Genomic DNA, 69,485 nt, shown 5'->3' on the forward strand with positions numbered 1-69,485 from the left:
TTAAACAACAAGTAGTAGTTTCTGATCAGAAATTAGATTGTGTATACGGAAGAAAACTAATACAAGATGATGATATATGCCCATGCAAACAAAAATGCGCAAACTGTTCTACTTTAATATCAAGCTGAATGACGCAAAATTGCTCAGGAAAGAAAAAACATATAATGATGCAAAATGAATTAAGATTTAGGAGATTGGTTTACAGTCAAGGCGCAAATGACGCTGGTACTGTGACACGACAGCACTACCCATTCTCTTTCTGATATGAACATCTTCATTATTATCACGAAGACCTGGCCTACGGGATTATTAGTTACAATGCATGCATCTTCGGCATATTCTCATACCTCAACTCCTCGATCCATGGTTAATTAACACTACTACTACTTTTCATGGTTTTTGTTTTGTCTTCTTTGTTTGTTTAGAGGAAATAAGGGCAGTACTGTATCGTTCATTTATGATCCAGATAAGAGTATATATCTTGAAGATGCTTTGAACCTCTTTTTGTTTTAAGCGAAGGCTGTTAAAGCATATAATTAATTACATATAAATTTAATGAAGAAACTCTATTTATATATAAGTCTTTTATTTTTTTAACACAGTTATATATACTAACAAATTATTGGTGTTTTTAATTTTTTTTTTTTTTTAAGTTATAATGGGTCCTATTATAAGTAATGTATTAACACATGATCACCAATTTAATTTATATGTAGCAAAACTTTTAAAATATTGCATAAAATTATTGAAGAGGCCGTAAAGATCATATTGCAAGTGATTACTGTACGTATGTTATACATGATATTCCCTGGTAATTTTTAATTAAAAAAAGAAGAAGAAGAAGAAATGCAAATAGCTTTTAAAATAATTGATCGATATGATTGTAAGCTTTAAAAAATAAAAATCTAAAACATTAAAAAAAAAAAATTTGTTATGCATAAGTTACTATTCACTTTCACACGTCACATCTGACTATTTTTTTTTTATTTTTTTTATAAGATATGGGATGTGCACGATGAAAAAAATTATTAAAAAAATAACATCAAATCATACAAGATATATAATTAGGTATACTTTTTCTTTATGCTCAGCATTTTGAAAAAAAAAAAAAAAAGACATAATGTGCTTAATTAGATGTTTCCCTTTTTCCTTTTTTTGGGATCAACTGATAAACCGTGGTTTCAATATATATATATATATATATATATATATATATATATATATATATATATATATATATATATTTATATATATTATGATGAAGAAGAACAATCAGAACTCGACACGTAAAGATTTATGACCATTAAAAAAGGCACTCAAAGGGTGTACGAGAGATCAACACGTGTTACGTGGATATGATGGGTCGACGATCTTAGACAGACGTGATTGGACTTACATTGGGTCACCAAAATGAAAAGTTAGCGAATCCCATCATATAATGTTGGACAAAGAAGATGATCCGAAGTCATTGTGGAGTGCTCAGAAAATTACGAAGTCGTCGTGTTCAGCTTTACGAGGAAATGGAGTAACAGATGTCAAGATTTCATTTCATTAAACCCCAGTGGGGCCTGCTTGATCACCCATTGACATTTGACCCCTCAAGATAAGTACTAATAAGACACACCTCCCCATGGCCCACCAAACTATGATGTATTCAAAAAGTTTCAAACCTCGGACATCGAACCACTCTGGCCTCTGTCTCATTAATATGGATCGTAAGCTGCTTACCTTCTCCAAAAATGATAAATACGTCACTTTTTATAATATTTTGCAAATTAATATTCGAAAATTAATATTACTTTTATAAAAAAATAACGTCATTTTACAAAATATTTTTATTTTATAATATATATTATAAAATATATTGTATAGATATCATTATTCTTCCTCAAAATCTTTATTCAATTAATGAGTCGGAATGTATACCTAAATTACACATAATTGGTGTCGGTTTTTATCACGGGAAATGATAAATTTATAATTTTTATATAATTATGTAATAAAATATTATTATTTTAAATTTTATTTTGATTTTGATTTGATGTATTGAAATATAATAAAATTATTATTATACTTTAAATTAATTATGAGTTGTGAATGAGTTGTTAGACTACTAACATAGTTTTTTTTTTTTTTTTTTTTTTTGTAGGCATACTAACATAGCTTATTGGTGCATGTAATAATCCCCCGCCATGTAATAATACCCTCCAAAATAAAGAACCCAATATATATGAAGCTTTCTGACTAATTATGCGCATGAGTTGGGTGACCCATATCCAAAGAGGTATTATTTTCAATTGAGAAATATTTTAGTCATAAAAAGATTACACAAAAGTAAATTTATGAATTGAGTATTTTGATGCGGTACATTAAATTGTAAAGTTATATTTATTGTAAAAGATTTAATAGATCAGTTTATAAATTTACTTTTATATAATTTATTTATATCTATAGTAGTTCATTTTTGAGATCGATAGATGAATCACTTTTCCTTTGACTTGTAACCTATAGGGCTATCTGGCCGGACCTCTTCACTGTGAAGACTTTGCTTTCTACACCAACTTCAATGGAAAATAATAGTTTAACAAGATGAGTTGGGGTGGGGGTTTGAACTTAACATTTAGGCTGCATTTGAATATTGAGATGAACTCAATTAAGTTGAATTCTTTATAAATAGTAGTGAGTTGAATAGTAGAGAAAGTTATGTGGAGCTCATCTAAACTGAGTTTAAAATGTATTTAGATATTAAGATGAGTTTAGTACTTTTTATGAAAAATTGAAAAAAGTTATAGGTCTCACGTATAAAGATATTTTAAGTTAAAAAAAGTTATACATCCCACGTGTAAGAAAGTTTTGAGTTAGGATGAGTTTAATAATTTAAGAGTTGAAGGTTTGAATGTTAGACTCAATTTAAAGTTAGATTGAATTCAGCTGAGCTCAGCTGAGTTTGAGAACCAAACGCAGCCTAGAAATTCTATAGATGAGCAATTGTAGCTGATCCCACACCCCACACCTGACGTGGTGGGCTTTATTATTATTTTTTTTTCCTTCTCTACGGCTGAAAGAATTCCTCTCAACCTTTCTGCATTTTCATCAATCATCCTATCATTCTCTCATCTTCTCTAACAGAGGTCTCTTTCACTTTGATTACAAAAAGCTTACTACAGAGCTCTCTATCACTCTCTCTCTCATCTTCTCTAACAGAACTCTCTCTCATCTTTCTATATGGCAACTCATTGCTTTGGAGCTGTGTGCAGATATTTGGGAGGAGGGAGGGAGGGAGGGGGGGAAGAAAATCCCAAAATCTAAAATCCAAAGAAATTTTAACTAAACTAAACTCACTTGGAAACTTTTTCAATCAAGAAAGTCTCTCTAGGTTTTTGCAAAATCAGAAGAATCTGAAACAACAGTTTGGATCATCCAAAATCGAGAAAATGTTTTCAAAGAGTGGGCCTTCACAGTTTTGAGATAGACTTATGTAGTGGGGACACTGGGGAGGCTGGGGGGACCAATACGGGTTGGCGTAGGTGCAAGACCGGTCTGCCACATAGGGTGTGAGGTGTTGGGTGTGCGCCCAACAATTGGCTGATGCCAAGATTTTTCCTAACATTTAATGTGGAGATAATCTGACAAGTCTAAGTGCTAGATCTAAAAAGAGTGAAAGCAATGGGTGGAGCTTGAATATATATTGCTAAGACCATATAATAGAATATCAACGAAAGTCGCATATGTTATTTGGTTAAAGAGCATTTTATTTTATTTGGTAAGTAAATATAATTTTCTACACCTTATATATCTTGTAAAGAGTGTAATCATGATTTCCTCATTTTAAATTTTGCACATTTTATTGTTTCTTGTAAACCTATAAGTATCAATTTAGAGGAGATCAAGAACGTACAAGTGACAAATTAAGGTTAATGAGACCTCCTTCTCATTATTCTTGGCAAGATCAGGTTTTTTTTATGGTTTGAAATAACAAAGTAAGCTTTGATTGCGGAGGACTTTAGAGCTAAACAAAAGGAACCCTAACTAGCCAATTAACCAAACTCCAAACACTCTCATTAAAAAAGAAGAAGAAATAAAAAAGAAAACATTGATCATGTTTTCTCCATTATATACATATCTTCTCCCTTATAACTCACTAATGATCAGTCTCTTCTAATACGTACATATAGATGCGTCGACATTGCCATGATAATCACTAGGCCCTACACGGCCTGCAGGTACACGCCGCGTATAGCCACGTTCTATACAGATGTCTCTGATCTCGTTCTCAATGATTTGATCTCGCACTCTGATATGTCTCTATGCCTTTTTTTAAGAAGAGGTTTGGATTCAGAGATAAGTTAATATAATTTATTAATAATAAAATAAAAGTTGAATTATTTATTATATTTTATATAAGAACTTGAGAAATATTTTTAAGATTTGAAAAAGTTGAATTGTTTATTATATTTTATATGGAAATTTGAAAAAGTTATAATAATGAGATGAAATAAATTGAGATGAGTTGAGATGGATTTTGAATCCAAACCTCTCCTAATCTCATGTCACATTCTCTGCACATGTTTGAAAACATAACTGTTCTAATATATTCTTAAATTATTTTATTATTATTTATAAATTATTTATTATTTTTTTATTACTATTCACAGATATTATAAGATATTCTTATGTGTGGTTTGGAAAACATAACTCATCTCATATTATTTCAAAATTTTTCAAAATTTTCTTTCTAAACATCATTCAAACACAAATACTTTTTAATTTTAAATCTTTAATATTTTCATCTAATCATTACCTAATCATTATAATTTTCCTAAACTTCTAAACAAAATTAAAAAAAAATCAATTTTTTTAAATCCAAAAACAAAAATTATATTAAAAAATTATTTATTAACAGTATTTTAATTTTATAAAAACTTTTATTTAATTTTTTATCTCATTTTTCTCAAAACCAAATAAAATCCCCTCAATTTTAATGTCTCAATCGGACCTTTAGCCTCGATCGCAGACTGGAATTAGCAGCCCGATCATGATGCTAATAAGCTCGAAACAATAATTATTCTATATATGTGATCGTTTTTTTTTTTTTTCTTTTACCCAAATCCAATATCTATAAAATGTTTTATTATCTGATTAACTGCTACGATTTGTACGGATCAGTTTGTTTAATCTGTGTACTAATTTGGTGTTGATGTTCAACATATATATATAGATAATGCTACATACAATCGTGAAGTGTGTAACTGTCATACAGTTAGTTTAAAAAAAAAATAGGATCCATTATTAAAAATTTAATTTTTTACATGTAGATCCCTTATTTGTTTATTTTTTTTCAAAGTGGCTGTGCGACGTTTGCATACTCACGACTGTAATTATCATTTATATATATATATATATATATATATATATATATATATCTTAACCTAGTGGTTTTGTTATTTACTCATGAACTACTAATTTTGAGTGACTGAACTATTAATATTCAGGGTCTTTTTATGCAGCTTGAATTCATGTGAAATCGAGCATCATGTGTACTACCAAGAAAGAAACAGAATTGATCGATATCGAAGATCATGCATGCATGGGCTAGCAAATTTATAAATTTGGGCGAGCTAATTAATTCCTAATTAGGACGTACATTATTAATTAATATTGGGCATTTTGATCACTCAGACAAGTCTGGATCAATACCAAGCTAGCTAGCTTGAGGCACTAGCGCCTTTGGTTTAAACTAGTTATTGTTTTCTTCCTTTTGTTTAATTGATATACATGACAATTAAGTTGTAATCAACAATATTAATTCCTCCGCCGCCACAAATCTAGGGCACCCTTGAATTTTGGTGCTTCGATTAATTTTTACATGAATAATTTTATATACAATCATAAAATATGCAACTGACACGTAATTACTTTGAAAAAAATTAGAGATCACTATTAAAAAATTAATTTTTTTATGTGAGTTCTATATATTTATTCATTTTTTTTAAAACGATTACGTTACAGTTACACAATTCACAATTATAAATATATATATATTTTTTTTTTAACATTAAATACTGCAAGTAATTGGCTGTATGGCCCCTCTTTTGAGATAGGTCCAACACATGCAAGCGGTCCAAAAGCCCAAAACCCAAACAAAAATAATCTCTTAACAGTTTTAAAAACTTTTCAAGGAAAACAAAAATCTCCGTGAGATCAAGAAAATAAAGATGAGCAATTTCGCACGATCGATATTGTTTTTCAGATTTTCTTGTGTACTGCAATTTCACGCCGTGTTGTTGAAAAAGTTGTAATTTCACATCATTAAACAAAAATAATTAAACACACTTGGGGAAAATAAATTACAAAAATCCCAGACTACAAGGATTTTCTATAGTTTTTTTTCAAATTATATAGCTTATATATATATATATATAGGAAGATAAAGATCATCTGAATACAAATGCCCTTCATAATATTTATTATATATTATGTTTGTGAATTATCAACCAAAATTAATATTCAATAAAAGCTACATATAAATACTACATATAATATCCGACTTTCTTTCTGAACTCTAAAATTCAAGAAGATAGCCAGCAATTTTAGCATAATATTACAGTGTACACTGTTCTCTCTCTAATCTACTCTCTATGGGTCTCATTCTCCTCTACAAAACTTTTAAGGCTATGTTTGGATACAAAGATCAACTCAATCCATCTCAAACTAATCATTAATAGAATTCATTACTTTTTCAATTTCTTATAAAAAGTTAAATACACATCTTAATCTATTTTATACATTTAAACACATATATCATCAACATATTTACATTCAACACATCTGAATAGGATCCATAATACATTACTATTCACAAATCAACTGAGATTACCTCAGCATCTAAACGTAGTCTAAATACAGTTTTTATTTTTTATTTTTTATAATTGAATATACTATTTTACAAAGCAACTGAGCCAGACCTATAGTTTAGAGCTTTTTCAACTCCAGTACTACTAAATATATTCCAAAGATTCTCACGCAATCATATATGCTACATTTTGTTTGGATAAGTACTAGGCACAATCATAGATAGAAAAGGCATTTTCTAACAGTACTGCCAAAGCCTCATCATATCTCTCAATTACAAAGCAAGAAGAATCAAACCATCGATCCAAACACCCGCACGACAAAGAAAAAACTTATTTTCTAGAAAAGAAAGATGGATGTTAAGCAACGGATCATCCATGAAAAAACAAACCAGAAAAAATGAGTGTAGGTTTAGCCGGTGTAGATGTGGACACCAATGACAATGAGGAAGATGGTGATGAGGACGAAGTAAATGATGGCATGGACCAAGATAGAAGCACCGCTTGTCTGCATGTTCCCAAACTCGATCAACCTCCCTCCCGCTGGTATCTGAAACAACAGCCCCGGACTAAGCAGCACGAACAGCACCACTGCTATTATCACTGGCCCCCAGTCCGCCATATCACACTTTGCACACTAAAAACAGAGACTTTCAGGAAGAGAATGAGAGAGATACAGAGACAGGGAAACACGAAGCCCGAGTTATAAAAGGGTAGTGCACAGATCTTGGGAGTATTAAGGTACTGCGTAAGGTCTGAGAAAGAGCGGTGGGGCCGGCTCTCTACTGGGGAAATTAACAGAATGACAAGTGCGTTGATCTGATCTGACCTGGCTTCTCGTAACAAAGCATATTGTTTTCGTGCTTTCAACGGCTGCGATTCTCTTGGGATCAAAGATGGGACAGTTTGTGCTTCATCTGGGGTTGTCTGCTTTTGGGTCTGCTTCTGATTTTCACTGATCTGGTTAAGCTATCTCTCTTTGGTTTTTACTTGGTTTGCCCATGTAAAGCATATGCTAACTGATAATTAATTATGATATATATGAAAAATAGGCATCTTTCATATAGCAGACATGCGCAATATTGCAGAAAGGTATTTTCCCAAACTGTGTACGACCACAAATGCATCAGACGTGTTCTTCCAATGCAACTATTTATAATGCTATAGTACTCCTGATAATTTTGAATTATCCAGAAACACAATGTTTGCAGATGATGATCAAAGTAATTTAGATAGTAAAAAATATTATATATAGAACAATTGTATCACTTTCTTTTTTGGGTTACACGGTTATCAATAAGGAAAAACTGCAAACCAACCACGCCATCGCAATTAAAGAACTGGTAAAACAAGGTATTTGAATCAAAGAGATCAATCAAAAGAGGCCAAAATTACAATGAACATCATGAAGATATATAAAGATCAGATGAAGGCATGAAGCAGCTACAATCAGTACACAAAGAAGAAATCGTGAGCTAGCCGGTGTAGATGTGAATGCCAAGTGCCAAAATGAGGATAGTGAAGATGCAAAGGAAAATGAGGGTGTGAACAAGTACGGCCTTGCCATTGGTGGTGAAACTGCCAAACTCGATGTGGCGGGAGTTCCCGGGGATCTGGAATAGGAGTCCTGGGGACAGCAGAATGAACAGCAGTAACCCAATTAAAATGGGTGCCCAGTCCAACATTGCTAGCTGCCTTTGTCTTCGGCTTTGGCTTTGAAATTGAATTGCAGACTCTGATCATTAAATGAATAGTCCAACGAACAAAGCTTGGGGATTTTATAGAACGTTTGTTGAAGAAAAGTTTGATTCCACAGCAGCAGTACTTTAAATTGAATTGCTTTACGTTTTTCTGCATGTATGTCCCAGCTCTTTTATTCGTTTATCTATACGCATGTATGTGCTGCTTTTTTGCTTGGCCAAAGCACAAACAATTGTACTTAGAGAGGTACCTGATGGGTCTTTTTAATCACCTCATGTATCAGTTAAGACAATACATCAATTAGAGATCATGGGAGTAAATTTGAATGAAACTAGAAAAGCTGGGGATCCAAAGATATCTTTTCGATCAAGTAATGTATCATAGATATAGGCTCCCGTGTGTGCCCCTTTAGTGCTGTCAAAGATTATAACCTGTTGATCCTATTAAACTATCCTGTCAAGTTCTTACTTTCTTCAAATGAGGATACGGAGACAATGAAAATGAAAATCTCTAGCGAAAGCAATGTCAAAATAGTTCATTAATGTAAGATTGGATCTATTCGATAGACTATAATAGGTGGGTAGGCGCATATATATCTGAAGCTTCTAAAACTAATATGAGAATCTCTTGCTTTAATTATACATATCTTGTATCAAACGCAACCATTACTTAAGGTTAATGCGAGCTTTTGATTCCTGCTTATGGCAAGAAGATTCTTTCACAAATGCCTCTTTCTTAATTTACTGTTTCTTTCCAGTAAAGAAATGCATCTACAAGGCGCCCCAGTTGTTGGGTTTCGCATCTCATCATGAGCTTTCTTTCATGGCTTTTTCAAAAATATGCATAGTAATGCACGTAAATCGCATATATGATCGGTGTTGTTTGAAAAAAACTAACATCAACGAACTTGCACGTACTCATTATTGATAAATTAGCAATTAGATGAATGTGCAGCATGAAGATATCGTTATTTTATTTTTATTTTTTTGAGTTCCCTCTGCAATTTTTTCTCTCTTCATCATTTTATAAGTCCCTTCGGTTCAGTACCCTAGCTCCCTCTGTTAAGTGAGGTTCGTTCATGATTATTGAAACTAACGCCTATTTATGCTGTAGTTTTTCAATAAAGTCTATTATTAGTCTTTTGTTATTATAGTGAAACTTTGTTACCGTGCATCTTGGGACAATATGATTATTAATGCTATGTAATTTTCAATGTTGTTTATATAAAGTACCTCTCCATCTGTAATCGGCAGAACATCAGAATCAATCAACAAGTATTTTGGTTGAAGTTCTCCTCCATTTTTCATCTTTTTACCACACCTCTGTACCAAAATACCAACAGTTGGTATCAGAGCAGCTTTCGGTCTCTTTGGGATATGATGGCTGTGCCTGGTTCATCAGCAACTCTTCCCATTTTTTTGGTGAAAATTATGACTATTGGAGCATAAAAATGAAAACCCTCTTCCTACCTCTTGATCTGTGGGATGTCGTTGAAAATGGAGTCTCTTCAGCTGCTGAAGGCATGTCTGAAGGAGCTTCTGATCTTACCTGAGTTAAGTCTGATAAGCAAGGGGATGCAAAAACCTTGTTTATTCTACAGCAGGCCAGTTGTGAGTGAGTCCATCTTTCCAAGGCTGATCAGGGCTTCTTCTTCCCAGCAAGCTTGGGAGATCCTGCAATAAGAATTTCAAGATAATACCAAAGTTAAAACTATCAAACTTCAAGGGTTAAGAAGGGAACTTGAAAATCTCAAAATGAAAGAATCAAATGAGGCCTTTGATGAAAATATTTCATATGAAAGGATTTTTCAAAAAATCCTCATAAGCTTGATAGAAAAATATGAGCATGTTGTGGCTACCATTAAAGAAGCTAAAGATCTCTCTTCACTTTATGTCACCGAGTTAATGGGCTCACTTTATGCTCATGAACAACGGATTGGCTGAAGGAATGAGGTGTCTTTGGAAAATGCATTTCAATCCAAAGTTAGTCTAAAGAATCAAAAGCAAAAGGACTTCAAGAAAAAGTTCAAGGGCACAACAAAAGGAGGAGAAAATTTTCAAAAGAAGAATGGAGAATTTTCACCTTGTGGTGTTTGCAAAAAGACTAATCATTTGGAGAAAGATTGTTACCATCAGGGCAAGCCACAATGCTCAAATTGCAAGAAGTTTGGGCATGAGGAGAAAGATTGCTGGTTCAAGAATAAAAATCAGCAAGCAAATTTCACCAAGGACAAGAAAGAGGAGTTGTTCTAGACTTGTCATGTTGCAGCTGAGAAAAGAAGAGAGTGGTTTCTAGACAGCGGGTGCAGCAACCATATGACACCAGATGGGAGCTTATTTTCTTAAATTGATAAATCTATATGTGTTAAAGTGAAGCTTGGAAATGGAGATTTGGTGGAGGTAAGTGATAAAGGTACGATTGCCATGGAAACCAAGAGAGGGACTAGATTCATAAAAGATGTTCTTCATGTTCCTAGCCTTGATCAAAGTTTGTTAAGTGTTGGGCAAATGATGCAAAATGGCTACTTACTTCACTTTGAGGGAGAGCTATGTGTCATTATTGATTTGAGGAAAAACAACCAAGTGGTGGCAGAAGTTAAAATGGGAAATGGGAGAAATTTTCTATTACTTAGCAATACCCAAGAGCAATGATGATCAAATCTGATGAAACAACTCTTTGGCATCAAAGGTTTGTTCATTACAACCTAAATGCCTTAAGGATGTTAAATCGAAAGAACATGACAAGAGATATGCCTTTGCTGGACCAAAACATGCCTACTTGTGAATGGTGTATGATGAGAAAGCAACATAGGCAGCCATTTCCGTCATTGGAGAGCAAATCAGTACTTGAGCTAGTGCATATTGATCTGTGTGGTCCCATGAGGACACTCTCTCAAAGCCAAAACAAGTACTTTATGCTCTTCATTGATGATTTTTCAATAATGACTTGGGTTTACTTTCTCAAAGAAAAATCAGAGGCTTCTAGTGTTTTCAAAAACTTCAAATTGTTGGTTGAAAATCAAAGTGGTCGAAAGATGAAGATCTTGAGAAGTGATAGAGGGGGTGAATTCAACTCAAGTAAGTTTGATGAATTTTGCCAAGAAGAAGGGTTGGAACACCAACTGACAGTTGCCTACTCCACAACAAAATGGAGTCTCGAAAAGGAAGAATAGGACTGTTATGGAGATGGTTAGGTCCATGCTAAATGAAAAGGGCATTCCAAAAAAAGTTGTGGGCTGAAGCTATTAATACAACAGTATATGTGCTAAATAGATGCCCCACAAAGGCAGTGAAGGATATGACTCCAATTGAAGCATGGAGTGGACACAAGCCAACTGTTAGTCACTTCAAAGTATTTGGATGTTTGTGTTATATTCATGTACCTGAACAAAAAAGACACCGACTTGAAGAAAAGTTAGAGGAAGGGATTTTTCTTGGGTATAACTTTCAATCCAAGGGATATCGGATCTTCAATCTCAAAACTCAACAGCTGATCATAAGTAGAGATGTTCAATTTGATGAGCATTCAACCTGGAAATGGGAAGAAGAGCATGAACCAAATCTGACTCTTCATGTTCCAATTGTCGAGCAAGTCGAAGAGAGGCTAGAAACATCAGCTCCAAATGATCAACCTTCATCACCATTCTCGATTTCAGGAAGTGATAACAACTCTAGAAGTTCAGCATTTTCATCACCCGAGACTTCTCCAAAAAGATTCAAGGCATTGAACAAGATCTATGAATCTTGCAACTTCACTTCTATAAAGCCTGAAAATTATGCAACAGCCTCTAAAGAACAAGTTTGGGTGGATGCAATGAAGGAGGAGATTAGAATGATTGAGAAAAACAATACATGGGAGCTGGTTGCATATCCAGACAATAAGGATGTTATCGGAGTTAAGTGGGTATACAAAAAAAGCTCAACCCAGATGGTTCTTTAAACAAGTGTAAAGCAAGATTGGTTGCAAAGGGCTATTCATAACAGGCTGGGATAGATTTCAATGAAACCTATGCACCCGTAGCTAGGTTGGACACCATCAGAACAATAATTGCACTTACAACCAAAGAAGTTGGAAGATCTTACAACTTGATGTAAAATCAGCTTTTCTTAATGGAGGACTCGAGGAGGAAGTGTATGTTTAGCAACCCAAAGGCTTTATGAAGGAAGAATGGAAAGTATTTAAGTTAAAAAAGGCTCTCTATGCACTTAAACAAGTACCCCGAGCTTGGTACAGCAAATAGATGGCTATTTTTATGATCAAGGCTTCAAGAGAAGTGTTAGTGAACCTACACTTTATGTCCAACTCAAAAGGTGAAAGTTTGCTCATTGTCTCACTTTATGTTGATGATTTAATTATAACAGGAAATAATTCGATTATGATTGAATCATTCAAACAAGAGATGATGAAAACATTTGAAATGAGTGATATGGGACTAATGCACTACTTCCTTCGAATGGAAGTATATCAAAAGAGAAAGTCTACTATGCCATCCCACTATGACCGCTCAATTTGACTGCTGATCAAAATTATTTTTTATTTTATTTTTTACTTAGTGGTTAAGGAAGTGAATTTAAATGTATTGGTATATTTTTTTTATTTTTTAAAAATATTTAAATGTATTAAAAAAATGTGAAAAGAAAAAGGAAAAAAATAAAACAAAACCACTGGGCAGCACGCCCAGCGGTAAGAGTGGGGCGGCATAGTAGCCCCACTCATATAAAAAAGGTGGCATTTTCATTTTACAAAGGAAATATGCTATTGATTTGCTCAACAAGTTCAATATGGCTGAATGCAAATCAGTAGCTACTCCTTTGATAGCAAATGAGAAATTGAAGAAGGAAGATGGTGTAAAAGAAGCCGATGCAGCAACATATAGGAGTTTAATTGGAAGTTTACTCTACTTGGGTGCCACTCGGCCTAACATCATGTATGCAACTAGCCTTCTCTCAAGATTCATGCAATGTCCAAATCAAATCCATTTTGGAGCTGCTAAAAGAGTGTTGAGATACATTCAAGGCACAAAGGATTTCGGCATTTGGTATAAACCAAGTTCTCATTCAACTTTGACTAGTTTGACTGATAGTGATTGGGCTGGTTCTGTGGAAGATATGAGAAGCACATCCGGTTATTGTTTTAATCTTGGAACTGGTGTGTTTTCATGGGGATCAAAGAAGTAAGGATCTGTAACACAATCCACAGCCGAAGCAGAGTATTGGCTGCTGCTGGAGCCATAAATCAAGCTATTTTGCTAAGTAAAATTCTTGAAGATATGGGTGCAAAATAGCAGCTACCAATTGTGATTTATTGTGATAACAAATTAGCAATAGATATAACAAAGAATCATGTCTTTCATAGCAGAACTAAACATATTGCAATTAAGTATCATTACTTGAGGGAAGTAGAAGCAAAAGGAGATGTGAAGCTGAAGTTTTGCAAGTCCAAAGAACAAGTTACTGATATTTTCACAAAAACACTTCCAAGAGACAAATTCTAGATGTTGAGGCTCAAACTTAGAGTGTCAGAAAAATGCATCAAGGAGGAGTATTGAAACTAACGCCTATTTATGATGCAGTTTTTCAATAAAGTCTTTTGTTATTATGGTGAAACTCTATTATCATGCATCTTGGGACAATATGATTATTAATGCTTTGTAATTTTCAATGATGTTTATATAATGTACTTCTCCATTTGTAATCGGCAAAACATCATAATCAATCAACAAGTATTTTGGTTGAAGTTCTCCTCTATTTTTCATCTTTTTACCACACCTCTGTACCAAAATACCAACAATGATGCAATTATTCATTGTAGTTCCTTTGATCGAGAAGGGAGAAGCGGATCCCCTGGTGCTCTTTCTCTTCCTTTTCCATTGTCTATTCATTTTCCCTTTTTCTCTCTACTTATAATGGTTTTCTCATAAGTATGTGCCAATTTTGAGACTAATTCTTTGACCACCACACATCACCCCAACATATATGCATGATCGTGAAGATTTTCAGCTTTGTCTATCTCGACCAACATCATCCAAACTGTAGCCTCTCCGATATCTCATGTGCTACATGTGCCACCAGATATGAGTGACCGTTTTCAAAAATAGGGGCACTGATTCTATAGCTACTAGCTAGGCCATTGTGAGGAGGAATTTTCTTAGTCAATCTTATGATGGCTGACTCCACCTATTCCTCCTCTTCCTGCCATTCGATCTACATATCTATTATATATATCTTACACAGATTTCCCTATATGTTATATCTTGTAGTACCTTTATCATTATTGTATAATTTGGATATACGAAGTTAATTCCCTATATGAGTTCGCTCGACATGACACTTGAACGAAGCTCAATTTATGAGTTTGCTCAAAGTGCGCTCAACAGTGAGCTCGAGGGAATTTCACCCTGTGAGTTCATTTGAGTCTCGCGCAATAATGGGCTCGAACAAGATACAAACCCTAGTATTCGTTCGAACTATGCTCGACACATCGCTCGAGCCAATATTTATTGATTGTTTGCTCGAGGTGCGCGCATGCTTAACACACCACTTGAGCAAATGACATATTTTTGCCAATTAGGATTTTCAGCGCTATTTTTTTTATAAATATGTAATATTTTGATTTTTTGTATGGTTTTTTCAACAATTTTCAGTGAGAACAAAAGAAACAAAGTGTGAGTGCATATTGTGAGAGAAAAAAAGCCCAAGAGTGAGTGAGTTAAGATTGTGTGATTGTAATCTCCTCTAATTAATAAAATCTTTACAGCTTTATAGACGTAAGCACATTGCCAAACCATGTAAATTGTGTGTAGTGTGATTGCTTGATCGTTGCTTTAATTTGTTTGTTTGTAATTGTTGGTGTGTATTTTTCACAACAATGTCTATTCTGAAAAATAAATTAGCATCAACACAATTTTGGACTGACTGGGTAAACTTGGGAACAATTGTAAGAAACTATCTACTAACTTACCAATTGAAGACAATGGCACATGACCTAGCATATTTTTAGAAGTTTTGAAGTACAAGCTACAAAACAAACACATACTGAGGTAGATGGTTGGATTTTGAAAAGAGTAATATTAGATACAGTCATATGATATGCAAGTCTTGTATATTCTATTTAGAAAAAGTGGGACCCACCATTACGAAGTAGGTTTTTTTTTATATGGTTCAAGATTTGTCAACTTTTTTTAAAAGAAGTATGTGAGTTTGCACACTTTAAAAATGTACAAATCATTAATTCTCCTTTAAAATATGGTCACGAAGGTTCATTAATATTTTCCGGAGGCATAATGTTATATGAAAAGTATAATTTTAAGTTGGAATAGAGGATACACCTTCCACACACGAGCTGACGATTTGATTTGTAAGATAATTTAATTTAAAACTTTTGTTGCAAATCAAATCTTGTCTTATTAGACTAGGAATATGATTAATCAGCTATATATATATATATATATATATATTTGCATTTGGGTTAATTTGTTTGACTATCAATGAATTAATTAACATGTTATATAGCATCATCATGATTATTAATAAAATTAAGCAGAATAATAATTTTGGCAAATCTTTGTGTTTGTTTTGGGAGATCACTTAAAACTCTTCAAAGTGTTCTACAAAGATCTAAGGTAGGGTGGATTTTCCAAATTATCCTATGATCACTATCAATTATTCCACAACATAATTAATTAACCACGTTACACGTTCCAATAGTCTAGTGCATATCACATAACTTCAATACCAACTAGATAATAAATCCTGAAAACAACATTAATTTGACAAAGATTTAGAAGTATCTATGCTGACTATTGTTTTTTTTTCTCCCATGGTTGGAGAAAATTAGCAACTAATTCTAAGCAAATCCCAATTAATATTCTTGATCTTCAGCATATATACAGTTTAAAGTTGCACTTCCCATCTTTTCAACTATAGAAAAACATTATATATATATATATATATATATATATATATATATTGAATTGCTATATTCACTAAAAGATCACACAAAAATAAATATATAAATTGGCATAAATTCATAAGATACGTTAAATATATTTTATAAACAAAACAAATATACAATTTAACGTATCACATATCCAGTAATGTCGATTTATGAATTTATTTTTATGATTAAAATATTTCTCGTGCACATATATATGTGTATATATATATATGATTAATGTTACATACAGTTGTGGATTGCGTAAGTATCATACGGTTATTTTAAAAAAGATTATGATTCATTATTAAAAAATTTAATTTTTTTCATGTGGATATATATATATTTATTTATTTTAAAATGATTATACGCCTTATAATTACAAGAGTAATGATATATCTATAATATTTTATATAATAATATGTTAAATGAAAGATATTTTTATAAAATTATATTATTTTTATAAAATATTTTATAAAAATACTTATCATTTAATATTACACAAAATATCGAAGGTAAATATTTTCTTAACTGTAATTATGATTTTTCTTTTTGTTATGCATTGATGTGCCTCAGCGTGGGATCCGTGCTTACTGTATACCCACACCTGTACAACCCCGAGCCATTGTCTCTCTCTCTCTCTCTCTCTAAAGTGCTTTTACGAAGTGGAGGCGGCGTTGACTTGAATTTTCAATGCGTTTCCTTTGAAACGGCTTATGTTACAAAGCAATCGATTATAAAGTTTTATATTTTTCTCAATTCTTTCCTCTTTTAACTAAGCAGCCTTTACTCAATTACATGTGAAATGACAGGATGGTCCCGTCTTACTAATAGTTCGCGACTCCCCAATCTTTTTATGCATTCCTTTTCTTTCACATATACATGAAACTAATTTTATTTATTTATTACTTTTTCTCTTTGACTTTTACAGTCATATTTGATAATTATAAATAAAAATCAAATTTTAAATTTTATAAAAAGAAGTCATTTTCGTTTAAAGAAAATTCGATTTCTATTAAATAATTTTAAGCCTAGTTTGAATACATTTTCAAAATACTTTATTACTATTTATTATTTTATTATTATTTTTACATACTTTTTTATTACTATTCAATTTTATTTAATATTTTATTATTATTATTTTATTACTATTAACAAAATATCTAAAAATATTTTATTATCCAAACGTAACCTTAAACAATATTATTAATACTAAATATCATTATTTTAATCTAATAAATTATGATTAAATAAAGCATAATATCGTGTCTATAAATTGTATTACCCAAAATTATTTGATGAATAAATTAGATTTTAATTTTTTTGAGTTATTAAACAAGTTAATCACTTCATTTTTTAATTCTCTTTGATTTTTTAACATATTTAACCTATCCAAAAGGCTAAAAGTGTAAGTTACTAATTCGGAAGCCAGCAATTCAGTATTCGCAAAAGATGCTGTGAAATTGGAGCCATTTCCGTTGAAGGTTTCGTTGACGTGCACGAATTGTATTGGTCTCTTCTCCCGTCGTTTAGAATTTTCCATCCTCCCATTTAGTGGGGCTCCATTCCTCTTTCCCTCTCTCGCGCGCGCGGTCGGTGCATTCCGGAAGATTCCTAATTTTCCGATAGCATTTCCGATCGCGCTTGTTTCACTTTTCCAAGAAAACCTCTCTCACGCTCCCCGAGGCAAAAAAATCTTCGACTGCCCTTAACCTCGTAGGATTTTCAATTTCTTTTGCCGCGATTTAGCTGTCATTCATCGGATCTCTAATTTCATTGAAACCGCCGACTCTGATATCGAGTATTCCATGTTCGGTGAGTTTACTTTTGCTTTGTGGAAAGCTTATAATTTTTTGAATTTGCACCTCGATTGGTTGCTGAGAAAAGCGGTGGAAATGGAAGAAACCGCCTCGATATGATTTGGAACTCATATTTCCTGTTCTCGTTCTCTCTTTCTTTCCCATATATTCTCTATTTTCATTCAAAAGCTATGTACAAAAGAAAAAACCCAAAAGACCGGAATTTTTTTTTTTTTTTTTTGGTAACAAAAAATTCGTTTTCTTTTCAATTTTCTCAGCAACGAAACAGAGCTGTTACATGTTTCTTTTCATTTTGCGCAAGGCTGATGGTGATTTATTTATTTGAAATAGAAGGTGGAGGAACTTGAGTTGTTTTATCGTTGAAGATGGCGAGCCATGGCGGTGCTTCAAGAAGAAGTCTATCATTAATGAACAAGAGTAAAAACTCGGAGAATGAAGGCCTTGATCATACGCGAAAATCTGTTTCATCTTCGCGCTCTATGTATGTACCAGTACGCTATATGTTACGGTCTTTTGTTATTATTATTATTTCTGTAGAGATTCTGCCGTTTGATGTCTCAAGGGAAAATTTGTTAGAAAATTGTGTTTTGGTTATCTGATTTGTTACTGAATCGGTGTGCGTTCGTTTGCATGATTATCATCAGTCATGAGAGCATTGAAATGTTGTGAAAGCATTTGCAGTCGCATTATCAGAAGCAAATTGATATATATGTAGCTATACGCACCAACTCTACAAACTGTTCTAAGAAGGCTAATAGGCTAGCTCAAGTCGACTTTTCGTAAAATAAACTCTTAAGAAAGTTTCCTTGTCAACTTTCATCTGGAACAGGGGGCCAACTGGAGAGCGCACTGTAAAAAGGCTGCGGCTCTCGAAGGCTCTAACGCTTCCTGAAAATACAACTATTCTTGAGGCTTGCCGTCGGATGGCTGCTCGTAGGGTTGATGCTTTATTGCTAACTGACTCCAATGCATTACTTTGTGGAATCCTTACAGACAAGGTGATACTTGAATTCGTTGTGTGACCAAATTCCCAAAAAAATAACAAAAACAAAAACATTGCCTTAAATGCTGCATATACTGGGATTTTAACAGTTCTGTAATATGTTTCACGTAACTATTCCTTTTTATGGTTGAAGGATATAGCGACTAGGGTTATTGCCCGTGAGGTTAACCTTGAGGAGACGCAGGTTTCCAAAGTTATGACGAGGAACCCGGTTTTTGTTCTTTCTGACACTCTTGCTGTAGAAGCCCTTCAGAAGATGGTGCAAGGTTGATGGAAATTTTAGAGACCATCCAAGTTTTCTCACTTTTTCATAAGAAATACTGTCTGATATCTTGCTCTTTGAATTCTTATAAAAAACAATCCGCCTGTGTCTGTGTCTGTACAGGAAGATTCAGACATTTGCCAGTAGTGGAGAATGGGGAGGTCGTTGCTTTACTTGATATAGCAAAGTGTTTATATGATGCCATTGCACGTATGGAAAGGGCAGCTGAAAAGGGTAAGGCTATTGCCGCAGCTGTTGAAGGCGTCGAAAAGCATTGGGGGACATCAGTTTCAGGTCGGTAGAGTTATTTAGAATACCTTATTTTCTATGGTTGTGTAATACTTGTTTAGGTGTCTCCAGGAAAAAATGTTATTGTCTGCTGTTTCAATTGATGTACAGGTCCCAATACCTTCATTGAAACACTTCGGGAGCGGATGTTTAGGCCTTCTCTGTCTACAATCATTCCGGAGAATTCAAAGTAGGTAATATCTCTTTTTTATAATTTGTTATGTGGTATAATATAATGCTATATGTTGACAGTATTACACAACTTATTTTGTTTACAACTATTAAAAAGAATAAAGTACTTTATTCAACAAATAGTGGCATCTTTCAGGGTTGTAACAGTTTCCCCGACAGAAACAGTTTTAGCAACAACAAAGAAGATGCTTGAACTTCGATTAAGCTCTGCAGTTGTGACAATTGATAACAAACCGCGGGGAATACTTACGTAAGTCTGTTATGGATAGCTGCACTTCACTCTTGATTAGCTCTCAACCACTAAAGGAAAACCTCACATTGCCCATCATTTTTCTATTTCATAGAGAAGAGTCGTTAACTTCAATTGTTGTGATGCAACTCCTAGGGATTGGCTCAACTGGTGAGGGCCTTGTCTTGGGGGTATGCTCCCCATGTCTAAGATTTGAACCCTTGCAAACAATTTTTAGGGGCCACATCTCATTAGTGAAAAGCCGATAATTCTTGATCCATACGATGTGGGCCCATTACACGGGGCCAGAGTTTAACGGCTAAAAGACACAACTGCATTTGCATGGTCTCCCGGTTTCTTCTCATAGAAAAACATTAACTCTTGTGATGCATCTTTTGTTTTTATCATTAGTACGTTCATAATTTCTGCAATTTAATCTTGTCAGTTCAAAGGATATCTTGATGCGGGTAATAGCACAAAATCTTCCTCCAGAGTCCACTTCAGTGGAGAAGGTATTTTCCTTTTTTCATCTAGGGAAACATGTTTGGGTTTTTTTCACAGAAGAAGAAGCAACAAAGAACTTCCTGTAGACATTTTTCCTTGAAATATCAGTTATTGCAAAGAGGCACCTCAAGTTTTTTTTTGTATAATTAAGACAAGAAACTAAATCAATTATTGATTTGCATGCTTCTGATTCAATATATAGGTCATGACACCGAATCCAGAATGTGCTACGGTAGATACACCAATTGTTGATGCACTGCATAGTATGCATGATGGGAAGTTTTTGCATCTTCCTGTAGTAGATAGAGGTATTACACCGCTACTATTAAAGAGCACAAATGTTGTAAACAAGTCATTGTAGTTTCTGGTAAGTACTGATTGTTGTATACAGATGGAGCTGTGGTTGCCGTTGTGGATGTGATACATATCACTCATGCTGCTGTAGCTACAGTAAGTCAATTATGTACCTATCTGGGACTATATAATGCTTGGTAATGTTCTGTCCATGCAGTTAATTTTAATCTCACGAGTTTTACAGGATAAAAGCCACCACATCCAATCACATTTCAACATATTGAAAGAGATAACCTATTTCAAGTTGCAACAGTGTCTTAGTTGTAGTTTCTATTGATTGTTGATATAACTTAGAAAAAATGCAAGTCTTGTTGAGTTAACATCAGTTCACTTTTTCTCGTTCCCTCTGTTTTAATTGACTGCTTTGATAATAATGTAGTTTTGAATATTATCCTATGAATTAAAACTTATGATTTTTCAGTACATCCAACTGTTTAGAATGATTAGGGGGCCCCAAGTAGGTGGCCATATCATGCCTGTACATGTTTATCCTAAGGCTGGAACAGTCTTCGGTGATTGAATGCACCAGTTCTGTTGGGTGAGAACAAGCGAGTGCACCAGTTCTGGCGTGCTTTGTAGTTGATCAGAAGTATAAACCTATTCAGCAACTCAACCACAATATCCATTGTGATTTATAATTTTCTTCATGGAGAAATGGGAAATAGCCAAATACTTGTCCGTCCCACAATATATGATGTGCTTCCTTTTGGATTGTCACATAATATAAGAAAGTTTCGAAAAAGTTTTCACTTTTTCAAGTTTCTTTATTTGCCTCACCTTAGCAAACAAGATGTTTATAAACATTGCATCAGCTTTAACATAAAGTGGCAGATATGTTATTAAAATACTATGTTTTTACATGTTCATTAAAAATCGTATGATTCTAAACTATAAAATGGAGGCAGCAGGACATTAGCAACCGAACAAAAAAATGATGACATGCCATGCTATTCACTAAGGTAGCAAGTTATATGACTTCTTTTGATCACTAGTTAGCATAAATATGGCATTAGCAGGAAGTTTATGTTTTTATCTGATTTGTCACCTTCACTCGCCCGTTCTTTCGCTGCCCATCTAATTTTAGCCTTGGGTGATTCTAATTTATAAAATAGTGTAATTTTCTTTGCTTTCTCTTTCTTATTCTTCTTCCATACAGAAGATATAAGTAAATACCAGTTGTAGAAATTACTTGGCCAGAACAAATTCCACAGTTCTGCTATTGAGATTTCATTTTGAAGAAGCATATGATGCTTTTTCTTCTTCTAGGACCTTCAAAATGTAATTGTTATGGAGGGTAATCTAGCTTCATTTTTTCCTTTATTGACTAGGCTGGAAGTACTACTGGCATAAGTAATGAAGCCACACACACTATGATGCAAAAGTTCTGGGATTCTGCCATGGCCTTAAGCAACCATGATGATGAAGATACACAAAGGTTATTTATATGCATTGGTGATACTGCAAGAATATCATTCTGACTTGGCCATTAATTTGTACTTACACATTGTGAGGTCTCAGTGAAGGTTCCTTTAAATTGGCTTCAGAAGGAACGGAGGCTGGGAAATCACTTCCTTTTCCCTCACCAAACCTGCCAAATTCATTTGCTTATAAAATCCAAGACAAGAAGGGAAGAATGCATAGGTTTACTTGCGGTATGCTACTTATTCTTCTTGTCCGTTAAGGCATCCATCAAGTGGCCATCATTTTTGGTATTCTTTTTAAATTTTTAGTTTGTGGTATTCCATTTTCCACTGTGCCGCATATTTAGCCCATTGTTCAATTGCTGTGTCCATTTGGTTCATCTAGGTGACTCATTTAAATAAGTGGCTCTCTGTTTGGCCCTGAATTCTGAACTTAGCAGTTTCACTACCATATATGTTGTCTAGTATGTAATTGTAAAAATAGTAAGCTGCGCTGGTAACACTATAATGGTATAGAAAAAGCTTGTTGGTAACTTGTTATTTATTTATTTTTGAACAATGGATCAAGCTTTTTGTTTTGGAGATGATCTGGATGAGTCATTTAGATCAGGGTTCACCCCCAGCATCCTAACATAGCACTTTACTTATATTTGGTGGTTGACTGGGTATTTGTATTGTTGCTTGAGTTCAGGTGCCCACAGTTTGGCAGATCTCATAGCTGCAATCCTTCAGAGGGTGGGAGATGACATTGATCCTCACAGGCTACCTCAAATTCTGGTATTTTTTATGATGATTGTATTTCATCTTCATTTGGCTGGATTTTTTTGTTTTTCCTTGTCACCCAATTATAAGCTGATATTAGCTAAATTCTGTAGTATGAAGATGAAGACCATGATAAAGTTGTACTAGCATCAGATAACGATCTGGTTGCTGCTGTGGACCATGCAAAGTCAGCTGGTTGGAAGGTATGGTTGATCTGTCTATTTGTCCTTGAGATTTTTCAAGGAGGAAACATAGGGGTTATCATCTTGTAGAGTTTTAGAGAGGACCGTGAAAGTTCAAAATATGGATACCCACAAAAACTTTGCCTTTCCTTTTTTCTTTATTGGTTTCTGGAAAAAAGCATTCAGAACTTTTCCTTTGGGCGAGTGTTGTAGCATTTTGCAGTCCAAGCACAATGGAGACATTTTTTTCTTAGCAAAGGAATTTTGTTTTCTCATAAGAACTCTACAAAGTTTGACGTTTGAGCAATTCATACTTTGCAGGGATTGAAATTGCATTTAGATTATTCAGGAGTACGTGGTCGAAGGAGAGCCACCGGTTCAGGCGATTTGGATTATGCCAATGCAGATGCATGGGCCTCTGCATATAGTGCTGTTGCAGCAGGAGCTGCCCTTGTTGCTGGATTAGGTGTATTAGCATTCTTAAGAAGATCAACCTAATATCATAGAATACTTGTGGTATTTAAGCGAATTTCAAGATTAGCAAGGCTGATTTGCTTCCAAAGACTAGACTCCAAATCAAAATTGGTCCGGAGGGCATGTCTTCTGATTGGTATCTGTTATTGTATCAACTATATACGAAGTACAATCAATTTTTGGGCAGTGGCTATTGATACGATTGTATGCGCGACTGATTTTGTACCTGTGTATTCTTGTCCACCACCAAGGTTTTTCAGCTTGGTGAACTCTGGAGAGATTGTGTGAAAAATAAATGATGATCCCATGAAATCTGTAATTTGTTTCGTATTTCTAAAATTACAAGACGTCTAAGATACAAATTAGAATGGATCTCTTTGCTCTCTGTCATTATCATCCATTCGGCATCATTAACACTATTGTTATTATCATTTTCATAATTCACAATCATCTTCACCACTATAAATAACAAGACATTGATTGCATCATCAAGAAATTAGTGATGAGAAATAACTTTGATTTTACGATATCTTTTGCTAGAGAGATACGTGTGATAATTTTTAAAAAATTGAATTAGGTGATGAGAGATAGAGAGAACTAGGGCACAAAATAGAAGGATCTGGAATACTTCTGTATATTTCATCAAACAGTAAAAACAATATATAATAAAAGTGAGTAACATACTAACTAAGGTGCACGTGCATACAGGTGATTAAAAATAAATTTAATGCACTAATAGGCCCCCTCAAGCTGGAGTGTGTAAATTAAGAACACCCAGCTTGGATAGAAGACTATGAAATCTATATGTTCCTAAAGGCTTAGTAAAAAAATCACCTAATTGATGTTCAGAAGAAACATGTAAAGTAATTACAGTGTCATTTTGAATCAAGTCCCTAACTAAATGACAATCTATCTCAATATGTCTTGTTCTTTCGTGAAAAAACAGGATTAGCAGCAATATGTAATGTTGCTTGACTATCACAATACAAAACAGATGGAGAGGAAAAAATAATTCTGAAATCAGCAAGTAATGCAGTGAGCCATTTTATTTCACAAGCAGAAGCCATTGAACGATATTCAGCTTCACCAGAGGACCTAGAAACAGTCACTTGTTTCTTGACTTCCATGAAATCAATGAATCACCAAGAAAGATGCAGAAACCAGTGACGGATCTTCTGGAATCAGGACATGTGGCCCAGTCTGAGTCACAAAAACCTTTTAGCTGCAGAGAAGATGAACTGGGAAAAAACAACCATTGACCAGCAGTAGTCTTAACATATCTTACAACTCTGAGAGCAGTATCATGACAAGATTGGCGTGAATGGTCCAAAAACTAACTCAAAGTATTCACACAATAAGAAATGACAGGTCTAGTGAGTGTCAAATAAAGAAGTCTATCAATTAACCTTCTATAAGATGATGGATCATCAAGTAAAGGGCTAGAAGTTTCAGTTTTGGACAATCGTAAATTCTGATCCATAGGAGAAGTGGCTGGCTTACCATCAAGAAGACCAGAATTAGTAACAATCTCTAGTGCATATTTTCTCTAAGAAAGAGAAATACCTTTAGTAGATCTTGCCACCTCAAGACCCAAAAAATACCTCAAATTTGCCAAGGTCTTTCAGCTTGAAATGTAAATACAGAAATTCCTTAAGGTCAGCAACAGATGTGGAATTATTAGAGACAATGACAATATCATCAACATACACCAATAGTGCCATAAAAGAACTACCAAAATACTTTGTAAACAAAAAATAATCAGATTTAGACTGAGTAAAACCATAAGTAATTAAAGTGGAAGAGAACTTAGAGAACCACTGACGAGAAGCTTGTTTTAAGCCATATAGAGACTTAAGTAACTTGCATACCCAAGTGTCTCCAGGTTTCGAAAAACTAGGTGGTAATTTTGTATAAATTTCTTCATCCAATTCCTCACGAAGAAATGCATCGTTTACATCCAGTTGATATAATTCCTAGTTGTGAATAGCAGCCAAGGCAAGAAAACAGCAAACAGTAGTAAGCTTTGCAATAAGGGAAAAAGTATCAAAATAATCAATGCCCTCACGTTGAGTATAACCCTTGGCTACTAAACGAGCCTTATATCTCTCTAAAGTGTCATCAGATTTCAACTTGCACTTATATACCCATTTACAACCAATTGATTGCTTGCCAATAGGTAAGTCAGTTAAAACCCAAGTATTATTAGCTTCTACATTGATTTCAGCAGCCATTGCATCCCTCAAATGAGAATGTTTTATGGCTTGATGAAAGAATTTAGGTTCATATAGAGAGTCAATAGAAAAACAAAAATGTTTATAGGAATTGGAAAATTTGGAATATGATAAGAATGAAGAAATACGGTAGACAATACTTGCTACTGAAGAGCCATCAACCAGAGGAGAATGAGTAACTTCATTAGTATTGATCAAGGAACAATGGTAATGTTGCAAGTAATCGAGTGGTCTTCTATTTCTTGTGGATTTTCGGGTAGGAATGGAAACAAAATCATTTTCTAGATTGGAATATGTGGATGGAATATTGGATGATGTAAGAGTATCTAATTGAGAATGAGATGGAGATTGAGAAGGATTTAGAACAATGTCTGATAAAGGGGCTGGTAAAACAGGATCATGAATGAAACCAGAATCTAATGGAGTTATAGAATTTGATTTGAAAGGAAAAATAGTCTCATAAAAGACAACATCTCTTGAAATTAAAAACTTGTGAGTATGGATGTTATAGAGTTTATACCCTTTTATGCCAACTGGATATCCAAGGAATATACAAGCTTGAGCTCGAGGAGAAAATTTGGTTGAAGAACCACCAAGAATGGATGCATAGCAAAGGCAACCAAAAACTTTAAGATTATTGTATTGGGTTTAACAGAAAATAACACCTCATATGGCGATTTATTAGAAAGAATAGGAGTTGACATTTTATTTATAAGATAAACAACAGTTAAAACACAATCACTCCAAAAATTTAAAGGTATATGAGATTGAAATCTGATGGCTCGAGCAACATTTAATATATGCTGATGTTTTCTTTTAACAATAGCATTTTGTTGAGAAGTATATACACAACTAAGTTGATGTATAACCTCTTTATCAACAAAAAAAGATTTCATATCAAACTCCAAAGCATTATCACTACGAACAGTTTTGATTTTTGAATTAAACTGAGTCTCAACAAAAGAAAAAAAATGCTTGTATATAAGATCAAGTTTCAGATTTTGACTTAAGTAAGTATATCCAAGTACACCTACTAAAATCATCTATAATGGTTAAAAAATATTTGAAGCCATTATAAGAAGGTATAGAAAAAGGTCCCCATACATCATAATGAATGATTTCAAACACAGATGTTGTATGAGATGTACTCAAAGAAAAAGACAATCGTTTCTGTTTGGCAAGAGAACATATATCACAATGATTAATATGCTAAGATGTAAGGTTGGAAAGGTCAGAAGCAATGCCATGTAATCGAGAATTAAAAATATGTCCAAGTCGACAGTTCCATATGTAAGAGTTATTTCTAATAGAATTACAGTGAGGTGAAGTATCATTATCAATAGAATTACAAGAAATAGAAGTAATGCCTGGTGATTGCATTAAATGATATAGTCCTTGTGATTGCTTAGTTACTCCAATCGTCCTCCAATTGGAGAGGTCCTGAATATAATAGAAATCATGTAAGAATAAAAGAAACATGATCACTGTGAAACTAATTTGCTTACTGAAAAAAGATTGAAAGTAAATTTTGGAACATACAAAACATCAATTAGAACAAAGGAATCAGAAAGTCTAATCGTGCCCTTAGGTGTGACTTGAGTATATGACTCATTAGGTAATTTGACAGAAATATTGACAATGGAATTTATGGAAGAAAAAAGGGATTAGTGACCAATCATATGATCAATTGCACCTGAATCAAGAATCCAAGATTAAGATGGACTAACTATAAAAAAAAAAAAAAAAGATTAAGATGGACTAGAATTATGAGTATTATTAGCAAGAACAATGGAAGTACCTGAAAAACAAGGATCAGATGTGGAGGATATAGAAGAATTAGAGGGTGCATAAACTGTTCTTGCTTGATTTACAGAGGAACATTAGATTGAGTTTGAAGAAATGCAATGAACTGTTTACATTGATCTTGAGAAAAAGGAAATGATTGGGTTAAAACTGAATCAGAAATATTAGATTGGCTAGCAGACACTTGATTGACATTAGGATTTCGAGATTTCAGTTTGTATCCAGGAGGATGCCTATGAATCTTGTAACACTTATCAATAGTGTGCCCTATAAACCACAATGTGTACAGTATTGTCGATCCTTCTGAGGAACAAAAGCCTTGCCATGTTTGGATCCATTAGATCCAGCTGATCCAGTAGATCCACGATTAAAATCTCGAGTAGAATCTCGATTCGAAAACATAACAACAGATTCACTAGAAGTCAGAGAATCAGATACAATTTCTCTCTATTTCTCTTCTTGTAAAACAAAAGAGAAAACCTTATTAATTGGGAGAAATGGATCAAAAAGTAAATCTGACTGCGCAAATGAGCATAAGACTCATTGAGGCCCATTAAGAATTGTATAACATAATCTTCTTGCTGAAAATCAACGATTTCCTTTATAGCTCCACAAGAACATGGAGGCAGTGGGCGAAAATGAACCATTTCTTCCCACAACTTTTTAAACTGGTAAAATAAGAACTTACAGATGAAGCTTCTTGAGTTAAAGAAGCAATGTTCTTTCAAATCTGAAAAATACGAGGGCGATTGCTTTGAGCAAACCTTTCCTTTAGATCGTTCCACATCTCCTTGGCAGAATCGATATAGATGACATCCTTCGACATAGCGTTGAGAAGCCATGACAGAATCACTGTATTATATTACACCGGATCCATGCACTATGCATCGGATCAAAGGTGGGAGGCGATGGCAAAGCACCATTCACAAAACAAAGTTTATTCTTGGAAATAAGGGTCATGGACATAGACTTGTTCCAAGTAAGATAGTTATCGCCATTTAGCGGCTGAGAGATGAGAATGGCGTCGGGATGGTCACCGTGTTAAAGATAGAAAGGATTAGAGTAATCCTCATGTTGATGAGAAGGAGCAACGGGAAAAGGGGGAGGTAAAGAGTCAAAGGCCATTTTCGAGATGAGACGAAACGGCACTAGGGTTTGTTTACATCTGATACCATGATGAGAGATAGAGAGAATTAGGGCACAAAATAGAAGAATCTGGAATACTTTCATATATTTCATCAAACAGTAAAAAGTGAGTAACACACTAACTAAGGTGCACGTGCATACATATGATTAAAAATAAATTTAATACACTAATATTAGGGATGATATATATTGGATTTGAGGGAAAATTGGGAGTCGGAAAGACTTTTGACGAGGCATGAATCGAGCAACCACAGGTCCACAAGACGCTGATGCACCTCTTCATCATCGGAGCCCAACAGGGTTCAACGACAATTCCAGAATGATGCACTGTCGCGTGCTTGAGTTAGACCACGTGGCAATATTTCCTAACTTCTTTTTATCTTTATTTGACATTTTGTGGTACAAATGTTTGACTTTATGCTGACAAATGACGATCAGATTAGAGAGAGAGAGAGAGAGAGAGAGAGAGAGGGATGAATGGGGCATCAAGGCGTAGGAAAGGGAAAGAAATGGGACAGCTACAATTTATACCTCAATTTGACAAGATCTACCTGTGAACATAATTACTTTTGAAACGTAATTATCTTGTTAATAACGTTTCAATATGATGTCATTCATCCTACTCTTTTATGATTGATATTCGGAAATTGAATCCTCACATGGCCCTGCCCTCAATATGATCTCATTCGTCATACTCATGTAAAAAAATCACTGTATCGTCCATGACATCAATCTCAAACGACCCCCAAAATTGAAATTTACCTTACCTTCTTCACGCGACTCCACCATGAGAAATTTTAGTGGCACCCATGTTAGTTAATTCACGGCCATGCATGCGAACAAGAGGAAAAGAGAAGTAAGCTAATGGTAGCGGTTCAATGTGGGATTTGTGGGGATGAAGGCCACGTGAAAGTAGGTATATGAAATATGATTGTGGAGAGACAAAGAGGTTGACAGTGATGTCAAAGCAGCATTAAAGATGTTGGCTTTCAACTGTTAATTGGGTTGTTATCTCGACCAATTCTCGTTATGGGCTTGTCTTGTGAACACTAGTAGTTTTTGCCATATAAAACCTGTCCTTATTGTTTTAAAATTGATAAGGAAATTAAGACCAGCTGATCCTTACAATGTCTGTCAGTCAAATATGCCTCTTATGCATACTAATAAGTAGGTTTGTTGTTGAACAATAAGGCCCAACTATGATATGAACCAATGTTTTTTAGTTTGACATGTCAAAGCAAATTATATAAATTTTTATTATTGGGCTCCATTTTTGGGAAATTACTGAATCGATTTGTAACTGTCATAGATCCATCATCTTGATGATCCGAAAGTTTTATTTGTCGTGGTGCGCCATGTTCCCCGCATACTGCTAACTGAAGCTGCAAAAGAGGCGGTGGCTGTTTTGACCTTGTTTCTTTTATGTCCTCAAAACCATAGATCAGCCACATTCTCTCAAACAACGGTGTGAATATAATATAGAGCAGGTTGATCTCAACTTTGGAAAAAGTTAGCAGCACGAGACAGGAGTACCGTTTTCACTTTCCCTTTATTGCTTTCCTTTTCTAAAAGAATCATTTAGCAGAAACAGCACGAAAACCAGAAACTTCTTCCCCTCTCCTTGCTCCGTACTCCCAAATCAACTACTGTAACTCCTCCCTTTCTGAATCCTGATAAATATCAGTGATAATGTGTTAGACTAGATATCCCTCCCAAGTGCTATTTTGTGGCATCACTCACAGAGCCCAGAGAGAGAGAGAGAGAGAGAGAGAGAGAGAGAGAGAGAGAGCGAAACAAAGCAAACCCATCGAGCCAAAACACTCGACTTTCAGTGAGCAAGCAGCAAGTATGGGAAGTTCCAAAACCAGGTTACCAGGTCCACCTTCATTTACCTGCATTTTCTTTCTATTTCTCACACAATCATGGGTTTTGCCACCCGCCCAATTTGCCTCAGCAGTCCCGCCACCCCAACAACCCATCAAAACTATTGTTGTTTTGGTCATGGAGAACAGGTCCTTTGACCACTTGCTTGGATGGATGAAAAAAGCCATTAACCCATTAATCAATGGAGTCACAGGAAAAGAATGCAACCCGGTATCCACCAAAAACCCAAACTCAGAGTCCGTTTGCTTCACAGATGATTCTGAGTTCGTGGATCCGAATCCGGGACACTCCTTTGAGGCAGTGGCGCAACAGGTATTTGGCTCTGCTTCCATTCCTTCCATGACTGGTTTTGTGGAACAAGCACTGTCAGTTTTCCCAAACCACTCAGAAACTGTCATGAAAGGCTTCCGACCTGAAGCCGTGCCAGTCTACGCTACTTTGGTTCGTGAATTTGCGGTCTTTGATAGATGGTTTTCTTCACTCCCCGGCCCAACTCAACCCAATAGGCTGTTTGTGTACTCGGCTACTTCTCATGGTTCAACGTCCCACGTTAAGAAGCAATTGGCTTTAGGGTATCCACAAAAAACCATATTTGATTCTCTTCATGAGAATGGAATGAACTTTGGGATCTACTTCCAAAACATACCCACAACTCTCTTTTATAGAAATTTGAGGAAGTTAAAGTACATATTCAAGTTCCATCCGTTTGATTCAAAGTTCAAGAAAGATGCTTTAAAAGGTAAACTTCCAAGCTTAACCGTAATCGAGCCGAGGTATTTCGATCTAAATGGAATGCCTGCAAATGATGATCACCCTTCTCATGATGTGGCTAATGGGCAAAAACTAGTTAAGGAGGTTTACGAGACATTGAGGGCAAGTCCGCAGTGGAATCAGACCCTTTTGGTCATTACCTATGATGAACATGGTGGGTTCTATGATCATGTCCAGACTCCTTATGTTAATGTTCCTAATCCAGATGGGAACACAGGACCTGCTCCTTATTTCTTCAAATTTGATAGGCTTGGTGTTCGTGTACCCACAATTATGGTCTCTCCTTGGATTAAGAAAGGGACTGGTAAGTTCAAAATGTTCATATTTTGACTTTTTTTTTTTTTTTTTTTGGTATGGTTCTTTTTCCTGTTAAAGCTGTTTGTGCTGATGTTAGAGATGCTTTGAGTTGCATAGAATCGGTTGGTAACTACATAATTATATCATAGTTGCTAGCTATTTTCTGTAGCTAGTAAGGTTACAATCTCATTATGTTGTTGCTGAGATTAAGTTGGATTAGGTGGTGGTTAATTTTCTTAGTGACGTGTCTTCTGTACACGTATCTGTGGATTGAGTGGGAGAAAATAGATTGAGAAGCGTGGCTATGTGTTTCAAGTCAGCAAATTTGACAAGTTGGTGATTGATTTTCGAATGCTGCCAGAGATTAGAGGTTATGAGTGATTTGGTTGTTACTAGTGGTTTGGTTGGTACCCGAAGTCTTAGTGCATATTACTTTGAGAGTTTTGCTTCAAACTCAAATTTAATGTTTGTTGTTTCACTCACTTTCATCTATTATTGTACTGATCTCTATCTCTTTCCACAGTGATAAGTGGCCCAAAAGGGCCTGCTCCAAACTCCGAGTTCGAGCACTCTTCAATCCCTGCAACCATAAAGAAGATGTTCAACCTCTCCTCTAACTTCCTGACTCACAGGGATGCATGGGCTGGGACATTTGAGCAGGTTGTTGGGGAATTAACCTCTCCCAGAACCGATTGCCCTGGTACGTACCTATCCTACTATTCCAGCCCCATACTAATATTTAGTTTATGTATGATCTTTTATACCCACTAGACCTTAGAATAGTGTAATGTGGTTTTGCTGCAGAGACCCTTCCAGATGTGGCACCTTTGAGGACAACAGAAGCAAAGGAAGATAGTGAGCTATCCGAGTTTCAGAGTGAGGTAGTTCAACTAGCAGCTGTTCTCAATGGGGATCACTTCTTGAGCAGCTTCCCAAATGAAATGACCAGCAAAATGAATGTAAAAGCAGCGCATGATTATGTGAAGGGTGCTGTTGCAAGGTTCACAAGAGCAAGCAAAGAAGCCATCAAGTTAGGCGCAGAGCAGTCTGCCATTGTTGATATGAGATCATCCCTCACTACCAGATCCTCAACTCATAATTAATCAATCCTCCTAGGTCATATGTAGTATCCATGTCTGTCTTATAAAATATCTCAATAGGTGTCCCTTCTGTCTTTGTTTTCTTCAAGTAAAATGCAATGAAAACAGGGGGAAGCAATAGTTTCTCGAGTGATTCGGCTATTTCCATTGTCTTCTTTGCTTTAAGTGGTTATGGAAGCAATCAAAACAAAGTGTTAAGAAATCAAGTCTTACCCAAAGCAACGTATGTGATATTAGTATAATAGATTCAGGAACTCTTACGTTTATACGGCCTTTTTTTCTATATTAGTTTGTTTGCCTTTTTCTGGTACTTTAGTAAGCAAGACTAGGCAGAACAGCAGAACAATATGTGCAAAGCCTCAGGAATTCCTAGCATTCAAGAGGCGTTTTGGAATGAAATGAGACAGCTAAAAGCTTTAAGACGCATGGGAAAAGGGTGCCAACGATAGTACGGTAAACATTTACATTTACAACTACGAGTGACTATGGCAACTATTGTAGATTTTTGTATTGGCCGATGTCAAAAACAGAATAATGAAGTTGGATTTTTATGTGCTAACAGGTCGGGTGCATGCAATTGTTCTATTTAGAGGAACTTTGTACAAAAAGGTCCATATATTTCACAGGGATGTGCACAGCCCAACATATTTTTCTTAAAACTCAAGCCAGCCTAACAAAACCCAAACCCAAGTATTTGAGATTGGCTACATGAAACCAATTCCACGATTCAGCTCTAGGAAAACAAAGGATAGGTGCAATTTAGTTAGTCAATGGTAATTTTCTACGCAAGAGCACTTTCATTGGCTTGGCTAAAATCTAACTTTAACCAAATTTAGTTAACAAGATACTTAAAACATCTCACATTGAATTAGACATGTCTATATAAATTTAGACATTAACTACAGTAACTCACCAAATATGTGGGTGTACAATAACTTAGTCAAATACTATAATATTCATTTCTCACTCCTCTCACCAAATATGTAGGTATTTTTTATAATTAAAATATTTGGTTCGATTTATTATTATTAAATATAAAATGTGATAAAAATAAATAAATTAGTTAATATTAATTAGAATATTAATTATTAATTTAATTAGAATATAATTAATATTAATATTTAAAATTAATTTAATATTTAATAAATGTGATAAATATTAATATTAATTTAATTATAATATAATTATTATTAACATTTAATTGGTAGAACTACAAAATGTGATAAAAATAAATTAAATCAAAAATTATTAAATTAATAGTATTTTATTATTATATAAAAAATAAATAGATAATCTAATGTGAAGATTGGATTTGAATGGAATAGACAAATGCAAACTCATGTGATATTGCAAACTCATGTGATATTAACTAAAATTTGAATTTGCATTTGACCAATTCAATGAGAATGCTCTTAGGCTAATAGTAGTACAGGTATCGTCAGCAGCCCCTATACAACAACCAATTAGCCGATGCAAGTCAGAATAGCAACGATTAGGTTTGGATAGTAAGTTGAGATAATTACGTTGAAAGTTGAATAAAATATTGTTAGAATATTATTTTTTGATATTATTATTGTTTTGAGATTTGAAAAAGTTGAATAATTTATTGTATTTTATGTGAATTTATGAAAGTTGTAATGATGAGATGAGATGAGATGAGATGAGATGGGTTGAGAGTGTTTCTCAATCTAAATTGAGTAAATCAGCCAATGTAAGTATTTGTGAATCTGTGAGGAGCGAAAAAGCAGCAACTCAGTGTCCTAAAATCATTGCAGTAAAGCCAAAATAATTTTCAGTAGAAGCCGTCTCGAGGAAAAGAACAATCCTCAAGTTGCAGCCCTATGGGAACAAACTCCTGAAATGCATGCGTCAAACTACATATTAAGATTGGTATGATATCCATTACATGAAGAGTCTCATCACATGAATGAATAGCGTGAAAAAACTAAGCTAGTCATACCTGAAATCCTTTTCAACAAGCACTTAATTCATAATGTTAAATGTGCCAGGATATACAAGATCACTACTCTATTTTTCATTCAAAATGTCTGATATAATTTTCACTCTATGAAACCTGATTTTCCTCCTTTTTAACCTCTAAAAGGAATATATGTAAAGGAAAATTCTATACACCATATTATCATCTCACTTCCATCCTACTGAGTAGTATGTGATACATTTTATAAACCATTAAATGATCATTTATAGCATGCTTCTTTATCATCTAATGGTAATGAATGTGTCACATACTACTTAATATAATCAAAATAGGATGAGAGTGTAGTGTATCAAGTCTCTATTCTCAGGCATGGTCTCTCAAGATGACTGTATCTGTCCAGAACTTCAGATGGAACAAGGGCTTTGCCATGTGGATACGTCAGTAATAAGATCTCGTAGTTGATCTATGAGAACCTTGAGATACCTGTTCTTGCTTGCAAGTTCCTATATTTAGAAACACAAGATTTCAAATTAAAGACAGTTTAAGAAAATGTAAGCCCTAAAAGGTAAAAAACTTTAAGTAAAAGCATAGATACATTGCAAGGGCATGCTAAATGCCTAAGAATACTCATAGTTTGAAGCATACACGCACCCCACCCCCACCATCCAATCCCCCATCAAAGGAGAGATGTCCCGACTCCCACCACTATTCTGAGAAACAAACATTCGACACAACATGGCCTATGGAGTATGCTATGGACTATAAGATTCACCAATATAAATTTACAACTCAACGCATACCACCTTTCTTAAACCAGAGGCTCGCTCTTCTAACTTCTCAATCTCATCCTGACCTGCTGGGGATAGCGGACCACTTGGAGTTGAACCCAATTCAAACGCTTTCGCCTACTTTAACACAACCAAAATTGAGTTGGCTCAAATAGGAGGGAACAAAAAGTAAAGTCTACATCTTTATTGTAGACAAAACATCTCACCAATAAAAAGATCACTTTCTTTTATCAGGAAACATAACTAACTGCAGAAATGCAAATTCCTTTCCAATAAACACCAACAAATGTGATAATGATCAGTTTTACCTTGCACCACTCATTAACTAAACAGCTAGGACTACAAAGGAGGAGCACTAAGAATAGTTTCTCTACTTAGAACTACTCTGTTGTTAAAAGTAGAATTCAATCCATGATTGTCAAAGCCTTCCGCGTTTACTACATCCATATGTTTTCTTCTGTCTTTTGAAAAACATTTGTGGCCTAAGCCTTAACAGAACAATCGACAGACAACCCCTCTCCACAACTCCAAAACAACCTAAAAATATGTTATTAATTGCGCTAAAATGTATCAAGTTTTGTCCGTAATGCATGGTTGTTTTCGATACTAAGCACGCCGTTTTTGTTAAATGGGGAGAGTTCTAGTTTGGAAAAACGGAAAACAAAAAATTCGAGAACAAAATATATCAACCAAGATAGGATTTTGATACCAAAATAGTCAAAGAAGTGAGATAGGGTTTTGAAATTGATTTACTTTCTGAGAGTTGGGGAGTGCGGCGAGAACTGCACGAAGCGAGTTCACGGAACTCTTATACCGAAATCGTGCCTCTTCGAGCGCTCCTCCACTACCACCACCACTCTCTGCGTGATGCGTATCGGAAGAGGCCGCGTCGCCATTGGCGATACCGTTCGAGGATTGCGAAGGACCATTAGCAATTGAGATTATATTAGAAGTACTAGTAGTAGACGATAAAGAAGAAGAAGAAGAAGCAGAAGAAATGGTGGACCATAAGGCGGGGTTGCAGAGCTCGTCGTTCATGGAAGAGAGGATATGAAAGGCGGACTCTATGGTTTCTTCTAGAAGCTTCTGGCCATCCATTGCCAGCTCTTGAGTGGACTTTGGGTTCGTTATCGCAGTCACGGTTTTCTCTTCCATGTTCGGAATTCGGGAGGATCAGTTTGGTTGCTGAAAAAGTATAGGTAGCAAGGGAAAAGAAAAAGAAAAAAAAACGAATGACTTATTTTGTTATATATATTTCCACGGTTTCTTAGCTCCCAAACAGAGGTTTGTCAAAAAGAAATATAAAAACGTCGACAGCAGGGTTCGAACCTGCGCGGGCGAAGCCCAACAGATTTCAAGTCTGTCTCCTTAACCACTCGGACATATCGACGCTTGGGTTGTACCTACCATAATTTTTTTTAAATTGATTTCATATCTCTTTTATTTGAAAATGGCAATGCTATGCAGTTAGTTATATCTCCACACCACCGCAATCATGTCTCTTACGACCATCACCAGGATTAAGGATTAACGTCTTTAGAAACCAAGTCCACATGGCCGCCGGCCGATCAATTTCTATCACAGCCACGAACCAGTACTATTAGAGATTTTTTTCACCTAATTTTAGATGAAGAGGATTGAGAGAAATCTCAAAAATCATAATATTGAGAGATAGCAGAACTTGAAATTTATCGTAATCTATTATGTCTATGTAGTAATGGTTTCACTCGATGGCTCCATGCATGCTTTGTAATCTACTTTTGTGTTGTTAGAATTCAATGCTTACCAAAACAATTATGATTAGTGTGGGAGTGCGAGGTGGTGAATAGTAATTGATGTTTAATTATATAGCATTTGACGTACTTGAAAGAAGTAGGGTTACTGGAATTTATGAATGAGTCAATGGCTTGGCGTGTGGAGCAACTTGAAAGCTGGATGGAAGGAAAGAAATTAATATTATGTGTCAAATTGAAAGAGATTGATAACTTTCGTGGGGTTGGTTAATATTAGTTGGGTTTGTAATCTTGGCAATCTTTTTATCTCGAGACAAAGCTAGCAGTATAACCTAAATGGATCATTCAAGTCGTTGGCTTCTTCATATGCATCAATCTTCAAAAGGACATTATATATATATATATATATATATATATATATAATGTACATATTAGGGAAGAACATTATAAATCTAACATATGTCAAAAGGATTATCAAAGAAAAGAAGATGTGCCTAGCTAGCTAAAGATCAAGGGGCATGCATTGTATGCATCATGTGTTTCTTATGTGAGGACAAGCTTGCATGGACCCGCATGCAGGTGGTTGGACATTTAATACCTAAGTTTATGACTTTGCATGGACAAACAGCTTGCATCTATTTCTTGCGTCTTAAACTCTCTTAAGAGTGTACGACTTTTCTACTACATAAACAGGTACGGAATTAAGTATTTTTAAATTCCAATTGCTTATAATTCATGATGTATTGATTTGGAAATGCCTTCAGCTGTCACGCCAATCACTTTGCATGCATGCCAAAGTGAACAAAAATCTTTTGCATCATGAAAATCATTCAGTTTTGTCGAAGACTTACAAAAACATGGAATGGCATGTGCTGGGGCTATGTTTTCATTGCCTTTCTGTCATAATTTATTGAGCATATTGTATTGCATCGAGGGATTTCTACCGACAGTGCATTATTTTTATTTTTATTTTTTATTTTTTTTAAACATTTTTAAATTCTTTGAACATTTAAAAAAAACAAATCAATCGATACAAACTCACGATAGGATTTATCGGTCTAATTATTATTTCCCTATTGTATTATATAACGTTTTGGTTTACATCCAAGATGGTGGCTGCAGCAATACTGTTGATGCAGGAGAGTCCAAGGCAGACATTAATATTAAACTGTCAAATTGCACATTGATGGCTCTAGAGATGATACGTAAGCACAAGCACGGTAGGAAACAATGATATTTGCGTGATTTGGGGCAGTTTTGAGTACATATCGGTATTTTGACCATAACTTTAGCTACAGTTATCAGAATAGCGCATATGACCCCAATTTGAAAAACTCTTATTTGGCGTGCACTGTTTTCAAGGCCAAAATATCAACATGTACCCGTTAAGATACGATTGCTTAACGGGTCACTAACGGATCAACCCGTTTTGACTCGTTTAAAAAATTGAATTTACATTTATACCCTTAGACCTAAAATTGAAAAAATTCAAAAAACCCTAACCCAGTAACACTACTGCCCTCGAGTTCCTCAGTTTTCTCAAATCTCAACTACTCAAGTGACCAAGTCTCACGCCGCCCCCTTCAACCAGTAACCCTTATAACATTAATATTTTACAATACCTGTTTATTATATTTGTGTAATTGTGTGTTTATCATATTTGGTATTGTTGAGATTGTAATTTTGGACTTATAGTTAGTTTTTTATTTTTTATAGATATTGTTTATATTTTAATATTTATATAAAATCAATCAGATCAAACGGGTTGAAATAGGTTTATTCAACCCATTAACATAAACGAGTTGAAATGAGTCGGGTCACGTCACGTCGCATCGTATCGTATCGTGTCAATCTATTTCGTATTCAATAACGGGTCAAAACGGATCATATCATATCAACCCGTTATCTTAATAGGTCATGTTAGGGTTTAAGATTTTGACACAAAATCCTTAAATGGCCGTGTTCGGATTGACTCATTAAGTATAATGTACATGTCTTGATACAATACGAACAAGACCTATTAACACGATTTGACATCTCTACGAAAACTGTGTCCCCAAGTGTACATATAAGTGTATTTGTTTTATATTTTTAAGCATTTGTGTGTATTTTTTTAATATTTTAAAAAAACACACACAAACATACAAATGCTAAAAAAACAAATGCATTTATCGGTAACACTTGGAGGGCACCGGATGCAGGCAACTTAGCGTTATTCTAAAATTATTCACATGATCTACAAATATATTTGTAACAATTTAAAACCTATATTATTTCCCAAGCTAAAGTTTTATTAATTCTGATTGAGTGACGTCATTCATTCATGTACTATATGATTATAAATAAGTTTAAAATAATTTTAAAAGTAATGTTGGATTAAGAATTTTAAAGTTGAGATGCTACCTCTTATGAATTTCCTACGTACGTGACATTCGCCTTTTTTCTTTTATAATTAATTGAATAATTTATTATAATTGGTAATACAAAGTAAACCATTTTTAGAATTAATTAATAAAAAGAATTATCTACATAACAAAAATTAATTTTTTAATAATAGACTTCACTCTTTTTTAAAGTGATTGTCTGGTACTTGTGCACTCTACAACTATATGTATCATTACTCTATTCTAAAAGAACTAATCAATGTCATAATCCAAATCTTAAAATTTTATAGAAGTTAAGAAATTTCTCTCTCATTTATCATTGAAACAAGGTATTACAATCTTACCGTTTAAATCCTTATCATCCTTGTTAGGTTATTTTATTTAAGTAGTGCTAGGTTGCAGCCTAACATTGATTGTTGGGCGTGCCGCCTAGTATAAATTTATCTTTTTATTTTTTTTAAGTTTTTTATTCACATTTTTTTTATCATTTTTAAACATTTTTAAAAAATATAAAAAAATATTAATATACTAATAGTTACTTTCTTAACTATTAAGTAAAAAAATATATATATAAGAAGTGTCAAAATTAGGTGTTAAAATAACATTTTCCATTTTATTTTAGTTGTAATGATTGAATCCAGCAATTCTAATTGATATCGACTCCGATATCATATTCTTATTCTTATATGATAAATTCATATCTCATCTATCCCATATATTATTTTTGAGAAGAAAAATATTTTAGTTATAAAAAGATTTCATAAAAATAAATTTATAAATTAATTTAGCTTGATGTAATATATTAGATTATAAATTTATTTTTATTTTAAAATAGATATAATATATCATATAAATTTATGTCAATTTATAAATTTAATTTTACGAAATCTTTTTCTCTTTCCAAAATTACAATGTCCATACACAAGATTAGGGACGGCAATATGTGACACAACCCGTTAACTTAACACAAACACGACACGATAAAAGCAGGTTAGGGTTTACCCTTAACGGGTTCGGGTCAAAACGGGTTGACCCGTTAAGACACGATAGCTTAACTGGTTGATAACGGGTCAACCTGTTATAACCCGTTATGACCCGTTAAAAAAGTTAAAGTTACAATTATACCCTTATACCTAAAAAATAAAATTGTTGGGATTTTAATTTAGATATTTTTATTGTTTGGATTGTAATTTTGGACTTCTAGTTAGTTTTATATTTTTTATAGATATTGTGATTTTAATATTTATATAAAATTATACTAAACTTAACTAGATAAAATAGGTTAATTTTGGATATGTTTCAATCTATTTACATAAACGGATCAAAACGGGTTGACACGACACGACCCGTTATATTAATGAGTCGTGTTAAGATTTGAGATTTTGACACGATAAGTTTAACGGGTCGGGTTAAAGTTGACTTATATAGTATAATATACATGTATTGACACGACATGAACACGATTCGTTAATACGATTTAACACCCTTACACAAGATATCTCTAATTTCTTCTCTATTTTTTTTTTTCTGGCGAAGAGAAATTAAACTAGAAAAGATTATTGGGAAATCAAGCACATTGTAATGGATTGAACATTACAATGCACATTTTCGAAAAGATGCACATTTTGTTTTGTTTTATAAAAAACAAAACAAAGCAAAACAAAAGAGAACCTGTTGGTTTAGAGGGACAGCAGTTCATGCACTTGTCTTTTTTCTTTTTCCTTTTCTTTTTTGTCATGTAATGTTCATGATCGATTTTACTTCGATTATATGCGGGATTGTCTAGAGGTCCGACTCCTTTCACACCTCCAGCCTTGACAGTAGATTTGTCGGCTGCCAAAAAAATTTGAAAAAAAAAAAAAAAAAAAAAAAAACATAGTTGTTGGCCACCGCAATATCATATAAACACTACTGTAGCGCATGTGATGCGGGTGCAAGGTGGCCGTCCAATCCCCTAATCTCTCAAATATTTTAATATCCTCTATTTAAGTAAATTAATGTTGAAAGTTATTGGAATATATAAATATATATAAGTAAATCAGAAAAGAAAGTTTTCTTATTAAACAGCACGTTTTCAACTCGAAAAGAATGGACAATAACTTATATTTAATTGAATATCTTTTAAGTGTTTAAACAAATGAACATGACATGATACCCGTCGATTATATCTTCGATTAAACAAATTCCGGAGCAAGAATCGAGTCTCCCACGTGTTTTATGCATATATATAATTGGGTCCAAGCAACCTAAACCTGATTTGAGTGACTTTTTTTCATCATGCTTTGGATTGAAGGATTCATTAAGTTTGGAAGTAATAACTTGACTTCATCCGGAATTTTTTTTTTTTTTTATTTGCACCGGGTATTCAGGACCTACGTCCAATTTAATCTCGACAAAGAATTTTTCATGTGAAGTATACCGTCACCCTAATATGATTATTTACCAAAACAACATAGCCAATATTATTATTATATGAATAAGAGATTCTTAAAAATTTAGAGACAGCTTGATCTCTCATCATTTCCTTATTAGAAAAAAAAAGCTTAAACTAATTTAAACAATGGAGCTATCATTCTAGATAATAGAAATTTTGGGTAAAAAAGGGTAGGAGGTAGGTAGAAATTAATAGGTACAAGTCTCATGTTCATAACTTTCAATTCACCAAACTATATGAAAGAGGTTAACCTACAAGGTATTCAACCATTTCATGGCTTATTATTTAAGATGATCAGTAAAAGCATGCATGGTGAGTTTAACATCTTGTAATTATTTTATTTTAATTTATTTTTGTTATCATACGTACCAGTCATAATGCTACTAGTAGCTAGGATTGGCAACCTCTATCTCCCGCTCCAAAATGCATCTTTCTCGAGATCGCTTTACCACCATCTTTCTAAAATAAAATTTCACGTGCTTTAACCCAAATGCAAAATTCACCCCTTATTTATTCATAATAATTGATGTCCTCAGACAACTTTTTATCTAATGAGTTTCATTTTTTAATAGTAATAAAAAAATATTTACAATTTTGTTTGAATACATACACCCAACACAAGTTGAAGTAAGTTCTACAATGATACCAAATCAAATGATAGGATTTAAATTATTTTTTTTCCATAACAAATAATCTCAATTATTATTCCATTTTCAAAATTTTATTTTTTTTTATTTTTTTTTTATTTTTGTCTTTTTTGAAACTTGGCCAAAGAGTCTAATAGTGGTCCATTTCAATAGCAATAATTTCCTTTTGTTACGTCACTCCTACTCCCCACTGTTCTTGGATCTCATTCTCCTCGGCCATCGACATTAGCAGTCACGTTCATCCGTTTGTATGATGAGTTTTGTCAGGGCCCCCCCAAGTTTGGTTTTGTTAAGCTCAACATTAGACAAATCTGAATGCAATGTAAATGATCTATTGGGATATTTTCCTTTTCTAGATGAGATTTGAGTGGGCTCCATCTACTGAACTAACTAATTACAAAGTATTTTTAGAGTTATTTATCTAATGTTTTAACTATTTTGTTTAGTTATTAGACTAAAGTTTTCCCTTAAATGATCTGAAGCATATTGTTGAATTGAGAAGCTGGAACAGTCGTACATGGCTACCCAGTTCAGGTAGTCCGAGTGACCGTTCGTCAAGACTGTTATTTTACAGCACGCCCGATGATCCACTCTTGCTGATCATTCGTCTTCCTCTCATCCCATTTAAAGGAGGCAAACAGCTTTTATTCTCCTAAAAAATCACACCTTTATCTTCGAAACTTCTCCAATCCCATCCAGCTGGTATATTGTAAAGCTGAACCTCTTTGAATATTGACTGTCTGAGAGAGGATGCATCAATTTCGTGGCAAATTCAAGGCTTTCATCAACAACAGATGGCTGGTGTTTGTGTGTGCAATGTGGGTTCAATCCTGTGCAGGGATTGGGTACTTGTTTGGCAGCATATCGCCAGTGATAAAGAGCGCCATGGGTTACAACCAGAGGCAGGTGGCCATACTGGGTGTGGCCAAGGATTTGGGTGATAGTATTGGGTTTGTGGCTGGAAGCTTGTCCGAGGTCTTGCCCATCTGGGTGATTTTGCTCATTGGGGTGGTGCAGAACTTTGTTGGGTATGGTTTGGTTTGGCTTGTCGTCGCGGGTATAGTGCCTTCTCTGCCATTGTGGGTGGTGAGTTTAATCAACTTCCTAGTTGTTCATTTCCCTTTTTGTCTGATTAGGCCTTTTTTCCTTGTTGAGCCTTAAGAAATATTTGATCTCTCTCTCTCTCTCTCTCTCTCTCTCTCTCTCTCTCTCTCTCTCTCTCTCTCGTTGGTAGAGATGGTCATGGTGATCATCTTCCAAACTTGGATATTTTTTGTATTAGTTGGAAGATGTATACCCAAAATCCGAGTGTTCTGCAACCAAATTTTATTTTAGTCCTGTTTCATCAAAATTTTGAGACGCTTGAAGTTTCCCAACTGAGCAGAGTGGCAGAAATATAATGAAATGGGACACAAAAGCGTAAAACTTTGGGAGCCTGATCTTTCTCATTCAGTTGCAGAACTGTTATTAGTCTCTTAGTACAATCCTTCTAATTGATCAGCATGCTTGATGGGTCCTTCCAGATTTGGTTTTGACTGATAATCGTTGTCAATATAACTTGCTTTAGCGACATTTTAATAGATAGTGAAATCGGCATAAAAAGCCTGCCATTGGCTTTGCTTGCAGAAAATGACTGCACACGAGCTTGAAATTCTAGCGTATACTGTCTTGATAAGCAACACAAGAGGTCCTGTATATGGTAGAAGGGTTTACATTTATAAAGAAATCATCAGTTGTTGCCTCTAGGTTAGATTAGCTTATTTCTCTTTATTCCAGAAGTAGAACACACGAGCTTGAAGTTCTAGAGTATAATTTCTTCATCAGCAATACAAGAGTTCCTGTATTTGGTACAAGGGTTTGCGTTTATAAAGAAACCTTTTTGTTGTTGCCTGTAGGTTAGATTAGCCAATTTTCTTAATTTGCAACTGTAGACGTCCGGAAAGATGATAGACATGTTGAAAGAGGAGAGGGTTCTTCTAGTTCTTTTAAGTGCCTATTTGCTTGAAGCCCCGATAGTTTATGCCTGGTGTTGGGGATTGTTTATTTTAGCCTGAAATACATTTGAGTCTTTGACCACGGTTTTGTACATGTCCTTTTCATTTAACATTTTGAAAAAAATAAATATAAATATGGGGCCTTTTCGTACAACATTCTTAATAAATAAAGATAAATTTTTCTTTTTATTGGGAGTTATACTTCTTGCTGCCATAGCCATTTCTCTTGAGATATATTCGAGACCTCAGACCATGTTGTTGAAGTTTGTTTATCACATTTTGGACTTTGGCACTTCCTCCATTTTTTTTGTGACACCCAGGCATGTTGTGCAGTTGCAACATGGATATGTATCAGAGATGCTCATAAACCAATAGCATGAAGCACAGCAGAGACAGATGCATTTCAGAGTCCAGGAAGTGTATAAAGAGCCATGCACATTGATTATAGCTATGCTTTTTAGTTTTCCATCACAGATTGACAAACTATTTAGCATAAAGTGCTTAAAAAGTTGATTAGTTCATGTTAATTAGTAACTTCGTAGATTTTTTAAACTAGTTCAAGCATAAGTGTTAACCAGGTTTTAGTTTGCAGTTGTGCATTGCTATATTTGTGGGAACAAACGGTGAAACCTACTTCAACACAGCTGCTCTAGTTTCTTGTGTGCAAAACTTCCCCAAAAGCCGGGGTCCCATTGTGGGGATATTGAAGGGATTTGCTGGACTGAGTGGTGCAATTTTGACTCAGATTTATCTTATGATCAATTTCCCTGATCAATCGTCACTCATTTTCATGATTGCAGTCGGGCCATCAATAGTTGTTTTGGCCCTGATGTTCATTATTAGACCTGTGGGAGGTCACAAACAAGTTAGACCATCTGATGGTAGAAGCTTCTTATTTACCTATAGTCTTTGCCTCATTCTGGCTGGTTATTTGCTGGGAGTGTTGCTGCTTGAAGATCTGATCGACTTGAAGCAAACTGTTATCGTATTACTGGCAGTTCTCTTAATCATTTTGATACTGCTTCCTGTTATAATTCCTGTTCTAATGGTTTTCTTCTCAAAGTCGAGACCTCCAGCAGAAGAGAGCCTTCTCTCTGAGCCACAGAAACAAGAATCAGGTAACTCTGAGCAGGATGGAAATGAGGTTATTCTTAGTGAGGTTGAGGACGAGAAGTCTCCAGAAGTGGACTTGCTTCCAGCATCAGAAAGGCAAAAACGAATTGCTCATTTGCAAGTTAAACTGTTTCAAGCAGCTGCAGAAGGAGCCGTTAGAATCAAGCGGAGAAAAGGCCCACGTAGAGGAGAGGATTTCACCTTATTGCAGGCATTAAAAAAAGCAGATTTTTTGCTTATCTTCTTCTCCCTTGTACTGGCTTCTGGAACTGGTTTGACAGTTATTGATAACTTGGGTCAGATTTGTCAATCACTGGGATATACCAATTCAGGTATATACGTATCCATGATCAGCATTTGGAACTTTCTTGGCCGTGTTGGTGGTGGCTACTTCTCTGAGCTTGTTGTAAGGTACAATATAATTATTTAAATTAAAATCACAACTTTGATATTTTGTTTCAGCCATTACCAGCACACAATTTTCCTAATCCTCATTTTCACTGGTTATTTTACCAGAAAGTTTGCATATCCTAGACCAGTGACAATGGCTGTGGCTCAGGTTGTCATGGCAATTGGACTTTTCTACTATTCCATGGGATGGCCTGGGCAAATTTATGTTGTCACCGTGTTGATAGGGCTTGGGTATGGTGCCCACTGGGCAATTGTGCCAGCCTCAGCTTCTGAGCTATTTGGACTGAAGAGTTTCGGTGCGTTGTATAACTTTCTTACACTTGCCAGTACAGCAGGTTCTCTAATATTCTCAGGTGTCATTGCTAGTGGTATATACGACTACTACGCAGAGCAGCAAGCTGCCGTCTCTCAGCAAATATCCACAGCCATGCTTGCAGTACCTCTTCAGGATGACGACGTACTTACTTGTGAGGGTTCCATATGCTATTCCATCACGTTTGGGATCTTGTCTGGACTTTGCATTGTTGCAACAGCCTTGAGCATGATTGTTGTTTATCGTACAAAGAGTGTTTATGCCCAACTCTATGGAAACTCTCGCACTTGAGTCGCAAGAAGAGGAAACCCATTAGTGCGAGAAGGGTGCCAAGAATTCTGCATTCTTACCATATGGCTGAAAATCTTTTAAGTGGAAAGTGTAGAGCAGAAAATATTAGCAGTGCATGGTTACACATAAGCTGGGGACGAGCAATCAAGCAAGTTCTACTGCTAACTATCGTCTGTTAATTATGGGAACCAAGACCTGCATAGGTTTTCTGCTTGGAATGTTGGTTGAAGTACGTGCTTGTTTTGGGCATATAATTATCATAAATAATTCTTGTACTTGTAAAATACAATTTTTTCTTTCATTATCTGTTGGATGATCCCTCTCTTTCCATCTGTTTTTCCCTATTTTTGAAAATAAAGTACAATTTTGTTGATTCACCTATATTTTCTTCTCTCTTACTCTAAAGTGAATCATTATTTCCGATCTGGAAAATATGAGGCTGACAACTTGCTGTACAGAAAACCAAATTCCCTTGAATATATGTGCAGAACAAATAAAAGGAGAACAATCTAATTTGTGACTCAGGCAGTCGGGCATATTGTGCTGCAAGTTTGCTGTTTCCATCATCTTCATTCATGGGCCATCTTGTTTAGCCGATTAACACACAAAAGTGCCTTACCAAGTCATCAGTCAGGAAGATGCTCTAGTTCCTTCACAGGAATGGATAACATTGCGCATTCCAGTCTTCGACTCGTGATGCGGCCGGCAAACAACACGAAACAGTAAGATCCAGTGGGTCTACACAATGTTACTGTCCATTTCTGCATGCTAAGCTGGACCGTCTAGACAGCTAAGCTTGTTATTTTTTGCAAATAAGAGTTTTACTCGCTTATTGATGATTTCATTGGAGAAAGTCAAAAGGGTCAGGCCCATATCATTCTTTCTCAACATACGAAAGGCACCTTGCTAGTATCAATCTTACACGCAGAGTATCTTTTGTGTGATTTTCTGGTATTTAACTGTGCATACTTCCCTGCACTTCTACTCGGGGGAGTGAATACAGTTTGAACTTGGAACACTTAACCGGATCTCGGTTAGGGAAGGTAAGTCTTGTAGTCCTGGTCCCACTTAAGAATTCTCGTGATCCTTTTTACTAGGAAATAATGCAAATACATCCTTTCTCTAAGATTTTCTTTAAAAAAAATGGATTTTGCAAGAGGAGAAGCAAATTGCAATTAGGCTTGTATTCTTGTCCATTATGGTCAAATATAGACATATTTAGAGGATTGCATTCATGTAGTCTAATCCTAAAGTTTGGAAATACAACTCTTATTAGGAATTTACCCAAACAATAACAAATTTTCTTAGATAATAAGGTAATTACAGTAGAGGTTTTATATTTCCAGAGATGAATGGACCATATTAAGTCTAAACCATATTGAGAATGAAAAGAAAAGGAATTATATGTTGTTGATGAAAGATTTTAGACACGACAATCAATGATAACCGGACCACTTGTATGGAAGGAAAATGAAAATTATTCAGTCATAAGCAAAAAAATTTAAAATAAATAAATAAATAAAAGAGACTATTCCGATGTGGTTCAGTATTATGACTTGCATGCATAAGAGGTGTGCCATGTTTTTGGGTGAGTGTTGCAAGTGAATATTAAGCTTCAATCATGTGTAATTGACATATTTTCCATCCAATCAATCAAAAAAAAAAAAAAAATTTTGAGATATTTTCTAATTATTGGAATAGATAATTAAAAATGATTTCTTTTTAACAATCCAAAAGCATACATGCATTATCAGTTCTTACAAAATTAAAGCTTTAAAATACAGGTCCCTTGAAATTCTCCACTCATGCAAATTCTACCATATTTAGGAAATTGGCAAAGCTGTAAATCCATTAACCAGAGTTAAAAATTAATCATGGTTAGGGTTTTTTTACCAAATTCCAAACCCCACAAAAAAGAAGGCTGTGTGGTTAACAAAATCACTTAAATACAAAGAAAACCCACGTTTCCTTTATCATTTGTAAAATACTATTTTGCCTTCATTTCCTGCGTTTTGGAAGATGTTCACAAAAACAAAATACCTGAATTGTTCTGTATTTTGATCCGGGTGGCATATAAAAGACGGCAGATTAAAAACTTCGAAGGTAATTCATCATTGGCGTCTCTGTGGTTCAAACTTACTCTAAATTTCTGAAAGCGAAAGGGTAATTTTCGTTGTCTTAAAAATCCATTTACGTATCTATTATACATCATTATGCTGTCTATGGAATATTATTGTTTCCATTGTTTCTTTGTTAGATTGTGTTACTGCTGATAGAAACTTTAAATGGTTTAATTTAAAGCTACTAACATTGTGCGCTTTGATTGTGAAATTTTTCTGTTGTTAGAAGCTATTGGGTTGTTTGGTTTTGTTTGGTTTCGCCAAAATGTGAGTCAAACTGAGAAGTGTGTATTTGTTCTCTCTGTGGTTTCATAATCCTGGCTTTAGGTTGGAATGATTTATTCACTTGAAGTTTGTAATAGCTGAGATTTCTCTTACAAAGGTTTCTGTGAAATTAAGGAAAAGTGGTTGAAATAATGCATTCTTAGGAGATATTTTCAACTGCTACCTATTGAAAGATTTTTTTTTTCGTTTCCATCATTAGCTTTGTTTGATCTCACGGAGAAGAAAAAAGAAAAATAGATCAGTGCTGGTTTGTGTTGTGATTTCTGTATTCAATATGAGTGAGCAATGGAGATGGCACTACTATTATATTTTTCTCTTGTTTGTATTTTAAAAAGGCGTTTTGCTTATTTTGAAAGTTCGTTACTCGGATTTTTTGAATTTAAAGCCTTTCGCGGGTATTGCGCTTGATAAATTAACGGATTTTAGATTAAGACGTTTTATGGTATTGGAATTGATGTATCAGAAGAAGCATTCATGAGTGTTTAATAGTTGTATTATACTTAATCGTGTCCTTATGGATCGGCGTAAACTTCGCATCATTTTTTTCCTTCTTTGCTTTAGTTTCCTTATTTTGGGTTACTCCTCGTGGTTTTTTAGGCTTGGACAATTGAAGGTAGCTCCCTAACCATGCACGTGAAAAAACGGGGATCTAGATATGGAATTTAACGGTTGAGATCTTTGTTCATGTAGTGCTGGCTTTCCTTATGAAGAAATAACTAAAGAAGAAATTAATAAGCAGTTAGAAACAGTGAGCGAAAAACTCTCAGAATGGAATGTAATAAGGAAGAGGCCATCAGGGCTAAAGAAATTGCGGAGAAGAAGCTTATGGAGATGGACATTTATGGCGCAAAAAAATATGCTTTAAAGGCTCAAAACTTATATCCTAGGCTTGATGGTCTTCCTCAGTTTCTGGTAACTCTTGACGTGTACATTTCTGCTGAGGAAAGAATAAATGGAGAAGTTGATTGCTACAGGGTCCTCGGCGTTGAACCCTTGGCTGATGATGACACAATCCGGAAACATTTTAGGAAACTGGCTCTTATTCTTCACCCTGATAAAAACAAATCAGTTGGTGCAGATGGGGCCTTTAAAATACTGTCTGAGGCCTGGAGTTTGTTGTCTGACAAAGCCAAGAGAATTGTCTATGACCAGAAGCGAAACCTAACGGGTACATATGGAAAAATCGTAGATGGGAAAACTTCTGTGGTAGATGGTCAGAATTATTCTAATAATCTCTTTAATGGTAACAATTTCACTTCAAAGTATCAGAGATCTGCTACTCATCCCAGGCCGACTCAGACTCCTGAGCCATGGAAGCCCACATTTTGGACCGTGTGCGATTCTTGCATGATGCAGTTTGAGTATCTTAGAACTTATCTCAACTACAACCTTGTTTGCTCTAACTGCCATAAGCCGTTTAAGGCTTTTGAGAAGCCACCGCCTGCACCTTTCAATTTTGATGGTTCTTCTGCTTCATGGATTTCTTACATGCAGCGACATAATTCTGGTCCACAGACAACAGTCAATAACCAATATGCTCCAGGAAAGATACATACTTCTACTTGTACGACAAATGCAGGACTAGCAGGATTCTCCACTTCTGTCTGGTCAAAGAAAACTTTCCAGTCAGGTGCATTCTCTAAATCAGGCGATGTTGCAAATGCGCCAGCATCAACTTCCTCTGCTGCTCACACCTCTGGTGTTTTTCAGCCAGTATTCAAGCAATCGAATGGACTGCATGAAGATGCAGCTGCCGCTGCCATGAGTGAGGTGGCTTATCAGGGGAAAGTTCATGCTACCATGAAAGCTGGGACTAGTTTTGAATCTTCCAATGCTAATTTCAGTTCTGTTCAGAAAGGAGACAGGCCTAAGAAAAAAAGGTGTGTGGATAGGCCTAGGATGGGTAATAAGGGTAGAGAAATGGCAGATCAAATGTTAATGGATGGAGGATTTCGCATGGAGAGTGCATCTAGAACTCAGAAGAGTAGCTTTGAAACAGGAAGGATGAATGCTGCTAGAAAACATAGACTGAATGTGACAAGGGAGATTTCACCAGTAGAAATGCGAAATATTTTGATGGAGAAGGCTAAGAAAGAGATTCACAAGAAGCTTAATGAGTGGAGCATGGACTCTGCATCAAAGACTTCATACAAGTTAAAGACTTCAGAGAAGGAGATTGGAGAGAAGAATTCAGGCGAGAAGGTACTTGCTGTCAATGGGGTAAAAGCTGAGAAACATAGAGCTTTTGTGCAAAACAAAAACACAGCTAACGTTAAAAAGCCTTCCCCTGCCAATTCTGGTATTGATTCTGATACAAAAGGTGCAGATCCAATGTCAATGAGTGTACCAGATCCAGATTTTCATGATTTTGACATGGACCGTACAGAAAAGTCATTTGGTGATAACCAGGTTTGGGCTGCTTATGATAATGATGATGGGATGCCTCGTTATTATGCTATGATTCATAGTGTGATATCTAGGAGACCACTAAAAATGCGGATTAGTTGGCTTAATTCCAAAACCAACGATGAGCTGGCCCCTCTTAACTGGATTAGCTCTGGCTTTTACAAGACTAGTGGGGATTTCTATGTTGGCAAGCATGAGATCAATCGCTCTCTTAATTCTTTCTCGCACAAGGTTAAGTGGAAAAAGGGCACAAGAGGTACCATTCAAATATATCCTATGAAGGGAGATGTTTGGGCCCTTTATAGGAACTGGTCACCTGATTGGAATGAGTTTACCCCAGACGAAGTGATACACAAATATGACATGGTGGAAGTGCTTGAAGATTACAGCGAGGGAGGTGTGACTGTTGTTCCGCTTGTTAAAGTTGCTGGATTCAGAGCAGTTTTCCACCGTAATTTGGACCCGAGTAAAATCAGGAGAACAATCCCAAAAGAAGAAATGTTTCGGTTCTCACACCAAGTCCCTTCTTACTTGCTTACAGGTCAAGAGGGTCCTAATGCCCCTAAAGGTTGCTGGGAGCTTGATCCAGCAGCTACGCCTTTGGAACTTCTTCATGTAGCAATGAATGCTCTGGGCGAAGAGATGACTGGAATTGCTGACAAAGCTACGAAAGAAGATATATTAAGGTGCATGGGAAAACCCAAGGAAGAAGAGCTGGTGAATATTGGCAAACCAACCGAGGAAAATGGTCTGGTAGAAGATATCAAAAGAAAAGTTGTGGCAGAAGTGACAATGAAGGGAAATGGGACGAAGGAAGAAAAGATACTAGTATATAATCGGAGACGGTTGAGAGAAGATAAAATGGTGGAAAGTGCCAAGTGAATACCAAAAGTTTTGGCAGTGGACGATGCAGGGATTCTGTTTTTACTCTAGTGGGCAAGAAAATGGCAGAAACTAGTTTTGAAAACTTACAAGTTTAGGCTTTTCATTTCAACCCAAATTGATTTCGGTTTGAAGTTTGCTTTTCATTTTGTCATCTTTTCGGCAATTAATCTGAAGACTAATGGTGACTCATTATACTGATACCAATTCAGCAGGCTTCGATTTTTCTTTGTTGGATACTTTGGAGGAACCACAGTTTTGTTTGAAGTTTTAGGAGGCCCTCAAGATTAATTCAGCTTTACCATAAAGTGAAGGGAAGGCCGGTTTACATGATATGCATGATTTCTGAAGGTGATAATTCAATATCTCCGATAGGCTGCAAAAGCGGATTTTTATATATTTTCATTTTATTACCCTCCAAAATGCATAATTCTTTAAAGCTAGTCAAATTTGTGTACCATGAACTCATATTTTTATGGATACACCTCTTTATTCCTTCCAATCTCTCTCTCTCTCTCTCTCTCTCTCTCTCTCAAGCTTTAGATATCTGGTGCTTTATTACTCTTATTTTATTTTTAATTTTAACAATTATTTCCATAATTAAATATCCGCGTTGACACACAAGCATACATTTCTTTTTAGGAATGAAAGTAGTAGTTATCATTTTACAATCTACAGCATAGGCCATAGGAATGAAAGTTGGAATTCCATAGGCATTGCAATCCCAAATTACTTCTAGTGTGAGATGTTCCTTCACATTCCTGTCCCAATAACTATAAGCAGCATTTTTTAACAATGGCTTCATGAAACATGGGATTTTCGCATCATTTGTGGCTTTCTTCCTTTCCATTTTTTTTGTCAATAATTTGATTTTTTTTTATTTGTCAAAAAAAAAAGAAAACATTTCAAGAAAATCTTATGTAGTTGAGATAAAAGAAATGGTGAAGAAAAATAGTAGATTCGAAAACAATCGCAACAGAAACGACGGTTTCTTTTTGGGCAATAAATATCGGAGAGCACAAGTGGAAGAAAGACTTGCGAGTAGATATGAGTGGGGTGCAAGGAAAAACCAAAAAACAGGTTTCATTTTTATGTTTTGAAATTCGATATAGACTAAATCGAATTGAAATATATCTATATTTTTTTATTTTTATATTATATATATTAATGTATTATACATATTATAAAATTAATATAACAAAAAATTTTAATCTTATTATTTTTGCTTCATTGATATAAATTTACTCTTAAACATGATTATTAATTATCCTTATATATTATGTTACATACTTACAGATATATATATATATATATATATATATATATTATGGCATAAGTATAAGAATATACGTTGTATATACATCAAGGATAAATACATTTTTTATAAGTATATTTTTACACATTTTTTGTATCATTTTTTCATTCGGGTCAGAAAAATCAACTAACCCAACAAAGAAGTCCAAAACTGAATCACACATGTAAAATTGAATCGAACCGAACCGAAATCTACATTGGATCAAGTCATAAAACTATCCAATTTTTACCAAAAATATTGGTCTGTGGTGGGGGGATAAGGTAAGTGAGGCAATTCTATCCTTTTTAAATTCAGATCAGGACATGGTTGCTATCAACTTCACTTATTTAGTGATGATCTCAAAATGTAACAATCTTGTGAACATTACTAAGTATAGACCTATAAGTCTATGTAATATTCTCTACAAAATTATCACTAAATTGTTGTCCAACAAACTCAAACAGATCATTCCCTCAATTATTTCTCAAAATCAGTGTGCCTTTGTTTTTGGAAGACTAATCTCTAATAATATTTTAGTTGCTTATGAAACTTTGCATGCCATGAGAATCAAGATGAAGGACAAAAGGGTTACATGGCACTGAAATTGGATATGCGCAGGCTTATGATATGATAGAATAAAAATTTCTCAAAGAGGCCATGCTAAAGATGGGGTTCGATGCAAGGTGGACTGACCTAATTCAGAGATGTATCACATCCTTTTCATTTTCTGTTTTACTAAATGGTGTCCCACATCAAGTTTTCAAACCTACTAGAGGACTTAGACAAGGATGTCCTTTATCACCTTTCTTGTTTATTATATGTGCTGAGGTGTTAATAGCGAAATTTAAGGAGGCAGAATAGAAAGGGATAATCTCTGGGGTTCCAATTGCAAGGGGTCAAATTAAAATGAGTCATTTGTTCTTTGCTGATGACAACTTCCTATTCTATCGAGCAAATATGCAAGAGTGGGTCTCTTTAAACCAGATTCTACACTATTATGAGCAGGCTTCTGGACAAAGACTTAACAGGAACAAGACCTCCTTATATTTTAGCAACAATACTAAGCATGCTACAATGAATTACATAAGGTAGGTTGTTGGTTTGAGAGCCTCATCAAACATGGAGAAATATTTGGGTTGCCATCTTTCATAGGAAGGTAAAAAACCACAGCTTTTCAAGGAATTGTTGAGAAAGTGAGAAAGAAGATTGATAATTGGAAGGTCAAATTCCTCTCACAAGCTGGCAAAGATATTTTAATCAAGGCTATTGTCCAAGCCATCCCTACATACAGTATGAGTGTGTTCCTACTACCCACGATCCTATGTCACAAGCTTAACTCTCTCGTGTCTAATTTCTGGTGGAGCATTCAAGATAAAGATGCAAAGATTCACTGTAAAAATTGGGATTGTTTGAGCAAAAGCAAAGCAACTGGGGGGCTTAGTTTTCAAGATTTAGTGAGCTTCAATTATGCTCTCTTGGCTAAACAAGTCTGGAGAATACTTACTAATCCAACAACCTTAGCAGATAGAATTCTCAAGTCTGTCTATTTTCCACATGGTTCTATTCTACAGGCTAAAACAAGTTCCAAACCTTTCTTTACATGGAAGAGTATTAGCTCAACTATTAATATAGTTAAGGAAGACATGATATGGAGAGTTGGTAATGGAGAAGAGATAAAAGTATGGCAGGAAAAATGGATTCCAAATCAGGGATCAAGTACCATACAGTCTCCTGTAAAGATATTACCAACAATTGCAAGGGTAGTTGAGTTAATTGATCCTAAAACTGAGTGGTGGAAAGTTCAACTTCTTAAAGATATTTTCTAGCAAGAAGAGAGAAAGGAAATCCTAAAGCTACATGTAGCACAGACTAAGTCTGAAGACAGATTGGTATGGAAATACAATAATAATGGTTGCTTCTCAGTCAAGAGTGTCTATCACCTATGCAAACAGAAGCATCATCTTAATTAAGGGGAAACTTCATCAGAGGGAGAGCATAGAGAATTGTGGAAGTAGATTTGGCAAATACAAACTACAAATTCAGTCAAAGTGTTTATGTGTCGTGCATGTCAAGATGCTTTATCCACTAAACAAAACTTATGTAAGAGGAAAGTTGTCACTGACCCTTTATGTCCAATATGTCAGCAAGCAAAAGAAACTCCAGGTCATATCCTATGGACTTGTCCATCTGCACAGGATGCATGGATACTAGGAAGTACAAAGTTTCAAAAAGCTGCAATCACACAGGAAGACTTTGGAGCCATCTTCATGCAAATGCTTTAAAGAATAGGTACAACGGATATCAGCCTCTTTGTAGAGATAGCCAGATCACTGTGGACAAGAAGGAATAAGCTATTATTTGAGGATAGTTTTTTAGCCCCCACCCTCAATCTTGGTTACTAGAGCTACACAGGCATATCAGGACTTTCAACAAAATGCTGATTAAGCAGCTCAGGTCGAGACCCAATTCAAATCAATAGAGAACTATTCATTGGAAATCTCCATCTGCAAATTGGATCAAAATGAATTGGGATGTAGCAGTAAGAGAAATAGGCAACAAGATAGGGGTGGGGGTGGTAGTTCGAGACAGTGAGGGAGACTTACTGGGTGGTAGTTCGAGACAGTGAGGGAGACTTACTGGCTTCCTTAATGTAGCCTTACATTCTCCCATGACGCAAGCTAGAGGTTTAGTTTCAACTGCAATTTTCTATAAAGAATTTAGTTTACAAAATGTGGTTTTTGAAGGGGATTCAACTCAGGTTGTGAATACAATGAGACAGCATACACAGCAAAATGGTATGCTTAGCTGCGATGTACATACTATCTTGGTTGATAAAAACTTGAAAATCCACCATGTTAAGAGAAATGCAAATCAAGTGGCTCACCATTTAGCAAAGCAAGCAGTTTATGCATATAATAAGGTTATAGAGATTGATCATATCAATCCTTGTATTATATATCAGGTAACGGCTGAATGCCATAGATCAAGTTCTCAGTTTAACGTAATGGCTGCAGGCCATAGAGCAATGTGATGCAATGAAGGTCTAATTTTCAAAACAATAAAAATAAAAAAATCCAATTTTTTAGCTACGATAAGTCTATGTGATGCAATGAAGGTCTAATTTTCAAAACAATAAAAATAAAAAAATCCAATTTTTTAGCTATGATAAGATAGACTTATCGTAGCTAAGTCTATGGTGTGTACTGTAGTAAGCATTTAATTTTTTTTTATGATTATTTCATCCAACCAAACCTTAATTTTTTTTCAAAAAGATAATTTAAGTAAAGTATTAATTATTTCTTCAAACCAACTATTGAAAATCTGATTATTTCATCCAATCGAACTATTATTTTATTAAATATAAAGAGTAATGTTAGATATACTCTTACTCTCTTAGGATGTGCAAATAACGTGTACTCTATTTAAAAAAAAAGAGTTTACTATTAAAATAAATATTTTTTTATATGAGTTTTAAATTTATTCACTTTTTTAAAAGAAGTGTGCGAGACTTGCATACATTAAAATTAAAAATTTCATTTCTCAAATATAAAATCATTGAAAGAATGTACGCTATAAATTATGAAAATTAACACAAAATATATTTTATTTCATTAAAAATTATATATAAAAAAAAAAATTCTATTCATCATCCTACACACCACATACTATATATATTTTTTTATTTTTTTATTTTTTTTTTCTTTTACTAAATGTGTGATATATAGATAATGTGTAGAAGAATTGAATAAGGTTAAGAAAATAAAAAATAAAAAAATATATATATATATAATATGTGGTATATAGAAATGATGAGTAACAAAATTATTATATAAAATTTAGATAAATAATTCAATGCAAAATTAGATTTTCAGTAAAATAAATAAACAAATGAAAAAAAAATGAGCTAACGAGAAGGCAAACTGACGCTCTTATTTTCCAACTCTGCCCTATAAATAAGCAAAGTAGCAAGCACAACAACCGACAGACCGAGGGCATTCTAATAAAATCTTAACCAATTTTGTTTCCGTGGCCGCCATTCACTTACGACCTTTTGCTCGCCGCCGCTCTTCTTCTTCTTAGGGTTCTGACTTCAGACGCCTCTTTATCTCTCATACTCTGGTTCTCCTCCTCATGTCTTCAATGGCAGCCGCTGCCGCACCCACCACCTTCCCTAAACCTTCACCTTTATCTTCCAAATCCCTAATCTCCAGATTTTCCATTCCCTTCTCTCGCCACGTTCTCCAAAACCGCTCCGCTCCCCGCCACTCCCCCATCTCCCTTCACGTCTCCAACTCCTTCCCCAGCCCCGCTGTTGCATTCACCACTGGCACCCAGAAAACAACGTCCACCACCCCAGAATCTTTCGTGTCCCGATATGCTCCCGACGAGCCGCGTAAAGGCGCTGATGTCCTCGTCGAGGCCCTTGAGCGCCTTGGTGTCAACACCGTCTTCGCCTATCCTGGAGGCGCCTCCATGGAAATTCACCAGGCTCTGACGCGCTCCTCTATCATCCGCAACGTCCTTCCCCGCCACGAGCAAGGCGGAGTTTTTGCAGCGGAGGGCTACGCTCGCTCCTCTGGCCTTCCTGGGGTGTGCATTGCCACCTCCGGCCCAGGCGCCACCAACCTTGTCAGCGGCCTCGCTGATGCCTTGCTCGATAGCGTCCCACTTGTTGCCATCACCGGCCAGGTTCCTCGCCGAATGATCGGTACGGACGCGTTCCAAGAAACCCCGATTGTGGAGGTAACTCGCTCTATCACCAAGCATAATTATCTTGTTCTCAATGTTGAAGACATTCCTAGGATTGTTAGCGAAGCCTATTACTTAGCCACGTCGGGTCGCCCAGGTCCGGTTCTGATTGATATACCGAAAGACATTCAGCAACAGTTGGTGGTTCCGAATTGGAATCAACCCATTGGGTTGGCTGGTTACACTTCCAGGTTGCCAAAGGCGCCGAGCGAAGTGCATTTGGAGCAGATTGTGAGGTTGGTGTCTGAGTCGAGGAAACCGGTGCTATATGTTGGTGGTGGGTGCTTGAATTCGAGTGAGGAGTTGAGGCGGTTTGTTGAGTTGACTGGGATCCCAGTGGCTAGTACTTTGATGGGTCTTGGGGCATTCCCATTATCAGATGAGTTATCGCTTCAGATGCTGGGGATGCACGGCACTGTGTATGCCAATTATGCTGTGGATAAGTCTGACTTGTTGCTTGCCTTCGGGGTTAGGTTTGATGACCGTGTGACGGGGAAGCTCGAGGCTTTTGCCAGCCGAGCTAAGATTGTTCATATTGACATTGATCCAGCCGAGATTGGGAAGAATAAACAGCCCCATGTGTCCATCTGTTCTGATCTGAGGTTGGCATTGGAGGGGATGAACCAGATATTGGAGGGGAAACGTCATAAGCTCAATCTTGATTTTTCGGCTTGGAGGGAGGAGTTGAAAGAGCAGAAAGTGAAATATCCATTGAGTTTTAAGACTTTTGGGGAGGCTATTCCTCCTCAATATGCGATTCAGGTACTTGATGAGTTGACTGATGGGAATGCAATTATAAGCACCGGTGTTGGACAGCATCAGATGTGGGCTGCTCAGTTTTACAACTATAAGAAGCCTCGCCATTGGTTGACTTCTGGGGGATTGGGGGCTATGGGTTTTGGACTTCCTGCTGCCATTGGAGCAGCAGTTGCGAACCCAGATGCTGTTGTTGTAGATATTGATGGTGATGGAAGTTTTATCATGAATGTCCAAGAGTTGGCAACCATCCGGGTGGAAAATCTTCCGGTTAAGATAATGTTGCTGAATAACCAGCATCTGGGTATGGTGGTGCAATGGGAGGACAGGTTCTACAAGGCTAACAGGGCTCACACTTATCTTGGAGACCCATCTCGGGAGTCGGAGATTTTTCCGAATATGTTGAAGTTTGCAGAAGCTTGTGATATACCTGCTGCCCGCGTCACAAAGAAGGGAGATGTAAGAGCAGCAATTCAGAAGATGCTGGACACTCCTGGACCGTACTTACTGGATGTGATTGTACCACATCAGGAACATGTGCTTCCTATGATACCGAGTGGCGGGGCCTTCAAAGATGTGATCGTTGAGGGTGATGGGAGGTCTGCTTACTGATTTCGTGGCCATTATATCTGTTTTTTATGCTTTTGTATGTATGTTTTGAGTCGGCTCATGCTTGAAGTAAGTTAGTTCTTGAGTTAGTAGCTGTGATGTCTTTTTGCTTGGACAAATTCCCAGTCACCCTTTCTCCCTTTTTAATTATTTCTGGTTTGAATATAAGAAATGTTCATCTCATCGCAGTTAATCTTTGCTTATACGTGGGAGTGCAAAATATTTTCTTCCACGCCCTATGAATCTAAAGAGGATCTCTAGTTCTCTTACTGCAATGTGGAGTAATGCTTCCACTTACATAATTTTACGCATATCATATCAATAACTGATGCGGAAGAAGTAAATTTTTTTTTTTTTTAGTATATTTATATTGCAGTGCTATTAAACTCTATCCCGTCAATCTAGAAAAGATCTGCACTTTCCCGTGGTATACGAGGTAGCTTTGCACTTTTCACGCGTACGTGGTATACGGGAGACACATCTGAACTCGGAGTTTGTATCAATGGAGCCCACTTTTTTGGTCCTTGAAAACTCCGAAGGAGATGTGAAAGGAACGCTCCTGGTTTTATAATAGGAGTCACTATGGATGGAATTTGAAAAGCTCCTTTAGGCTCGGCTAGGCTTCCCCGTTGTTTCAGTCACCAGACTTGCTGCATAATCGTGTCTATATATCATAATCAGCTAACGACTTATCTGGTATTTCTTGAAAAACGGTATTAATGTAAATGTCCAAGCTGCTAAAATGTACTGATATAGCTACACCAGTTTAAACATATCCTACAAGACAATGTCAATCAAACCTCGTTAACTCAGTTGCTCTGATCCAAAGCCGTGTTAGCATCAGATTAAGAACTCTCTCTCCTTCTCACTCATTTGCCTGAGATGAAGCTGTTGTGGTGTCAAAGGATTTCTTTCTGACCAAGAGGCAAGTGATCCTTGAAGGATTAGCATGTGCATTGTCAAGACTACGCAATACATAGTCTGGTTGGTGGAGTGCGAGATTCAACCTATCCTCCCCTACAACCAGTGCGGTAGCATCAAGCAGAACATGCCAGTAGTTCCTGTGGGCTTCTGAAACCCAATGCATTGAATAACGAGTCCCATTAATATCGGCAGGATAAGCGAATAGTCCTTTTGGGCTGTGCTTACACTTCCTCCTAAAATACTGGCTAAGCTGTGATCCCTTTATCCTCAAATCCAGCCAATCCTTAGGTGCTGATATCACTTTGGACTCCTTGAAAATTGCAAACTCCCTTATGCAGTCTTCTTCTTGTTCTTCTTCCCCTATAGCTGTCATGTAAAGGTTTCCCTTGAAGAAAGGGTAGCTCTCCCCAACTAACTTCATGGCATCCTGGTAGCTGGGAGTGAAGAGTACAAGATAGTCATCATCGGATAATCCGCAGTGCTTCAAAACCTTGTTTCGAGCTTGGATTTCAGGGATCGAGATAAAACTTCCGGGAAACGTGGATTTCTTGGTGAGAATATCAAGCAATCTTGATGGCTCCAACTGGGTCCTATCCAAATCAGGATGACTGCTTCCAAAAGTAGGGGTGGAAGGGTCTCTTAAACTACCCCTAGGGGACTTCCGCCTATCATCAAACGTAGTATCTGAAGGCTCCTCATTGATGCAAAGACCAGAGAGATCTCTCTTTTCTCCTTCCACTAGCCCGGCATACTCTGGATACTTTGCTAAGACATACTGCTCAACATACCGCATTTCTGTTGGCGTGATCGGGCCTGACCATCTGAGGTCAAGACCATGGAGTGTTGATATGGCTTCGGCTACGATATGAGCAGGTATCACAGTATGTGCTTTCTGTTTTTAGTTCAAGAAAAAGAACAATCAGAAAGAGATTATATTAGGCACCATTAAAACCTTCTAGAAAACAAGACATAAGAAAATGAATTATACCTTAACAACCATACTGCTTGGTCTGCCATTTGATGCAGGTGGTTTGTGCATAGAAGCAAAGAGGGATTTTTCTTTATCACCTTCCTTCATTGCCTGATTTGTCATAACTTTGTGAGACGGAATTGAACATGACAGTAAAGAATATGGTTTTGAATTATAAGCACTCACCTTAGATCCTGCATGAAGAACACATAGTATGTATACTCTGCCACTATTGAAACATAGAACTTTTTATTGGCCAAATATGCAAGTTTTGGGAAGATCTGTGAAAGAAAAAGAGGTATGTATCTACAAATTCAAGAAATCAAGAGAAGAAAGAGAGGTATGTATTTACAAATTCTCTTGAGGTGAAAAAAAAAAAAAAACTCTTGCTGCAGAATGGGTTTAGGCTGAAAGATTTAGGAAAGAATAGAAGATATGGAAGCGATGACAGAAGAGAGAAGAAGAGGAAATAGAGAAAAACAAGCCGAACTGATCAAAACATCTTGTTGATATACATTGGTGTATTAGATAAACTAAAAGAAACAACTAGAAAGAGAGAAAAAAAAAGAGAGGATCTGGAGGAACAAACAAAGGCAGATGTAAAGAGAAGACCAAGCCCAACACCCCAAAACTTTGGTTGTTGCAGATGTGGATCTGAAAGGTGGGGGTATTAAACAAATTATCAGAACTAATGATCATTACGTCCACAATGACAGCAGCAATGCTTTGAAACAGGATACCACGAACCATTAGAACTAGTTTTGTTGCTATAACCATGGTTTGGTATATAGATTATCTCTGGTTGAGTTTAGGTATCATATTAAACCTTTGGTCTGGCTAGGATATCTACCGACTCAAAATTTTAAATGAAAATATGACTTGTGAAGAAAACTCAATATATATTTGATTGGAGATGAAATCACACGCTCTGAAATATTAAATTTTGGAGGGAAAATGACCCTTGAGTGCGTTTGGCTTGAAGCAATGGACCCATTTATTGGTAATGACTTTAAGGGTAGAGTTACTTCCAATAGCTGGTAAACGTGAGTATGAAATTTTCTCAGAATTTGACCCTCATTGAGTTCCCTGGTAATCTGGGATCTTGTTCCACCTGCATCATGGGAAACTCAGATGTCATAACTTTTTCATATTATATAAATAAAAGAGAGAAAGTGAGAAATATCAAGAAAGAAATAAGAAAAAAAATGTTTACATAGATGAATAATGCATGTAATATAAATGTAGAGAATGACTTTAGCTCATATGTTATTTGCATTGATTTTACATAATTCTAATATGTCATTGACATGTTGGTTAGTCATTTTACATAAAAATGCAAAATAGGTAAGCCATAAAGGAGAGATGGTTATACCTATACATATGCTGTTCATTATTATTATACCTATACCGTTCGGTATTGTCTTTAGTATCGAGGTTACATGTATAAATTTAGCATTTATGCAAAGAACAAATAACAAAGCAAGAATTTTTTGGCATCAAATAGTTAAGAGTCTTAGAGAATCTCATCTGTCAAGGTATTGATGGTTATCTCACATTGAATACAAAACCTTATTGAATAATATATAAGAAGTACTCATCCTACTGAGGTATATACGATAGAAAAGAATAAAAGCAAAAGATTTTTTCGAAACTATATGAATTTTTGCTGCCAATTGCTTGCTATAATGTATGTGCTCATCAGCCATTCTTGGCTAAATAATATGTTAAAATGGGGTCAATTAGACATGACTGGAAGCTCTGTCCAAGTACAGAAGAAACCAAAAAAACAAATGCTTGTGATTCGGTGTAAACAATGTTGAGGAGAGAGGGAGACAGGAGAGAGTATATGCCGTGTAGAGATGCCTAAGACAGCAGCTTCCATACAGACAAGGTCACATGAACAAGCGATTAGTCACGGACAATGACATTGAAATTAATATATATATATATATATATATATATTTATATATATATATATATATGCCACTTCACGTATTATAAGATTAATCAATATATATATATATGCCACTTCACGTATTATAAGATTAATCAATATATATATATATATGCCAGACCAGGAACAGCCTTACCTTATGTCTCAGTCGAACCTAACAGTGCAAAGACATTCTTATTATTATAACCAAATATTACCTGTGGCTCTGTTTATTCTTCCTTGAATACATATATCAACCCTTGTTTGAACAATTCTCTGCATTGAAGCTTCTGGGAAGCTGCTCTGGAAAAGGACTGCGAAGCCAAAAACTCCCCTTTTGTCAACTATGGCTTGGGACTTTGGAACATTATCTTTTTATTATTCTTTCTTTCCTAAAAGATGAGTTTTTCCTGTGCATTCCTTGTATTCAGGACGAGAGAAATCTCCTTCAAGACTCAAGGAGATGAATGTCACAATATCTGTTTCCAAAGTCTTCATTGATTTGAAATATTTAAAGCAAGCGTGTTAAAAAAACGTCCTTCTTCCGTTTTTCCTTCACACGTCTCTCACCAACTCTTTTCATTCAGCAGCAGCAAATATCAAGATCTTTCAGCACCACCTTACCTTTTGCATTCATTCTCAGCAATCTATTTTTAATTGGTGCATTCATGTTTATCCCTAGCTTTTATGTCTCTTTTTCCGAATGGTTATTCTTCATTTAAATTAAAATAAGAGTAATGATTTATACAATCCCGAAAAATCCCACAAAATCCTTTTGTAAAGAAAGTGAACCACACCATAAAAAGTAAAAAAAGAATATATTCTTTTTTAGTGGGACTCACTTTTTACAAAGGACTTGCGTTAAACTTGTCTATTCGGAATTTGTACCTAGCATTACTTTTAAAATAAATGATATTAATTGCTTGTAAAACATAGGGCATTTTTAATGAAACGAGTAGAAATACCTCAGATTTTATACTAACAAGCTTAGGAAGTGAGATTGGATAAAAATTTTGTAAAATAGTAATAAGATAGTTTGTGAATAATAGTAAGATAGTTTAATATTTTATGGGGTTTGAGAAATGAGGGAGAAAAAGTTGAATAAAAAATATAATAAAGTTAAAATATTATTAGAATATAATTTTTTAATATTATTTTTATTTAGAGATTTGAAAAAATTGAATTGTTTTTTATTTTTTGTTTGAAAGTTGGAGAAAGTTTTAATGATTAGTTTAAAAATTTTGATATTTGAGTGATGTTTAGGAAGGAGATGAGATGAAATGAAAATTTTAATATGAAAATTTTTTCCAAACAAGCCCTTCGGGGATGTTTGGAAACATTTTTCATCTCATATCATCCCATCTCATCTCATCCTATCTCATTTCTTTCCCAAACATCATTTAAAGAAAAATAATTTCAAACCAATCATTACAACTTTCCTAACTTTTCAAATAAAAGATAGAAAAATGATTCAACATTTTCAAATTCTAAAATAAAAATTATATTAAAAAATTATATTCTAACAATATTTTAATTCTATAATATTTTTTATTCAACTTTTTCTTTCTCCTTTCTCAAAACTCAATAAATACTTATCTCAAATTATCTTACTACTAGCCAAGATCAACGCCTTGATTTCTCACTAAAAGAACCAATTATCAAATCCCGCCTCCCCCATGTATCAAAAAAAAAAAAACTATCTTACTATTATTCATAAACCATCTTACTAGTATTTACAAAATTCTCATCTCATCTTATTTTTCAAGCATCTCATAATCCATTTTAAGTAAAATACAGAAGATAATGTTAGAAGTATCCGAATTACAATTTACCTATCTATAAATTAGCATCTTTTTACAAGTTCCGTGGCATTAATTTCTGTGGAAAGAGAACAAGTCTTTTTCACTTCTTTCACATTCTCTTTGCAGCATGTTAAAATGTCCACGAATGTGTACATTAGAATATAAGGGTTTCAGTAGTACTGTTCAACCGGTTCCGGCCTTAGAACCCGAGTTTCAAAATCAGGCCAGAACCCGAACATGGTTAGCTCTGGTCAAATCCGGGCCGGAAACTAGATTGAAACCGGTTTTTAAAAACCCGGAACCCAAGTTGCGAATTGCACCCAATTTTTTTTTTTTTAAATCAAAACCTACATGTTATGAATATTTTTTCATAAAAAAATGTTGATGCAGCATTCAAACTTTATTTATTTAATTTTTTAAATCAAAGCCTACATATTCCTTGACTACCAATAAAAAACCACATGGAGAAGAGAGGAAAAAAAAATATAAAATGGATGATTCATTGGATATAATATTCAATTTCCTTTTGAGTTGATGTTCATTTAGTTGCTAAAAAAAAATAAATTATCGGGTTGTAAACCCGAGTTCCGGGGTACACCCGGATTTGTTCCGGTCCGGAAGGACCAGGCTAGGATTTTTCCCAGCCTGGATGGACAGGCCTAAGTTTCGGATTTAAAACATATACCAACCCACTTTTGTATTTTGTGCCCCATGATCACGTTTCCTTCCATGTCTTGGGTAATTCCATAAGCAAATTACAACACCAACGTCCACTGACCATCTAAATGGATAACAGACAGACTCCTAATATAAATAAAAAGAAAAATAAAATGAAAAAAGATCCTAGAAAGTCATTGTTTGAAAGCGGCCTTTCAACTACATGCTAGCCTTCTTCAACTTCACTCAAAACTAGCACACGCTACCCAAAAACAAAAACAAAAGGTGACATAATGAACCAACATCGTTATCTCTTAGAAGTTCCAAAACCCAAGTCACCACCATTACCACCCCCATTAAAATGATTGAAACGCCAATCTTCTTCACCCATCTTTTTCAAATGGATACACGCACGCAGTTTATAATTTAATTTATATTTCCAATTCGCAAAATATACTGCAAACACCACAGGAATTAGGTGACAACTCATAAATAAAAAGAGAAAAATACAACACTTGAAACAAAAGCAAACCGTTTCCTTCCTTGTCACTCAAGAAGATACCAAGGGGGCTCCATTAGATTTAACAACCCCGAGTCATAAAAAAAAACCCCCCAACTGACCTGTTAAGAGGATAGGGGGTGCTGGTAGCTGTGCTACTGCTGAAACAATGCCCCAGAAGTGCTTCATTGCCGCTCTCTTGTAACTCCTCTTGTTCAGTTTTCTCCTGCACTCTTGCCTGAGGCACAACACAATCTACCCATTATTTACAAATATTGCAGAGGACGGAAAAGAATGAACATCGCCGTAAAGAAAGTTATCCCAGTCCTCCTCATGATCTTATCAAGTTTCTCCATCATCAGATTTCTTTTGATCACAATCACTAATGCATCCAGTTCCTCTTCAAAGCCTACTTTACCCACTATTGTTCACCACACATGCCTTTCTCCCCCATGCATCGACAGTCCAAAAAATTCACCAGGCTCCTCAACAAATCAGCTAAAAACCTCTGCCAATGCCAGCACCCTCACAGAAAAGGAATTTCTGCTCCTATCAAATCTTATTATCAACAAGGCCCCCTGCAACCTGCTTATCTTTGGGTTTGCATACCAATATCTGAACCTCTCGCAGATCAATGCAGGTGGCACCACCATCTTTCTAGAGGATGAGATTAACGATCTAAGCACAATCAAAACAAATTCAAATAGCACTAGAACGTACAAGGTTGATTATCAGATACCTGGAAACAAGGCTTACAAGCTGCTCAAACAAGCAAGACAGGATCCAGCCTGTGCACCTAGCTCAGGACCGCTTCGGGGATCAACATGCAAGCTTGCATTGAAAAATCTACCGCAAGAAGTATACCAGCACAAGTGGGATGTGATAGTGGTGGATGGACCGAGTGGAGATACACCAGAGGCACCAGGTAGGATGCCAACAATCTATACTGCAAGTATAATGGCAAGATCTGGGAACGCAACAGATGTAGTCATACATGATGTCAATCGAGTGGTAGAAAAGTGGTTTTCGTGGGAGTTTCTATGTGAAGAGAACTTGGTTTCTTCCAAAGGGAACCTATGGGTTTTCAGGATCAGATATCAATTCAATTCTACAAAATTTTGCACGGCTAATACTATTGTGATAGTGTAATATCATTCTTTTTGTTAAAAGTGAGAGCACATGGTAACAAGCTGATTTTATTACTGAGCGGTTTTTACCTCTTAAACAAAAGCATGAGCAATTGCAAAAATAAGAAACACAGGGACATGGGAATTTGCATGTACCAGCCTAGAGCATGCCAATCAAGTTTTAGGGCCGCAAGCATAAGAGGCAACACAAGATGATACTAATATATCAATTTCAACAGCCTGATGCACTACAACCACATCGACATAAAAGGTCAAATATGCAATATGGGCAACATTTCAGACAGAAGCACGCTTCTCGTAATCTAGAAATCGAGGGAGATGTTAGAACTCAGCATCACAACTATTACATACGTTCTTTACATGGTAACATTGATTCTACCAAAAATTGATCCTGCATATATGAGATGTGGGAAAAAGGATTTGTGTAGAATGCATTTGGCACGACAGACGAAATGCCAATAATGTCATTGATTATACGCAGTGACTTATCAAAAAAATTATACGTAGTGGTCCTTTTTTCTTTTAATGTACAATGACCTAGTAACTATATAACCCATTTTAGGCTGCATTGCACCAACTCTGCTTCCCATTCTTCCTACAAGATCAGAACTCTATTCAATCTCCAATAAAAACTTGGCATAGGGAAGGGGTGAATACATGCAGTGATTCTCTAACATGACAGCCACCAGGCCCGCAACATTTGTCATTTGTGTCTCCAATATGATCATTCACCTGCTTCTCTTCGCTGCAAGGGTGACGAAAGAAAAGTATAAGCCTTAGGAACTCCCTTCGTAACAGCCAAACTCAGGCATAACTATTTACATTATTATTTTTGGCAAGGAACTTTCTTCATTATCATGCTATATGTGTGAAATCATAAAAACTACATGCAACAAACTCCACGAAGGTTTCAAACAATTAACGCTAAAGCTAAACATCACTTCTGGTCCATTCTGGAAACAACAAGCATTTATTTAGCACATATACAGCCTCACATACCACGGTGTGTGCCCACACGTATCTACACGAACTAAAATATAAATGAGCTAGCTTTTAAGTTCCACACATGCTACACATGCATATACATATTCTAGAAGTCTAGAATATAAAACACCGACCAAAAAAAAAACGAAGTCTAGAATATAAAACAGAGCTAGCTTTTTAAGTTCCAAAGAAAATCAACTGTTACCCGACAAT

General features: G+C 35.4%; 11 protein-coding genes and 1 non-coding gene across 23 annotated transcripts in view; 6 read left to right on the forward strand and 6 right to left on the reverse strand.

Annotated features, from left to right (window-relative positions):
- Positions 1 to 413, reverse strand: part of LOC121235754 (MADS-box transcription factor 23-like) — an 11,186-nt gene extending 10,773 nt beyond the window's left edge. Inside the window, exon 1 of one of the 3 annotated variants that reach the window (XM_041132139.1) lies at positions 204 to 413. The gene's annotated coding sequence lies outside the window, so the exon portion shown is untranslated. The other 2 variants (XM_041132138.1, XM_041132140.1) reach the window with 2 other exon arrangements.
- Positions 414 to 7,071: 6,658 nt separating this feature from the next.
- LOC121268806 lies at positions 7,072 to 7,874 on the reverse strand. Its single transcript, XM_041173070.1, has one exon. It carries the CDS (start codon positions 7,471 to 7,473, stop codon positions 7,264 to 7,266), a length of 210 nt encoding a protein of 69 aa, XP_041029004.1. The 5' UTR covers positions 7,474 to 7,874; the 3' UTR covers positions 7,072 to 7,263.
- Positions 7,875 to 13,333: 5,459 nt separating this feature from the next.
- On the forward strand, positions 13,334 to 13,729 carry LOC121234526 (secreted RxLR effector protein 161-like). Its single transcript, XM_041130490.1, has one exon. It carries the CDS (start codon positions 13,334 to 13,336, stop codon positions 13,727 to 13,729), a length of 396 nt encoding a protein of 131 aa, XP_040986424.1.
- Positions 13,730 to 17,988: 4,259 nt separating this feature from the next.
- LOC121234355 (CBS domain-containing protein CBSCBSPB5-like) lies at positions 17,989 to 24,302 on the forward strand. 2 transcript variants are annotated; one of them, XM_041130269.1, is made up of 15 exons: positions 17,989 to 18,299; positions 18,638 to 18,785; positions 19,134 to 19,302; positions 19,441 to 19,573; positions 19,693 to 19,863; positions 19,969 to 20,047; positions 20,186 to 20,299; positions 20,724 to 20,790; positions 20,985 to 21,090; positions 21,174 to 21,232; positions 22,465 to 22,571; positions 22,655 to 22,788; positions 23,249 to 23,334; positions 23,433 to 23,522; positions 23,823 to 24,302. In XM_041130269.1, exons 2-15 carry the CDS (start codon positions 18,670 to 18,672, stop codon positions 23,997 to 23,999), a joined length of 1,608 nt encoding a protein of 535 aa, XP_040986203.1. In that variant the 5' UTR covers positions 17,989 to 18,299; positions 18,638 to 18,669; the 3' UTR covers positions 24,000 to 24,302. The 2 variants fall into 2 exon arrangements, with proteins under 2 accessions (XP_040986203.1, XP_040986202.1); XM_041130268.1 differs by having other exon boundaries at positions 17,990 to 18,299; positions 18,635 to 18,785.
- A 6,273-nt stretch (positions 24,303 to 30,575) lies between these two features.
- On the forward strand, positions 30,576 to 33,348 carry LOC121234356 (non-specific phospholipase C6). Its single transcript, XM_041130270.1, has 3 exons — positions 30,576 to 32,114; positions 32,631 to 32,807; positions 32,912 to 33,348. Exons 1-3 carry the CDS (start codon positions 31,004 to 31,006, stop codon positions 33,208 to 33,210), a joined length of 1,587 nt encoding a protein of 528 aa, XP_040986204.1. The 5' UTR covers positions 30,576 to 31,003; the 3' UTR covers positions 33,211 to 33,348.
- A 1,816-nt stretch (positions 33,349 to 35,164) lies between these two features.
- On the reverse strand, positions 35,165 to 37,184 carry LOC121236083 (mediator of RNA polymerase II transcription subunit 30-like). 2 transcript variants are annotated; one of them, XM_041132575.1, is made up of 3 exons: positions 36,688 to 37,184; positions 35,950 to 36,051; positions 35,165 to 35,649 (listed from the first exon to the last, which is right to left on the reverse strand). In XM_041132575.1, the coding sequence occupies exons 1-3, from the start codon at positions 37,087 to 37,089 to the stop codon at positions 35,551 to 35,553; spliced, it is 603 nt and encodes a 200-aa protein (XP_040988509.1). In that variant the 5' UTR covers positions 37,090 to 37,184; the 3' UTR covers positions 35,165 to 35,550. The 2 variants fall into 2 exon arrangements, with proteins under 2 accessions (XP_040988509.1, XP_040988510.1); XM_041132576.1 differs by lacking the exon at positions 35,950 to 36,051.
- A 58-nt stretch (positions 37,185 to 37,242) lies between these two features.
- On the reverse strand, positions 37,243 to 37,324 carry TRNAS-UGA. Its single transcript has one exon. It is a non-coding gene; the product is annotated as a tRNA-Ser (tRNA).
- Positions 37,325 to 43,596: 6,272 nt separating this feature from the next.
- Positions 43,597 to 47,631, forward strand: LOC121235038 (protein NUCLEAR FUSION DEFECTIVE 4-like). 2 transcript variants are annotated; one of them, XM_041131243.1, is made up of 3 exons: positions 43,597 to 44,218; positions 45,719 to 46,650; positions 46,799 to 47,097. In XM_041131243.1, the coding sequence occupies exons 1-3, from the start codon at positions 43,883 to 43,885 to the stop codon at positions 46,869 to 46,871; spliced, it is 1,341 nt and encodes a 446-aa protein (XP_040987177.1). In that variant the 5' UTR covers positions 43,597 to 43,882; the 3' UTR covers positions 46,872 to 47,097. The 2 variants fall into 2 exon arrangements, with proteins under 2 accessions (XP_040987177.1, XP_040987176.1); XM_041131242.1 differs by having other exon boundaries at positions 43,598 to 44,218; positions 46,756 to 47,631.
- Positions 47,632 to 49,214: 1,583 nt separating this feature from the next.
- LOC121235039 lies at positions 49,215 to 53,442 on the forward strand. 3 transcript variants are annotated; one of them, XM_041131245.1, is made up of 2 exons: positions 49,215 to 49,357; positions 50,257 to 53,442. In XM_041131245.1, the coding sequence occupies exon 2, from the start codon at positions 50,428 to 50,430 to the stop codon at positions 52,945 to 52,947; it is 2,520 nt and encodes an 839-aa protein (XP_040987179.1). In that variant the 5' UTR covers positions 49,215 to 49,357; positions 50,257 to 50,427; the 3' UTR covers positions 52,948 to 53,442. The 3 variants fall into 3 exon arrangements, with proteins under 3 accessions (XP_040987179.1, XP_040987178.1, XP_040987180.1); XM_041131244.1 differs by having other exon boundaries at positions 49,218 to 49,417; XM_041131246.1 differs by having other exon boundaries at positions 49,218 to 49,417; positions 50,350 to 53,442.
- Positions 53,443 to 58,227: 4,785 nt separating this feature from the next.
- LOC121235040 (acetolactate synthase 2, chloroplastic) lies at positions 58,228 to 60,538 on the forward strand. Its single transcript, XM_041131247.1, has one exon. It carries the CDS (start codon positions 58,373 to 58,375, stop codon positions 60,356 to 60,358), a length of 1,986 nt encoding a protein of 661 aa, XP_040987181.1. The 5' UTR covers positions 58,228 to 58,372; the 3' UTR covers positions 60,359 to 60,538.
- A 486-nt stretch (positions 60,539 to 61,024) lies between these two features.
- On the reverse strand, positions 61,025 to 64,183 carry LOC121268829. 2 transcript variants are annotated; one of them, XM_041173095.1, is made up of 3 exons: positions 62,436 to 64,182; positions 62,268 to 62,351; positions 61,025 to 62,171 (listed from the first exon to the last, which is right to left on the reverse strand). In XM_041173095.1, exons 2-3 carry the CDS (start codon positions 62,316 to 62,318, stop codon positions 61,221 to 61,223), a joined length of 1,002 nt encoding a protein of 333 aa, XP_041029029.1. In that variant the 5' UTR covers positions 62,319 to 62,351; positions 62,436 to 64,182; the 3' UTR covers positions 61,025 to 61,220. The 2 variants fall into 2 exon arrangements, with proteins under 2 accessions (XP_041029029.1, XP_041029028.1); XM_041173094.1 differs by having other exon boundaries at positions 62,268 to 64,183.
- A 2,820-nt stretch (positions 64,184 to 67,003) lies between these two features.
- Positions 67,004 to 69,485, reverse strand: part of LOC121234741 (TITAN-like protein) — a 7,162-nt gene continuing 4,680 nt past the window's right edge. Inside the window, exons 7-9 of one of the 4 annotated variants that reach the window (XR_005934444.1) lie at positions 68,946 to 69,033; positions 67,880 to 68,107; positions 67,004 to 67,378 (exon numbers count right to left, since the gene is read on the reverse strand). Coding sequence is in view for 2 of the 4 variants with exons in the window: in XM_041130819.1 (XP_040986753.1) it covers positions 67,937 to 68,107; positions 68,946 to 69,033 (259 nt within the window). In the remaining 2 variants the exon portion in view is untranslated. Of the gene's footprint in view, positions 68,108 to 68,945; positions 69,034 to 69,485 lie in introns of those variants that run through there. The other 3 variants (XR_005934443.1, XM_041130819.1, XM_041130820.1) reach the window with 3 other exon arrangements.

The sequence above is a fragment of the Juglans microcarpa x Juglans regia genome, chromosome 6D (genome assembly GCF_004785595.1).
Source record: "Juglans microcarpa x Juglans regia isolate MS1-56 chromosome 6D, Jm3101_v1.0, whole genome shotgun sequence".
Lineage (NCBI taxonomy): Eukaryota > Viridiplantae > Streptophyta > Magnoliopsida > Fagales > Juglandaceae > Juglans > Juglans microcarpa x Juglans regia.

Bases quoted from the DNA above. Each gene is read 5' to 3' on its own strand.
- LOC121268806 (XM_041173070.1), bottom strand. From the start codon at position 7,473: ATGGCGGACTGGGGGCCAGTGATAATAGCAGTGGTGCTGTTCGTGCTG.
- LOC121234355 (XM_041130269.1), top strand. From the start codon at position 18,670: ATGGCGAGCCATGGCGGTGCTTCAAGAAGAAGTCTATCATTAATGAAC. The intron at 20,300-20,723 runs GTAAGTCTGTTA...TAATCTTGTCAG, and splicing joins AAACCGCGGGGAATACTTAC to TTCAAAGGATATCTTGATGC. The intron at 22,789-23,248 runs GTATGCTACTTA...GCTTGAGTTCAG, and splicing joins AATGCATAGGTTTACTTGCG to GTGCCCACAGTTTGGCAGAT.
- LOC121234526 (XM_041130490.1), top strand. From the start codon at position 13,334: ATGGCTGAATGCAAATCAGTAGCTACTCCTTTGATAGCAAATGAGAAA.
- LOC121235039 (XM_041131245.1), top strand. From the start codon at position 50,428: ATGGAATGTAATAAGGAAGAGGCCATCAGGGCTAAAGAAATTGCGGAG.
- LOC121235038 (XM_041131242.1), top strand. From the start codon at position 43,883: ATGCATCAATTTCGTGGCAAATTCAAGGCTTTCATCAACAACAGATGG. The intron at 44,219-45,718 runs GTGAGTTTAATC...TTTAGTTTGCAG, and splicing joins CTTCTCTGCCATTGTGGGTG to TTGTGCATTGCTATATTTGT. The intron at 46,651-46,755 runs GTACAATATAAT...TTATTTTACCAG, and splicing joins TTCTCTGAGCTTGTTGTAAG to AAAGTTTGCATATCCTAGAC.
- LOC121236083 (XM_041132575.1), bottom strand. From the start codon at position 37,089: ATGGAAGAGAAAACCGTGACTGCGATAACGAACCCAAAGTCCACTCAA. The intron at 36,052-36,687 runs GTAAATCAATTT...GTGTTAAAGTAG, and splicing joins CACTCCCCAACTCTCAGAAA to GCGAAAGCGTTTGAATTGGG. The intron at 35,650-35,949 runs GTGGTATGCGTT...TTCTAAATATAG, and splicing joins GAGCCTCTGGTTTAAGAAAG to GAACTTGCAAGCAAGAACAG.
- LOC121235040 (XM_041131247.1), top strand. From the start codon at position 58,373: ATGTCTTCAATGGCAGCCGCTGCCGCACCCACCACCTTCCCTAAACCT.
- LOC121234356 (XM_041130270.1), top strand. From the start codon at position 31,004: ATGGGAAGTTCCAAAACCAGGTTACCAGGTCCACCTTCATTTACCTGC. The intron at 32,115-32,630 runs GTAAGTTCAAAA...CTCTTTCCACAG, and splicing joins TTGGATTAAGAAAGGGACTG to TGATAAGTGGCCCAAAAGGG. The intron at 32,808-32,911 runs GTACGTACCTAT...GTTTTGCTGCAG, and splicing joins TCCCAGAACCGATTGCCCTG to AGACCCTTCCAGATGTGGCA.
- LOC121268829 (XM_041173094.1), bottom strand. From the start codon at position 62,372: ATGACAAATCAGGCAATGAAGGAAGGTGATAAAGAAAAATCCCTCTTT. The intron at 62,172-62,267 runs GTATAATTCATT...AACTAAAAACAG, and splicing joins CAAGCAGTATGGTTGTTAAG to AAAGCACATACTGTGATACC.